The sequence below is a fragment of the Typopeltis vanoorti genome, chromosome 8 (genome assembly GCF_054136105.1).
Source record: "Typopeltis vanoorti isolate ZY-2024b chromosome 8, IOZ_Tvanoo_1.0, whole genome shotgun sequence".
NCBI classification, from domain to species: domain Eukaryota; kingdom Metazoa; phylum Arthropoda; class Arachnida; order Uropygi; family Thelyphonidae; genus Typopeltis; species Typopeltis vanoorti.
In genome coordinates this window covers 63,560,112-63,632,200 of record NC_143556.1, presented here as the reverse complement: position 1 = coordinate 63,632,200, position 72,089 = coordinate 63,560,112, and the positions used below count along the sequence as shown (strand labels likewise).

General features: G+C 34.4%; 1 protein-coding gene across 1 annotated transcript; it reads left to right on the top strand.

Moving 5' to 3' along the window:
* The first annotated feature begins 21,053 nt into the window (after positions 1–21,053).
* Positions 21,054–52,581, top strand: LOC150104053 (LIM/homeobox protein Lhx9-like). Its single transcript, XM_090396387.1, has 4 exons — positions 21,054–21,232; positions 27,000–27,436; positions 37,732–38,021; positions 52,363–52,581. Exons 1-4 carry the CDS (start codon positions 21,054–21,056, stop codon positions 52,579–52,581), a joined length of 1,125 nt encoding a protein of 374 aa, XP_090252513.1.
* Positions 52,582–72,089: the final 19,508 nt, after the last annotated feature.

Below are 72,089 nucleotides of genomic sequence, written 5' to 3'. Positions count from 1 at the left end.
GTTCATATTTCTAAAAAAAAAGTTTGTCTGAAATTTCCATTGCGCATATGCAATTAGGGCTGGAGTGCATAATATTTCCTATACAGGACTGAAGAGGTTGACTGAAGAGAACAGTGTTGTCCATGAAGATTAATTTTGAAACAAAGGTTTTTTTCGTTTACTGACCTCAGTGAGGAGTTGGTTAAATAAACTGTTAATGGATGTCAAAGTAAACTGTTATTAGCAATGGATCAGAGTCAACTTGAAAACCACAAAGGATGGTAGAAGTAGTCACAATAAAAGTTTTATGTTTAAAGCATTTTTAACATGGCGGCCTTTGTTATCACAGACTACCAGCTAGGAAGTTAGAAATCTCAGTATTGTAGAGGGAAAAACTTGACAACGTATTGAATTCGTCATTGCATAGAAGCTACTAGTGTGAGATTTACTGAGTAATTTCAATCGACTCTTGCAAAAATAGTATTCTGGATCTGGGATTCTATTTATTCGTTTCATGACATATCTCGCGTGTGAAATAGGTGGTTGAGAACTACGGATGCAATTATCCAAAGAAGACGAAAAATTTCATTATTAAGTTTCTAAAGCCACTGATGATTACTGGAGCAATGAAAAGTTGCATTTCTTGAAGAGCTATCGTCACTTTTGGGAAGCATTCGAATATGTTTGATCTGAGATGTTTTCAAAATAAGGTAGAAATCTGTTTATATTTCATATATAATAACATGAGGAGACAATTTGGCAATGCGGATATCAAATTAGACAATTTGATATCTTCATTGTGATAATTAGGCTGCATGACTTAATTCATGTTGCCTAATGGTCGCAATGAAGAGTGTACATCTAACTGCAACTGGCTACAGTAACCTTTCGAAGGTCAATATCTAATCATTGATGAATTTTTTGGAGTTAGATAAATTAGCCAGATAATCTTTCGACCTACTGCTCTAGCACCACTTATTATTCCCTTAAATATTTCTATCGTAATGGATGGACGAATATCATAGTGTCAATTCATATTTTTGACATGAACTTCGAACAACAGAAAGGCTGCATCTTCATTTCTTTAGATCTGACATGATTCTCTCCCTTCCTCCCCAAATCATCTGCTCCATGATTCCTCTAAACCTTTTCTTTTAGGCGAGAGAATATTCAAGACTTGAAATTTAAATCATCCAACTCTTCCGGCAAATCTTGACAAGTACAAATACCATGTCGAACGTCACCGCAGCATTCATCTGGATGCTTGCAAACAGTTGTTAAAATATTTAATTAAGAATAAAATACCTTACAAAGCAAATTGTGGCATTTTCTGAGTAAAGTTTATATACGATAAATAATATATATGTAAAACATGATGAGCAAATACTAATAGCATCTGAAATGAAATTTGTGAGAAAGAAATATGGTTGAGAAAAACATTTCTGACATGTATTTATGACAAAATATAACCTATTTGATCACTGAAATGAAAGAAAAAAATTAATTAATTAATTCAAGAAGTAGTAATAGAGAAAATAAAGAAGAGGATAGAGACTACACCATTGAATAGGCTTGCCCACTGCAGAGAGCAGAACAGGCAATAATTAAGCTTAACTCCTTGAAATACATGATAAGGATAATAATCTCTTATTGCTAAAATATGCAAAACATTTTGGATATTTTTGTCTATACTTATGCTCTAGTTTATCGGTTCCCAACCGGTGGTACGCGTACACTCAGGGATACGTGCTGGGCCGTTCAGAGGTACACGAAAAATAATCAGTAATGGCGGAAAAACAAGTAAATAAAATGCAAAACATTAGTTATGGAACAATAAATGTTAAGTTTGAATCACTGCTATTTTAAAAACAAGGGATACAATTTATAGAAATGGGTTTAAAAGGGGTACACAAGTGCAAAAAGGTTGGGAACCACTGCTCTAGTTTATTGTGATGTGTATTATTATAATTTCCTAGTAATTCCCGAATAATATTGCACACGTAACTTCAATATTTAAAGCTAAGTGGAGAGCTAATTTAAATCGGGTCACATAGATTTAAAGATGGAGGTAAGTGATCGCGATTTATTAACAAAATAATAATAATAATAATAATAATAATAATAATAATAATAATAATAATAATAATAAAACACATTAGTGGTACATCGAGTTGTACCATGAACTATTGCAAGGTGTCGTTGATAGTGCATTTAAAAGATAAATAAATAGGGATCCACTTCCTACACATCAGTTGCTATGTGCTATCATTGGCACATTTTCAACATGAAAAATGATTCGAGGAAAAATTTGGATGGTTATTCACATGCTGCCAAGTGGAAATATCATCTGTGATAGGAAAGTGAAGAGAAACCTACAAGTACGGCGTCTCACAGTTGCCTATCACCCCAGTGTTCCTGTCGCCTTCTTACCCATCATTCTAACGACTAGCGACTCCGGGCGTCCTCTCGACTCTCCGCATCCTTTGAGGCACCGCGCCACCTTCCTCGTGCCAACCATTACTCATCTGCAGTGACCCGCGCGGATGGGCTGGCCACCTACGAGAAGAGTCTCCTGGGGAAATCGGAAAAATTAGATGCAAGAGTGAGGGTAACTCGATCTGTGGATTCCTTTTAATGGCCAGAGTCGGTGCGTTAACGAGCGGTCAACCTGCATAAAGGATGGCCTTTTAATTAAAGTGACGCTTCGCTGGCGACACCGCGTCGGCTATAAAGACTGGAAAGTCTTTACCGTGTCTGCGAAATAGGGGGTTTCTTTGCACAAGATTCCCCGAGAGTCAAAAGGTTGGGCGGACGAAGGGATAATGGCTGTCAAAACCAGGAGAAAAACTGTCTAAACGAAAAAAGATTGGACAAGTAAAATAAAGATTATTTTGTGTATGCCTTATGACTGCTCGCCGCTCTGGATCAATAAGACTTTTTTTTTTTTTTTAATAGGACTGATGCAAATTTCCGGTGGGGATATTCAATTTATTTATGCTGATATCTGTCAAAAATTTAATGAAGCTCGTGGTTAGAAAAAATTACTATGAAAATGAAATTAATTTCATTAAAATAATATTAACTATCAGAGTAAAAGGATGTAATAATGGAGAATTAACAGGAAATTGCATGTAATACAACGGACGTCAGGCCCATTAAGCAAGTACACCATCTTATTAAACCAATATATTGCTGTTGGTTGTAACGTAATTTTATCTGTAAGTTGTGGGTGTTTAATAGCTAGTTTGTCTATTTTTCTAGATTAAAAACTTAGGTTTTGGAAGATAAACCCTCTTCATCTCTATGAAATCCGAGTGGAATTTTTTGCTCCCTCTTCACGTTCAGTTTAAAAGCTCTTATAATGGTTCTTTGCGAATCCAGGTATTTTCAACCGCATACGATTCTGTCTTTACCGAATGAGTTATGAAAGCTCCTGAAAGTCATATGAAAGGGCCTTTAAAAATTTTGAGGAATTCTTTATTAATTCTTCAGTTTTACGCATTATAGTGAAGAAGGTATATAAAGATATGACGAAAGATAAATAAAGAGGATGGGAGGAGAGAAAAATTAATGAGAACAAGAGAGATGTCCAGAAAAAATACAGGCATCCGTGTTAGTAAAAAGCGAAATGGCAGGCAGAGAGAGAGAGAGAGAGAGAGAGGAAAATTGGTAAAGAATGAAAATAAACTGTCTCCTGACATTTTAGCCTAACGGATTAGCTCATTCTGATAATTTTTACGTCGGTGTTGACGTAGCCGAATGAATTGCATCCATGATGACATATTTCATTTACGTTACTAGTCAGTAGTTGAGTGATGACGTGGATGAGTAATTTGGATATTTAAGTTATTTATTTTCAAATATCGCTCCTCTTTTCATCTACGATCCTTTTTTATTCACCTCATAGGTTTCGCAAAGATGTTACTTAGCAATGTTTGTACCCATTCATGAAGAATGGACAGATTGACATTCGGCACGTTTACGCCTGCTTTTTTTATTTCATTCTATCCCATCTCCCTTTGCGTGTTAGGTTCAATATGCGTAATCCCGGTAATGAGAGGGCGGTTAATCCTCTTCCACAGTTTGCTCTCTCTCTCTCTCTCTCTCCTCTCTCTCTCTCTCTCTCTCTGTGTATGTGTGTGTGGGGGTGTGTGGGTGTGTGTGTGAGAGAGAGCGAGAGAGAGTGAGAGTGAGAGAGAGAGAGAGAGAGAGAGAGAGAGAGAGAGAGAGAGACTAGGTAATTATAACTGAAAAGTCCTAACGAAGGTTTGCGTCTTTAACGACCCAGGTCTTTCCAATCAAAGAGTAGCTTCACTACCGAATGATTCTGCGGAAGATCAATGTTTCTTTCTTTTTTAATTTAGTTTTTCGTATCCCTTCATTAACAATAACTCGGAGATTCACTGCTGAATCTATCCTCGTTCAACTGATGATCATACTCGGTCGTATATTTACAACGTAGAACAGTCGGTACATATTATCACAAAGTGGGGGACACATATGGGCCTTTAAATTTCCATAAAAAGAAACATTTCTAGAAACGCCAAATATACAACGTAAAAATATATTTTAACGTAAGAATAGTCCAATATAAGTAAGAAAATGCTACACTCTTGATATAACTTTTGATATTCTCACAAATATTATCTTTATATTCGCACTTAGGCTTTTCTTACATTTAGTGCAGTATGCTATTTTCCTATCCCTGTTGTTTATTGCATCTTAGAATACGGGCTACGACAGCGCGAATTTTTTTTCTGCGAATGTATGTTTTGTCATTCTCATTCGTATGCTTCCCTTAACTTGACGAAGAAGGAATCGGTGTTGAATTCGTCGTCTTTTCGACGATCGACAAACTCTCCTATCTCACCTACACATCCGTCACGTTTGATAGAATCGTCGTCCGATTCGCAATCGGAATTTTTTTCGTTTTTTGGCTATTGGTCTAATTTGTCAACTATCTCTTCTGAAATTATGAATAAATTTTCAGAGTACATTTTTGTCGCTGGTATGTATAAAAAATTTATAAGAATGAGGGGGAAAAAGCATGTAATTGTGAGGCGAAGAGGAACCAAAAATACATCTACGGGAGTCACACTGCTGGGTCATATACGACCCGATAGGAATACAGCACGACGGAAGGAAACAGAAAAACAGTAATGCATTGCATAAACGTAGAGTTGCTAGTACTGAATATAAAAAAGCGGTACAGGTAGATCTAAATGGCGCATACGTTGTGTTTGTTGCTGTTTTCATTAGGGTCGCCAAATATCAAATTTTGTAAATATAACATTAACTATGTTCATTTTCAAATAGCATGTACTGCTTTTCTTCTTCTTCCTAACTAATATCTTTAAATCTAGAAAATGCTTATTAGGTGAGCGTGTGGACCGGATTGGTTGATTGGTTGGATTAAGACCCGAACAATTAAGTCCATAAAGCATCAAGCATAGTGTTAACTGCTATGTTAATTATGTTAATTATTAACTGCTTATGTTATCGGAAGCCAGTTTTAGTCTCAACCATACATTATTAAAGACACTGCAATGGCTATTACTATCTAAGGAGTCTCACTGAACTATTCACAGTATAATTACGCATCAGCATTCTCATTTCATTCCAAAACTTTGGGAAAGGAAGCTCTAATGGCTCATGTCGCATTATATTATGCAGTGAAACTATAATGAAAAGTGGAATTTGAAAGTAATTTATTATGCAGCAGCCGATCATCATAAACGAAGTAATAAACTTGTGTGATACTATGTCCTTCTCATAGCAAATTTCCGCAGCAATTGTAATGCGAGTCACGAGGGATAACTATGGCATGCACTGCTGACCTTGTTCGTCCACGATGTGACAACACTATGCTGGGAATGCATCAACTGCTTTATGGATCATGTAGAATGTGACTTGGAGATCTGACCTTTTGCCACAGAAACTTCAACATAATACAGAATGGTGTGCGATATCGTCACCGTAGCTAAATGAAATTCCTTTTGGGTGTAGTAGTAGGTAACGCAAGTCTAATCTGACATTTACGTTCATATAATAATGGTCATGCAGCATTATAAAGGAATTATACCTTGAACTTTATATAATGTAAATGCGATTTGAATGTAAATTATTATGCGGGAACTGAAAACGGTAAGCAATGCAACAAACTCGGTTGCTGTAATTGTGCGTCGTTATTATTTCCTCTTGCGCGACATTTTCTTTCATGGTGTAATTTTTTTGTGAAATCTGAATGACTCGTAGCGACTCTTTTTAATTTTGAATGGCACGTCAAGGTTGTATATGAAAAAGTAAGCGTTTATACTATGATATCATATCTGATAAGCCATGGAAACAGGACATATCACAGAAGAGATGGAAGCTGATTCATTAATGAGCTCGAGATCCTGCTGAGAATATGAAAACTATTATGTATTCATCCATATTTTATAGCCACATATATCAAAAATAACTTAAAAGTTTCGGAATTTACCAAAGCTTATGAGAATATAGCCTTCGACATCGGATGCTTTATCAGATGCTTTGGTATGCACTAGTTAAAACAAACGAGCTCTGCCAAGGAGTCCATATGATCGCCTGCTTCAATGCTTAAACTGGCCTGACAGCTGTTTCGAACTGTCGGTTCTCATCAGAGACCAGGCAGAATCCTAAATAATGCATGAACTCTCTTTTCAATACCTTAGGAATCCTATGTCAGAAAGTTATATTCATCGTAAGTGAACTTTTGATAGGTATTCATTGATGCATCAGTCAACAGTTCGAAAAATGCTGTTAAGCCAGCGAAACCTAATTTAAGCACTAATAAAACATACGGACTTCTGGGCAAAGTTCGTGTCTTTTGAGTGGTGCATACCAAGGCAACTCCGATGTTGGAAGTTGTATTCTCATAAGCCCTCTGGCAAATTCCAATTCTTTAAATTTCTTTCTATATTTGGCTGTAAAATATGGATAGAGCTTTGATATCCTCCATTTCAATATCTTACTTATGATAAATGGAAGCCTTTTGACTCTATACTTTAGCAATCAATTAATAAATATGTTTTGGGTAGAGGTCTCGCTCAATTAAAACGTATGTAGAGCAAAAGTCTTGAATCTCCTTCCCGCAGGTGATTCTACTAAATGTTCAAATCATAGTAGGAAGAGGTTAACAATATAAAATCATGTGCAGATATACTGCCAGAATAACACATGCACAACAGTTTAACTTTCGGCGAATAGAGTACGGATGATTAAATTAGTACTATATTCTCAGGTAACGCTATGATCATATCGGTGTGTTCAAATGAAAAGCGGACAGACAAATTTTTCTTTAATTTTCATTCCTAAAGGAAATGAATGACACTCTTTCAGTCTCCTACTGAATTAATCGTCATCACAGGCTAAGTTACATCTTCTGCAACATCGTAAAAGCCAACGAAAATATAGAAAACAATTGGTATCATTTCCTGTTTTATATGTGTATGTAATAATGCATGCTCATGTTCTGCAGATGATTTGTCGGATTAAAAATTCAAATTTCGCGAGGGAGAAAAACTGCTTTCTTGAGCCAATTTTGAAAAAAAAAAAAAAAACATAAGACCATCTAGTCGATGACTAGAGTCGAACTTATAAAACTTCGATTTCTTACACTGATTTGCATCAGAATTACCACGACAGTAAGCAGGTACTCAAAAATAACACAATAAATGCATTTATCTATACAAATCCTCCACTGTTGAAATACGTCTCCTGCAATTTTAGCAACATAATGCCCTCCCATTTGTGGAATGACTAAGCTATGAAGAAGGATATTTCTAAATCCTATTTTTTCATCATCTATTGTTTTTCAATTTGTATATTCTGTTACTGTATTTTTCACTACTGATGAGTAATAATATTATTCTTCCTGTTAGCTTTAGATAAGCAAACTGATTCAGTTAAGTAATATCCGAAATTCGAATTTAGTTAATATTATTTTCACCATAAAAATATTCCTATAAAGCGAGTAATTATTCTCTCCATTCTTCTCTTCCATTCTTCTGCACAACTTTGCTATGAAAAAAGTGGGAAAGCAAAACTTAAATTTCAGTCAAATAATTGAACTAAATGAAATTAAAGGATAGACTTAAAACCGTATTCTGTTGCATATGCCTTTATATAATATTATAATATAAAAATATAACTTTCTAGTAAGGTACTTAATGATACACAAATTAGTCAGGGAGGTTAGATAATTGGGATTCAGTCATTCCTGAAACTTCAGTACAAATAAGAGAAACGCATTTCTTTTTTGTTCTTCTGCTGAATTAATTAATGTGCAGGTCTGGCAACACTGCATATGTATGACTCGCAATAGTCTGACAGGTCTGTAAGTGTCGATGTGCATAAAATAATGTGTAGTCGCAGTTCCAAATGATAACAAGCTAAAAATATAATCCGGTGAAGAATCTATTGTATGGTTCGTCTGTTTTCACAGACATATTATATGGAAGTAACTTAGATAAACAAATCTGAGAAGCGCAGTCAGAAGTACTACATTTATTAAGTGGTGTACCTCTACTATTAAAGTCAGTGTTCACGATGGTATTGGAAGCATTTAACAGAGCTCTCCTAAGACGGAATTCTCCCAGGTTGTATTATATATTGTAATATTCATATTATTCATGACGATGCGAGTTGGGATAGGGCAGAGTTTGTTCGTTGGGTACCGGTTCCAAATCACAAAGCTCAGTTTATGATCACCTAGTGTGTGTGTGTGTGTGTGTGTGTGTGTGTGTGTGTGTGTGTGTGTGTGTATGTGTGTGTGTGTGTGTGTGTGTGTGTGTGTGTGTGTGTGTGTGTGTGTGTGTGTGTGTGTGTGTGTGTGTGTGTGTGTGTGTGTGTGTGTGTGTGTGATTAAACAATATATTGAAGACGGGAATGATTTTACGAACTGTCTCATCATTGCAAACAAAATATGGGTCATCCATTATTTCGTCACCATCACAACAAATACTGTATAAATAATAAGTATTTGTGCAAGATTTATATTTTTTTTTACCACTCTTAGACTTTCAGTGCAGGCAGCTATCGTTTTACATAATAGGTGCCTGTATTTGACTTTTTTTTTCTCAAAGTTTGAATAAACAGTTCTCCGCCGTCACCTACATCGTCACTAATGTCAACCTATGTGTATTTCTCTACCTGATACTACTACTATTATGTACCTCTTAAATATCTTTCCTTCCCTTTTGCGGGATGAAAAACCCGAGTTTCTGCGAGAAAACCCTCCTACGAGACCGGCTACTCACCTTCAGATGATTAGCCCTGATGAAAGTTCTTCGCGTCATAGACGGGTGAACCCAGCTCTTTCTAAACAAAAGACACAGTCGAAACTGACTGAGCTACGAAGTCTTAAAAAAAGTAATTATTATAACTTAAATAAGCTCACAATCAGAGAAGTTTGCTTATGCAATTATAATATTGCTTAAGAATATTTTTTACATTATATTAAGAGCTAAGATAAAATAATTGACTTTGACGTGGATATTAAAACACTATTAAGAAGAATATCCAATAATCTGTTGATTATTGGATATTCTTTTGGTTGGATTTGAAGAAAATGAGAAGGGCAGAATCGAGGTCAATCAAAAAATCAGTAGAAGAGGAATCTGTTAGTACACGTTAAAATTTATTTTATCGCTCCTAAAATTAACGTGCTTAAGGTGCACTGTGCTTTTATAGGTTTTCCTTAAATTTTGTCTAAAGCATAGAAATATTGTTACATGGAAAACCTTCCATGTGACTTAGTTTTTATATACGAAAAAGAAGTATGTTTAGAAGTTTTTTAACTGCATAAATATTGTAAGTCATAACAACACATCTTCAGGTCCTTTTAAGTGATGAATACCGTATGATTCAATGTGGAATATCAGCCCTATTCCTATGTTATAAAACAGAAGTGGAAATATTTCAGAATCATAGCAATTTGATTTCAGAAAAATATTTCATTTCATATTTAATAAATGTTAATGCTGGCAAATTATTTGCCGTTATATTTGTTGATAGATTAAGAAACAACGTAAAGTTCTCATAATATAGCATTCAAATGTTTTTATATTTTTTAAATGTGCCTGAAAAATCATTACATTTTTTCAATTTAATGATTTTGATGACCAAGAGATAAAGAGAAAAATCTATTGAATTACGTGACCCAATTTTCGCTATTTGTGATATGACAGCTTTAACAAACCTCATTCAGTAATGCGTTTGATAAGCGTGGATATTTGACAATGAGATAAAAATTTCAAACAGCAACGCCAAACAATAATCCTGAATACTAGCACGCTTAGAAAAAGAACTGATGGGTGTCGGTACCCAAACAGCAGCCGTGGGAACTGTGCCTTAGGGTGAACATGGGAAACAATGACAATTTGTTGAATGATCGTTTTGCACTGTAGAGCTTTTCGACGCATCTTATCGGTGTTCTCATCGGAGAAAGTTCTCTTCCCCCACCCCAAGAACTCGCAAAAGACATGTTGACTATAGTGTTACATCCGAAAGTCATAAATGACTTCACTGGCGTTCTGTAGAGGGCCATAAAGCTTGCCCCTCCCACATCTAGATGGTTCTTTTGTTGTCCGTGCACCCAGTGTTTTAAGTAGAAGCCAAACTATCAACGGGGAAACCGGTCTTACAACAAGAAGGACCTAGATAAAAGAAGTTTTAAGAAGAGATGAAAATTCTATATACCCTATAATTGTCTGCTACTGTAATCACTAAAAGACACGAAAACTACAAGGCGAAGTTTGATTTCATTTTGGGCATTACAAGGAGCGACACTGTTCTTTGTTCTATCCCTTTCCTCAACAGCTTCCCACAGCAGAAATCGACCGACTTCAATTGGTAAATTTATAAATTGAAAATACTTTCTATATGTTAATGTTTCGGAGAAGTATGTAATTCAGAATATTTATCACCATATGTGCTTCCAGCGGATGCAGCGATGTTATTATACAATAAATTAACTAAGTAATGAATATTAAAAAGGCACAGGTGGTAAATGAGAAAAAGTGCACTGAAGTAGTTGATTAAAGCTGGAGTTTAGTGGCTTCCAAGTACTTGAGGCTTTTCTGCTCATTCGCTCTAATAAGTATTTACATTATAGTATTTACATTAGAGCGATATTAAAAATAATTTTTGATTGAAAATTTGAAAAACTCGTATTGCGAACAGCGTCAAAGGCTCATTAAGCAAAATTTTATATCATCGTAAATTTAGAAAAACCATACAATAAATTCAGCCATAACTAGCTTACCTTGTTTCGAATGATGTGCTCGCTCTGATTTGAATAAAGTACTCGGAATTCTATGCTAACAACATGGTATGTGAGTGAATAACCGCAATATATGAAGCATTTCTCCCTAATTGCCTGGAGAACATTCTTATCAAGGCTCATTAACTACTTTTTTTTTTACTTATTCTGACTACCGTTTGAACATAAACAATGCCCATTGCTCTGTTGACATGTGTAGTAGCTAAGTGGCTTTATGGTGAATATTTTAAGATTTGTATCGAGTCTAAGAAGGAGTGAACACCTCCTGAAGCTCAAAACGATACGCAGTTCATCAAGTTGGGAAGACCATTTTGATCAACGGTCAGATTTTCTCATAAGAAGAGTGATTTTTGTCAATTCAAAGTACAGCTTTATTATTGTATACAAAATGCTCTCGATAGTAAATCCAAGAAAACATTACTTTATGAACCGTCTCTTTGTTGTCTCACATACGCCAAGATAATTTACAAAACAGTATTATCTCTTTTGAGGTTTGATAATGTTTTGCAGGAAGCGGGTAGGGATTGTATGAAAGAGAAAGAGATACTCCCAATGCTCAAATAATTGTTAATTACAGTTCTAGTCTTACTCTTTTAACCGTGTATTTATATAACTAGCTCGCTCTTTTCTTTAATATTTTTATTTCTTTATGATTATTCTTATCAATTACGCTTGGATTGGATTGGTCTACTGCAGAAACACACTGAGAAGTGAAACGATCTCAAAGGCAGAAAACACAATTACAGGATTTTTTTTTTAACATTACCGACTGTTGGAAACGTGATATACAAACGTACTACCGAAGAACAAAGCCTATCAAATTTTATATGCTTATCATTTCCTTTTCGCTTTAGATATCCTCAGGGGAACACAAAAATCTCACAGGAAAGCAGACAGATAACTTTGAAGGGAACGGTCTTTATTTTAACTTTAATGGTATGAATGTTAGAGAAACAACTAACCTAAGAGCAGCTTAGTAAAAATAAACACTAATGAAGAAAAGGGGGAAAAGTATATTCACATATTCGAGGTAATTAAATGTTGTTTGAAATTGTGATGAAAGTCCGATTCTGTTGGATGTAAACAAAAACCTTACAGCTACATGCTTTGTATATATATTGATATACGCCATTTTTATTAATTGTTACCAATGCTGAAAATGGAAACATTAAAAAGATATAAGAATGCTTCGTCAGCGCGATATATATATGGTAATCAATGCTGTTAGTTTGGGTCATAATCTTAATCCTGTATAAATATTTGCTCTACTTATCCAACCATCTATTTTTCATCCTCCTCCTGCTTGCCCGCCCGTTGGGTTATCTTCCTTCGTACTGAGGAACCCTTGAATACGAACAAACCAAGTAGGATCATTTCGTAGATAGTGCGGCTGCCAACGCAAAGCAAAAAGGCAACAATAAAGTACGAAATACGGCAGTGATGAAGGTTTCAACCCTTTCGCGATAACCGTAATAGACTAGTGCGCGTGAAATGAATGGACCTTTGAGGTTGCCGCACGCACTTGAGGGTCGATTTGTATGCCGGAGCGGAATAACTCGAACCGAAATCCCAGTTTTATTGGCAGTAAAGCAAAGTCAGAACGGCATACCTAGCTACTGATGTTCGCGACTTACCGGTTTGGAAGAAAAGCATAATAAAGTCGTTAATATGTGCAGACATTCTGATAAAGAGAACTGAGAGAATTCCAAGCTTTTTTATTATAGAGTACGGTAAACAGCATTTGACGAACTGCTTTGACTTGTTCAACATTTCAAAGCCAAAAACATCTAGCTTGTCGTATATTAGAAATTTTAAATCAATCTTTCTCACAATCTTCAGAAACCTCCACTCTCTTTCTTATTCTTTCTTTCTTTTCTTATTCTCTCTTTCTTATTCTCTCTTTCTTATTCTCTCTTTATTTTCTTATTCTCTCTTTCTTATTCTTTCTTTCTTTTCTTATTCTCTCTTTCTTATTCTTTCTTTCTTTCTTTTCTTATTCTTTCTTTCTTTCTTTCTTTCTTTCTTTTCTTATTCTTTCTTTCTTTCTTTCTTTCTTTTCTTATTCTTTCTTTCTTTCTTTCTTTCTTTTCTTATTCTCTCATTCTCATTCTTATTCTTAGTCTCTCTCTCTAGTCCGAAATTAACAAAAATTACAGAGTTTATGTGTAAGACTTATGTTAATTTTTTTCGAAATCCTTTACCGGCTTAAGTAAATACCGTATGGTTGCATTACACCTGGTCTATCTAGCAAATAGGAGGATTTTTTTTTCTTTCGTAAATAACTCGAAGGATTTTATATTTATATATATATATATATATATATGTATATATTTATTTATTATATATATATTATAAAAATTACACACACACATGTATGTATATATATATATATATATACATACATGTGTGTGTGTGTATTTTATCAAATTTGATTCTGAAAAAATGAAATTAAAATGTCACGACGAACATTATAAAAAGGAACTGCTATACACTTCACCTTGCAAGTATAAGTTCTTCCACTTTCATGTTCATGTTTATTCAGTAATATTCTACAATTGCGCATATCGGAATACATGAATGATAACATGAGAGAACAGATGAAACTACTTTTGATACTTTGGTGTAAACTATTACCTAAAATATATTATCACACTTGTTGATTAGGCATTACTTCCCCTCCACAAACATAAATAAACAAAAATAAAATAAAAAAATAATAAACGGAAGAACGATTTTTTTACGGTTTATAATATACAGTTTATATTGAAAGCAATGCTTCAATATCTGAAAAAAAAAGTTTTATCAGCCCTTATTAAACTAATTTATACTGCATGAACGTTGTGTTATGTTTGAATTTGAAAAAGTAAATATGCTTCATACAATCTCGGTTGCCGAGTGGCTGCTATGCGTATTCTCCAACCAACAGGCCAACATTCATACCGGGTTCGAAACCCGGCATGAATGTTTGTAATTTAGAGATGAATTTCATTGCCCGTGTGAGCACACCGTTCTGTTTATTAAAGGCATGAAAGGGTTTGAAGTTCCGTGTTTCATCTTTCTTTAGGGCAGGGTTTCTGGATTACGTAGAAATACATTTCAAAATATAAAGAAAACGATTGTCCATTGAGATTTAAATTGGTGTTTATTTAAATCTCATCTATGTAAAGTTAGAAATTTACAGTACACCACAATGTAGTGCTACTAAGTCGAGGACCGTGTTCCTAGACCAAATGTGCTTTTTTTAAAAAAAACAAATCTTTGCTAGACAATGACACACCGGAAGACGAAAACCCAAATCAACTTTTGCAAAAATCACAGTGAAATTCATAGCCTGGTCGACGAAAAAAAGAAAGCGCTTCATTTACTAGACTACCGAATTTGTAATATTATCGCCAGTGTAGAAAAATCCTTTTATCCATACATTGCCGTGGATGAACATGTTAATGTGGTTATCTTCGTTAAAGGATACAGTTAAAACATCAATAAAGGTATATTAAGGCTTGGGTCGTAATTTCATGACGAGGACAAACAACAAGAACAGGATATTTGGTTTGGCATAGAGGTTTTCGAAACAAACTCCATCTCGTGTTCCTTTTTTTTTTTTTTTAATTTTAATATCTTTGCTCGCATTCGTGTGGCTGGTTTCAGCGTAATGCATGTCATTGCTAGATGGCTTTATCGTTAAACGTCCAAATGGAATGGTCTAGGCTCTTTCTCTTAACCGCTTATTTCTTTAGTCAATGATCTCTGACTGTAGACGCATCTTTCGATTACAAAATATTATTTTTCTCTTTCTCATCTGACGGATTGTGCAGAACACTATCATAGTCTCAAAAATCACTGTCTGCATCTGAACTACTTACCGTTTACTGTTTTATCACTGCGAATGGATGACAAATAAAAGACGTCTTCTTGACCTGTCCAAGTGTTCAAACTAGAAGAGATATCTCTATGAATGATGGACATAAACAGAACATATCCACCACTGTTTAATCGATTCGCTTTCGAACTACTACTTACTCTGCACAAATCCCAATTCTGCATTTGGGATGGCTGACCAAAACATTCTAAAATCCTTAATTCTTTTTTAGAGAAGAACAATACGCTAAATGATGTTCCCTTTTCTTATTACCTTACCTTTCTGTTACACATGAGATATTTGTTTCTGATTTTTTAAGAGATGTTCACGTGTGCTGTTAAACTTAACTGGAATTGTAATCCATCTACTTTTCTCGAAATCTATAAAACACACCTTCTTAAGTTTTGAAGAAATTTTATTCCCAATGATTTCAACTTATACATATTGAATAAAGAGGTCGATAAGTTCTTTATCTAGTCTAAACTTGTAACGCACCCACAGTATTGAAACTTTTAAAACTTTGTGTGGGTGGGCTTGGGTGTGGAACTGCTGTAATTTGAATTTTAGTTCATCAGCGTTAAAAGATGAACAGTATACCGACATATTCTGGGGAAATATTCTTTTAGAATCTAAAATGAACACAGCAATATGAACAAAGATCGAAATCGTAAGCGTGAACTCGTCATCTCTCTCTCTCTCTCTCTCTCTCTCTCTCTCATCTATTTCCTACCTTGTCATATTTTCTTTTCAAAAGTCTCATTTCTATATAACTGTATACTTACAATGAACACTTCTAGTTTCTTCTTTTTGTGTTTGAAATTTCAAAGAAGTCTGTTTTTCGATCTTCCCATTTTCTAAATGTGAATTATTCGATTTATAATAAAATGCAAGTGAGTCCATTCAAAGTCAATAATCTGGGATAGTGACAGACATCTTAGTGATTGCAAAACGTTAGGAAAGCTGTTTCGTGTGGGTATTTCTGAGTAATTAACACCTACAGCTTTGAAACGAGTATTTATTGTTTAAATTTATCTCTCAAGAGAGAGAGAGAGAGAGAGAGAGAGAGATGAAGGGTAATCATCAGCAAAGTGACCAATATGTGTGGGCTGCACAATATCATAAAACGACTTATTTTTCTTTCTTCCTACACAAATTTAAAATTTTCCTCATGTTGGCTTTCTCATTGAAATTCCAAACAAAAGCAGAAACATTAATTTCCTTTAATGGAAGGAAAAACAGACATCCCTTGGCACTACTCCACATAACAGCTTATGTATTATTCTAGAAAACGAGTAAGAAAGTAATTTATCTCGGTTGCTTAAAAAGCACATAACACGAGTATAAAATAGTGCTGTTTCGGTTATTTATTTCTCAGCAATGGATACAATTTTATTTCTTAAAACATTTAGCTCATGTAATATCAGTTAGCTCATGTTATTATTCATTTGTGCTGGTATTTTTTAATTCCATCACAAATGAAAAAAACATTTCATATATACGTATACAAAGAGGTGGTATATTTGAGTAAATAAAACTGCACTCATTTTCTTGATAACGATGTAAAGAAATAGTTCGAAAACCTTTTACAATGGAAATTTGCATTAGTCGTAATGCAGACATCCAATGTTTTGATACAGATTAAACTGAATTACGACAAAATCCTTCATAGCTGAATTATGTATTAATCAATTAAACAATTACTGCTGATCAACAACTGCTTTCTTCCAAATTTTTATTCCTAACCTGCTCTTACATTGTACCCTGTTGAAAGGCACTATGAGCTTCATCCATCTATATAGACATTCTCTTTCCTCTTGATTGTTTCAACATTTGTTTCAAACTTATTTTTCTAATCTTTCATCATTCTGTTTGTGACCGTACAGCCACGGATTAGCCTAAAAACCTAAACTTATATCTGACTGCTAATAATGTCTCTTCGAAAGTCAGGTCACTAAAATCCTTGATCAAAAGCTAATAAAAATCACGTGTAATTTATATCGTGGGCAGAATTTGTGTCCTTTAAGTATTGCAACATCAAAAACAAATCATGTGAAAGGTTTATATTTTTAATGTTTTCATAATTTTCGAAACTCAAAAGTTTCAATGCAGAAACGTTTGTTGATATGAAAGGCTGACAAATGTTCATGATCTCCCTTGAATTAGGTTTACTGCCTTTACTTGTTATGTTGCCCCCCCCCCACACACACACAAAACGAATGGTTCAGCTTTGCTGACCTGATTGGCCGAGTATTTAGTGTATCCAACAACAGGCGGCGGCCCGAATGCCGCCTTGGGCATCGGTGTTTGTAAGTTTTTTTTTAGGTGGGAGATGAACTTCATCGCCTGGTGTGAGACAACTGTCCCGCTTACTAGAAGCCTGAAGTTGTTTGAAGAAGTTCCACCTTTGGGATTTCCGAACTATCTAAACATAATTTAAAAAAAAATGTATATATATAATTGATAAAAATAGGAAAAAAACAATCCTTATCCCATCCACGGTATGCATGTACGAAAGGTTTACTAAAAACCTTTTGCATGGTGGAATCCACATAAAAAAGTGATAAAAAGCACATTTTAGCGCAATATTTAATATATTTTAGATGGATTCGATAAATCGGCTGTCTCTTAAAAAAAGGGTTAATTTGTTAGATGAATTTTACTATCATTTAGTAGCTCAAATTAATAAATGTTCAGGCAATTCGAATGTTTACCTGAAGTAAATTTATTGCAAACAGTCTTATTTTAGATTAAGATATATCTAGTATTCAGAATTTTGGCAGTAAGAAAATTTAATTTAATTCAGATTTCTTTAACAAGAGTTCGAATTAGAATTATATGCTGCAATTACATCCGAAGACTGTCGTATATTATGTCTATTAACCGCTCTCTGGCTTGTTTGCGAAGAAAAACCCCGCCATCCCCATTGCATCCTACACGGGTTTCCAACGCATTCTTTCCAACCAAAAAGTAAATGTCGCGTCGCCTCTACTACGACTGAATATGAAGCCACTGCTTTACCAAAGGAGGTTATAACCTTCAAGAGGAAGAATTTATAAACCGCTATGTATTTTTTTTTCAATTTTTACACATTCATCATAATCTTGAGAGGGCAATATTTATTTGGAGAACAATATCATTCAGACACACCCACCACCTTCGTATTCAACACTACTCGTGAACTTCGATCCTCAAGCAAAGGATGATTAAACATAATTCCACGAGCATCCAGTTACAATGGAAAAATCTCAAGTTTAATGTGGTCCGTGTCTTGTTTACTGTTCATCAAAGAAGATGCGAAAAAATGAATGAAGAGAGAGAAAAAGAGGAAAAAGATAATTTAGGAAGGGTTTCAGAGAACTAAGGGTCAGTAAATTATGACTTTATATTAGGAATGGAAGCACATAAATTAAACATAGAAGTTGAATAAAAGGAAAGACAATTAAAATGTAAATAATCACAGAAGTAGATAGCTTATAAGATTTAGAGACCGATGGAAAGATAAAAATTAGGCGAAAGTAATAAGAAATATAATGGAAACTATTAAGAGAGAAAAGGAATGAAACAGAGAGTACGAAAAGCAAACAAATTCAGTTTTAACCAAGGCATGAAGTGCACGCTGATGTTTCCAATTCGACACACATTTCGAACAGCAGCTGCGCGTTCCCTGTTTATTCCCGGAGTAACAGTTAAGAGCAGGCTGTCGATATTTAGAACAATACCACAACTACGTGTGTTGCTTCTGTGGCTCCATGACTCCGAGTAGTGTAGAATTATCCTAGTTATAGAGATGTGTCGATAGCTGCAATCTGTAAACCCCCCTTCCCTCCGTACGTACTCCCTACCAGGATCCGGACGAGATGATAGTGCCGTCATTTGCCTTCTCCTAAATTAACCGCCTAGTACCCTGTTATTAAGGCGTGACCGGTGTAATAAGAACGGCAAATGAATCACGATAACCCACGGGCTAGGTGGGAATTAGTGCTCTGTCTTTCTCTACCTTGTACGGAGTAGTGTTAATTTCATTAGCAAACTGATAGAATCAATGCCTAGGTCGTTGCACAAGCTACTACCTTATCAAGAAAATCGTTTGTAGCCCGGAGACCTTGTAGCCTCCCCTCACTTAAAGAATCCATTTCCTCCTCTTGATACGGCACAGACAGTGTAACCCAGTAGCGATTATTATGTCTGCGAATCGTCACTTGCGTGCAAATGGCCGACACTCGTGTCACGTTTTCGCTATTTATACGTTTCTGTTATACTGTGATGATGGCTGTTTCCTTGTAACACGGGGAGTTAATTCTCTAGCATAAAAAAGAAAGTAAATTCTGTAGAACAAAAAAAGTAGACGTGTCTACTGCACTAGAGTCGCTTTCAGGTTATTGGGAAGACAATTTGATCAACGTTTCGAATGCATCAATCCTAGTGGATATTTCTTTGTACTGAGTTTTTCTGTGATCTGTTCCAGGAAAATGCTTCTGGACCAAGCTATTTGCATTCCTGTTTTTCTTTCTTTTTTTTTTTTTTTTTTTTTACATATTTGTAATTTATTGCGCGACCTTAGCTGCTTGACCTATATTACATCAGGACAGATAAATATTGAGTGAACGACACGAGAAAGTGACTTCAAATGTGGTCATTGCTTTTAAAGAATTATTAGAAATGATAAAAAGAAGTATTTCAATCAAAGAAATGGTTGATCGAGAAAAAAAATAGATTCAAATTCCATTAGGGATAAAAGAAACGGGTTTTTCAAACGAGGTCTCAGATGGAGATGGCAGGGTTTTTAACTCTGAAACTTGATTTGTTTTTTCTACAAAGTGATCGGTTAAGAACATGGGACTGACACACAAAACACTGGCGCCTCACATCCTAAACTGTGCAGACACGGCGCTATTCCAAAACAAGTCTGCCTTCCCCTACAGTACATACATCTCGCATCTCTCTCTCTCTCTTAAGCACAAGGAGAGATTTAATTTTCTTTCTTTCTTTCTGTTAAGTCTGTTGAATGGCTTGCAGTTGCTTTTCCTCCAGTTCTCTTTCTTTATTTCTCATTCCATTCTGTTTCCTCAATGGGAGCTTCAACACATCGCTTACAAATATCTCGGATATACTTAGATTATGCTGTAATTGTCTTTGCATCATCTTTATGTTTTCAAGTCAGCATCTCTTAGCTCTGTCATCTTAAAATATGTTCCGATTGGCACTGTGTTCACTAATGAAACATATTAAACTGTTACGAGGCGAAACATTTTAAAGTGACTTAAACAGATCTCGTTAAAGAGATTTTATGAGGCATTTCGAGTATTTCTTTAGGAGAAATGATCAAAGCTGGCGCTTTATTTAATTTTGGCATTTAATTTTATTTGGTTATTGAAGCCATTATTATGCTTAGCAGGGAAGGAAATAAAAGCTTATCAAAGGAGGGAGTTCATTATTGACATTTAGAACTCAGGATACTCATCATGTCAAATTTTCTGTCAAAACTAAGATGATCCAGACTGTACATTGATTAGGGATGCAAGCAGGTATCAGAGGATTCTGATACCCACTTACATACTACCATTACGAAATACAAATGTATTACACAAAGAAAGGTTAACAGGAGTAAAGGGCAAAAAAACTCTTCACAATTAATCCTTTGTACATATACATACTGTCAGAATTGTGTTTTGATACTCTGTTTCTTTGGTGTTTGATAAGTTTTCTAAACAACATATTGTAGTTATTTGTTTTATTTATGGATTAATTAATTTTTCAGGATTCTCTGGATACGCTTCCTGCTCACATAACGAAATACTTTTGTAAAACCATGTAAATCGGATCCAAAAGCTGACTTTCCATCGGGAAAAGGGGCGAAGTATGTTGGTAGTTTGCGGGCCAACGGCGGATAGACTAGAACAGCCGAACGACATGGCTGTGTTGTGTGCCGGCTGTGGAGGTAAGATTGCCGATCGCTATTACTTGCTCGCAGTGGACAGACGATGGCACGTGCAATGTTTGACATGCTGCCGATGCAAGTTACAACTGGATTCCGAACTAACCTGCTTTGCACGCGACGGAAATATCTATTGCAAAGAAGATTATTACAGGTGAGTATTAAGATGAGTAAATGAATAGTAAATATTTTGATACTTAAAAGCGAAATTGGTAACAACAGAAAAACTAAATAATTATGGTATATCGTGACCATGAACCCATTCCCCGCTCTGGAAAAAATACGACCTCCTTAAACAGCTGTTTGATGATGTTATATCCCCCCACCAACCATTCAGATCTTATTTACGTAATCAACAATAATAATAAATAGTAGTAACAGCGGAACAGCAAACACTAGACAATCAACGAGTCCTTTTGGAAGTTTCTAGACCTGATTTTGGTTAGTTTTGTATGCTGTTAGTCCGATTCTATAATGAAGTCGCTTGTTCGATTCCTTTCATAACTTTTTCGATGATGATAATAATATCATCCGATGTTACCCTTCTTTCTATTCATCAATGTGAATAAACGTTCATTATGAAGCGCTCAAAAGTGTTTTGACAAAGAATGATCAAATCATAAATTTCATAATATGTGTGTATGGTCCTGTTTGTTTGAGAATTGTTTGAGGACCATACACACATATTATGCTAAAATAAAAGCTTATATAAATATATGACTCCATCAATACTCATATCATGAATATTCATTTCATGCAGATTCAACTAGGAAAATAATGTACTGAAACAGTTCATTGAAACTGACAGGTGTCAGTTTCAATGAACTGTTTACATTGGAAATGAAATAGTTTCATTTCCAATGTATCGTATCATATTGGTGTCATCTGATCTAAATTTTTAGGGTTCTTTTATATTTAACGGAATAATTTATTTGTCGTTTGAGGACGTCTTAGCATTATATGCAAATTGGCTGCTCCATTCGGCTGAAATAATGACGTTAACAGGAAAGAATGGACTATTATTATAATACGAAATAGGCTTGGGAAGGAAGCCTTTATTTACTGTGCGCTAGCTGAACAATATTCACACAAGTTCTGAATATCAAACAATTACAAGTTTATGACACAACTAATAATTGTACATATGTTCCGAATTTTCTCATATACAGAACAGGTCATTGATTTTATTTATTGAATAGGTTCACTTAAATGGAAAATGAAATGAAAAACTATTACATTTCATCGTTCTTGCTTTAATAAAATGTAAGGCAAAGAGATGTTGGAACCACATCGTTTGTTGACCTAATATTTCTTATGTCTACGTTGCTTCCTTCATTTCGGACAAATATTATTCTAACGTACTTTTTTCTCAAGCCATAAAGCATGTTTTCCTACTATAGCTGTGAATATATTCCAGAAATGAATGATTTTTTTTTTATCTTTCTTTCTTTCTTTCTTTCTTTAAGAACTCTTAGCAATTAACGTCTAGAGACACTTCGAAAAATAGCAGTTATTGTAACACTTCTCGGTAATTCAATCGGAAATAACAAGTATGAACATGATCAACACAATCATAAAAAGATGCGCCTCACAATAGTATTCATTATTAAGCAAATGAACCAAGATTTTTTTGATTACTTTTTACTGATTATTATTTGTGTGTGTATTAGACCGTTTTATTTTTATCCCTTTTCATTCCTTTCGTTTATCATAGAATAAAAAAAATCACAGCATATTTTCCCACTCCTAAGCAACCAATTGTGAGACTTCCTACTACTATAGACGTTCTTATATTTGACTATATTTAAATAACTAAGAATTTAAGTAATTTCTTTGGCGAATATCGGCAAAACTATTTTTATTTCTGTCCTTATATTTTCTTTTATCTATTAAAGAAGCTTTTAGTTAAGGAACAAATGGTGACATCCTGTTTGCAAATCTTCGGACTCGATTTTTCTAATATTTTTCAAAAGTTTGCGGAAATCTTTGATCCACTTTCAGTTTAACATGTCCGCCAAATCACTGGTCTGCAAAACACCGGTTGAGAGAAACATTAAAGTTATGGCGCATTTATCGTTTTGGCCAAGTGTTCGTTTGAGAGAATCTTTGTCAGTAGAAGTTTTGTGGACAGATAAAAATTGCCACGGATCAATGATTGCGAATCTTCTATCGCTAATTCATTCATTGCCATTTGTAACATATGATTTTGTATCGTTTTGCTTGATTTTATCACAAAATATGTACCAAATCTGAGATCACTCGGCAAATTTCAGCTGAGATACTAAAGTATTAACTTTTAGTAAATTCATTCAGCCAGAGTGGAGTTGATACTTTGTCCAATTTCAAATCATTCTGTCAAATATTGCCAGTAAAATAGCTCGATTTTCACGAAAACTGAAATAGGTCGGCAAATTTTAAAAGATATCCCAAATGCAATATTTCAATAAAATCCGTTCAGCCAGGGGTAGAGTCGAACTAATACAAACACAGGAGGATAGGAGGAAAACGAAGTCAATAGGTGTGCTTATGTATTTTTTGAAACACATTTAAAAATGGAATAATGGAATATTCTGAGAAATAAAAGGAACTGAAACTGCGTTGAAAGTTTCAATAACAATCAGTTTTTATACAAAATACTTAAACAAAAAATTCAAACTGAACCAGGTTTATCAAATGCTTTCTAACCAATTCTGATGACGAAAGTATGAACTGGAATAAAACATCTTCCAGTGATCAGCAAGCACGGAAAACGGGTTATCTTTCTTCCTATTTCACCTCTCCTCCCCTCCCTCAGCACGTGAGCGTTTCTAAGAACATAATCATCGTAATACCATCAACTACTTACTGGAGGGTTACCCTGTTGTGGAATTACGCTAACCACTCCATTTCTATATCTTAAGGATTTAGACCTTTATAAATGTTTACAGCAAATCCATATTTTAGTTCCGTTTTCGGCTTAACGGATTATAAAAGTATTTGTTACGGAAAAGGGCTTCGACTTATGGTACACTAAGAAACAAGACGATGGCATAAGCAATTCTAGAAAACTCGAATATCTTTTAAGTCTCAAGCATTCTCAAACTCCCTTTCATGATCGGATAGGTCTTAGGTCATTCTATCAGTACGATCAAAATAGAACAGGCATTTCAGGTAGTGGATTTGAAACAAAATCGTAAACAGAAATGAAATTAATATTCGATTAAAGGCTGAGGCTTAAGCGGTATCCAGGTATTAGTAGGAAACTTTGAAATATTCTCAAGACTACTATTTCGACATTTATGGTATTCCATCTAAAACACAGCTTTCTTTATTTCTATTTTGATTACCACTTCTTAATCTCTATAAATCATTATTATGAAGTGCACTGGTCGAATGTATATATTGCAGTCCAATTAAAGTAACAGATTTAATCCGTGTAAAGAAATAAATTTTAGTATTTACTCAAACCTCTAACAGTTTAGTGATCGTTACTGGTTGACAGAGTTTCTTCTAACCGAAAATCACATGTTTTGGTTTGGAATGTTTTTTTGTTGTTGTTCATCTATATAATAAGCTATATTGTCAATTAAGAGACCTTGAAGATTCATATTTTGTCGTTTCCTTAACTCGATTGAGAAAGAACAGCTGAGCCAAGTTAGGTCAGGAAGAGATTATCGAATAGGTCAATTACGCTGTACGTAATAATAATAATAATAATAATAATAATAATAATAATAATAATAATAATAATAAACAGTTGATATGGCAATCATATAATTCATTTACTGATTCAAATCGACTAACTACTACGCAGTGTGAAATTCTGAACCAGCATCTTATCTCGTGGTAAATTATAACTAAAAAAAGTATTTTTTTAAAAATGTGGGCGGATTAGCTTCAGTGCTAACATAGGCGTACTACATACTTTTTGTTCGTTTATCTGAGCACTAGCGCTAATTAGCTGCCTGTAATCTCACTCGTACTAAGCTATAACTTGTAGTTACAAATTCTTATTGAACACCTAATATAGCAGCAATGAGGAAATAAATATCCTATCTGAGTTTCTGCAGTAACGTTTTAATAATTCCTTATTGTCACAGTCATGGACATCTTCCCCCGTAAGTATCACACCACTGACGCGATTAAAATATACATTATTTAATTACTAATAACAATCAACTCACTGCTTATTAATAGTTATACTACGAGTGGTTATGACCAACGAACTACATTTTTAATGTACAAATGTCTCCTGAAGTAGATATATCGCCTAAAATAAAATAAAAGCTTGTCATGTTTATAAACAATTTCATGTTTTTTTTTTTCATTTCATACAAAGATATACTTGTATCATATATTAATACCACCTTCAGCTATTAATGAAGTTGAAGAATGAGCGTTATTACTGCAGTGAAAAAGAAGAGGTTATTCTGATTTTTTTTTCCCCCAAGAAAAGAGGCTGTCAGTTCATCAAAACAAATCAGTGGAAAATTACCGTAATGATCTCCGATTAGTGTTTGGCCAATGAAAAATGTCGATCGCTATATTTTGGGGACAAGCGGTACTTAACAACTAAAGAGAAAATTGATTACAAATCGAAATCTTAAAATTGATTTGCGTATATTTCGATATTCTCCTTCCTTTCATGTACTTCTGTTTACGAACAAAGTGTGGCATAATATATGAAGAACTGAAGAGTCGTGCGGACTCGTGATTTATAGTATCGTTGGTTATTTAGAATACGCCGCAGTAACGAAGAACTTTACCTATTTTGAAAGAAAAAAAAAACTGCTATCTCCTTATAAATGAGATTGGGTTAACAACACCTTGTCAATTGAAAAGCTATTATAATGATTCCTCGTCTTCAAAAACAGGATGAGAATTTAGATCTTTCAATGTGAGGACCAATATCTCACCATTCTCCGACTGCGTAGAAGCGCGGTATAGAGGAGAATACAATTTTGCTGTAGGTGTGCTCTTTTCCAGAGGGTACCGTCATTATCCTGTAGCTTGCTTTTCACATTTCTCGAAAAGTTGAAACTCGAGTTTGATTTTAATTCGGTTCGAATTACAGCCAAAGAAACTAAGGTTACGATACAAATGCATTTATGCCTGTTAAATGTGGGCGTTCCTGATGGTTTGCTGAAGGAAAAAAAATCCAACTTTTCAGGAGGAGAAGGAACTCTGCAAATTCCATATGAGACTGACTATCTCTCACTTTTAACAACAAAAAAAAAAAAAAAAAAAAAAAAAAACCGTAAAGGTTTGCATCTCAAATGGAATAAGAACTTGGGTCTTTTCAACCGAAGGGAAAATGTCGCATCGTCCTTGCAAACTGCACCACTGAAGAACAAAACTTCAGATGAGCCAATTATATCATTTATAAGATTCATAAATTGATATAACTTTGGAGTTATCTGCTATATTTTCAATCCTACACATTTTGCTATGTACGCTAGTAGTTTGTAGTTTTATATACGGCACAATTTTGTATACTCAACACTTTATATCAATAGCTTTCTTTCTAGGAAAACAAGTACAGATATTGTTCACAACGTTATATGTCCGGCAAATTATTTTTGTTGTACTATTTATTAGTTTTGAATAAATTATTATTCAGAATGAAACGTGATTTAACCACTTCTGTTAGTTCTTTAACGACTTTCAGATATACTCAACAACAACAGATGAAATTTTTCCTATATAGATTGTGTGTGTGTGGTGTGTGTGTGTGTGTGTGTGTGTGTGTGTGTGTGTGTGTGTGTGTGTGTGTGTGTGTGTGTGTGTGTGTGTGTGTGTGTGTGTGTGTGTGTGTGTGTGTGTGTGTGTGTGGTGTCGGGGAGTGAAGATAGAGAGAGAGAGAAAGAAACAGCTGTGGTTTGAAATCAAACATCTTTAATCTTGAACATGATCTGAAATAATTTGTTTCTTCATAATTTCAGGCTTTTCGCAGTGAAGTCTTGCACTCGTTGTCACCTAGCCATCTCATCAAACGAACTAGTGATGAGGGTCCGCGAGCACGTGTATCATCTTCACTGTTTTACGTGCGCTACCTGTAATAAAGCTCTAACTAAAGGGGAATATTTCGGTCTCAAAGACGATATCATCTATTGTCGAACCCATTACGAAATGCTCATCCAATACGAAAATCCACAGAATCCTTACTGCCAGCTGCCTGGCATGAAGAACGACTCGAATCGAAGCATTAGTGATGAGTGCGTCACAAACTGTAAAGTCGCGTGCTCTACGAACTGCCAACAACTTTCTTTAAATTTAACCACTTGCTCCCGTTCCCCTACGGCGACAAGAATAGGAGGATCTTCGCAGAAAGGAAGACCGAGGAGACATAAAGGAGGAACGCAGTCGCATGTTAATCATGGTATGTACTCATTTCCAGTCTTTTTTTGCCATTCAGTTATTTATTTTTTTATGTACGAAGTATGTAGTGACTTGTGTGTAACATGTCGAACAACGGAGAAAACAGGTTAATTAAAAATAATGAAGTTTTGATAGTGTTAGCAACGATTATGGCGAACACGCTGTAATATTTTCAAGCAACACAAATAGATTACACTCCGATAAAATTATTTAAATTTCATTCATTAGTTTCTTCAACTGCTACATTTCTTGCGCAATTTCACTTTCCACTTTTACTCCTCCGTTGACAAGAAACATGAAATATTTTCCAGTTCATTAGATAAAAAAGATTAAAATATGAAACGAGACTATAGTCGCGAGAAAAACTAATCGACATTTTCAAATCAATGCGGACACTAATTGGTTTACCGAAAGATGACCGACACGATCCCTCCTAAAACATCCTGCGAATAAATTTTTAGTCACCTAAAACTATAAATATAAAATACTTTTATTTAATTTTTTTTATTTTAAACTTTACCAGTACAAGAAAATAGAAATGCCATTAATGCGTGGGGTAGATTTGTCGATCCACACTATACAGTAGTACCGATTTGGAAAAAACTGAAAGTTGATTACAGCTTCTATTAAATATAGATACATTGTATTTGTTATTCAGAAGATTTTTAGAAAACTAAAATACCGATAGTGAAATACTTGCAGGCTATTTGAATGAGGTTGTATATTTTTATTTTCAGTAATTAAATATAGTCTTTGTTGTTTAAATTGTTCAAACAACAACGTTACCAACAGTAGCAGTATCTAAAGGTGAAAAGTGTTGAAAAGTGTAGGATAAGGAGAAGGTTCATGACTCGGGCATATTTCTAAACATTCAGTGAAAAAATACATATATATATTGTTTTTGAATTAATGAATTTTCTACCAAGAATATAAAGTACTATAATCTTCTTAACCTTTAAGGAATTTAGGAAGAAAAAAAAAACGGTACGAACATGTAGAAGTCCAGTGAAAACTATACTGAACTGTGTAGTTGAATTAAATACAGTTGAAATGTAAATGCTTCGGTGGAATTACGACCGAAGCAACTAACGCCATGAGGCTAGTGTAACTATGTGCGTGTTACACTGGTCTGTTAACTCTGTGCGTTTTCCGGGAGGGTCTGTTTGTTTTGCAGGGTGAAAACTTCTTCGTTCTCGTATAGAAGCGAAGAATTTTTCATCCTGCAAAACAGACAGACCGGCCGGAGAACGCACACAGTTAACAAACGCAATATACAGGTCTCGTGGCCTTAGTTACTTCGATCGTAATTTCAATACCAGTACCAGTGCTAAAACCGCTACATCAACGACATAGCAGTCGCCAATGTATATCTTGAACTTGAGAAGAATTCATAATGTGTTCATACTGCAAAATGTGTTACAGAAACGTTTTATTGCTCATGAAGCAAAAACCAGACCATTTGAGCCATTCTTCCACACTAAATTTGTCCGAAAGCAACTAATTATTCAGTGCTGGAGAAAGAAAAAGAAAATCCAGTAGATAAACTAACAAGCATCTCCTGATTTGTTCTAACTCTCTTATTTACATTAGGACCCGATAAATGCAAAATAAATAAATAAATAAATAAATAAATAAAATAAAAAAATAAAAATAAAATAAATAAAATAAAAAACCTTTCTTTATATATGTCCTGAACTAACTTATCAATTTCAGGTAATTAAATATCTACTTCATCCCCTATTAGCTAAATTCATGTGCATTTATTTCTTGATGACTCTTTTTTCCTCCGGATATCCAAACATTGACGTTTGTCTGAGATATAAGCTCTCACAAAAACATCATATTTTATATTCCTATAAAAGAGGAGATTCTTGAGGATCTGAAAAATGAGTATGGATTTTCTTGTATTAGAGTACAACCTTAATGACCTATTGTATTTTCAGGATCGTGGTGATTTTATTTGATATAATTTCAGTATTAGAAAGGTGGATGATTGTCCCTTTATACAATGCATACACCTCTTAAGCAGGATTCATCTTAATTGTTTTCGTAGAAATAATTTAACTGCACAGTTCAATAATATCTTAAGTTCAGATGGTAGCGTTATCATAGATGACTGCATCTGCACATTTGCGTGTTAAGTGAAGATTTTAGGACTCTCTGTAAGAGAGAGAGAGAGAGAGAGAGAGAGAGAGAGAGAGAGAGAGAGATGAAACTCTAGAAAAACTGAAAAACCGTCCAGAAAATATACATACAGTTAATAGACCTTACGCATGTGGTTCATTGCTTCTGCTGTCTCGTCGAAATAACTAGTGAAAAGAACTACAACCATAAAATAAAAGGCGATCTGAACTTCTGATTTAGGCTGTTCAGAAAGGGTAAAAATGAGATGTTTATCTCTGTTACGTGATAAGATTAACATGGTAATATATACCTTGCGAATTTAAATTTCCATTCATAAAAGTTAAACAGTCAGAATTTTTCTGTCCAATATGACTTCTGTTTGCTGTCATCGTGAACTAGTTACTTGGCTTGCATGTAAAAACAATAATGCTTTTAATCGAAAAGAAAATTCTAGCATAATTGAATTCTATCTTTTAAAGGATGTTCGCTTTAGAGATAACAAATTCATCATTAGAGTTAATACAGAAAAAACAAGGTTAAAATTAATTATAGTATTTGAAAAATATTGGATCGTTTTAGAATTGCAGCCGAAGCGACTCAGGCTTTGTGGCTAGTGTATTATGTCAGTATATTAAATAAATAAAAATAAAAAAAAAACTTACTATCTTCGTGACTAGACTAACTCATCTTCAGCAGAAAAGCCCTTATAAAGATTCTTGGCATTAGACGAGATTCAAATCCAAGTCTTTTCATTCAAATGATATCGGTGGTACTAACCATTTATTCGGTATATTTACCAACCATTTCTCACCAGAGAAATTAAAACTAAAATATTTACTCACTCTTTCTAGTAATTTATGAAGTGCGCTTCCCTCGTGTATTTGTTTACTGGAAGAAACAAACGTCTAGGAATAATAATTAATTGATTTTATTTAATTATTATTTAGCTGTTTCTTTCTTAATCAGCATGTAAATATCAGCACCAGGAAATTCTTTCCCGATGTTCTAACTATCTATGTATGCCACTGTTTGTTTAATAATGTTTATTGTCTCTCGAGGGTGCATGCATATACAGACAACGGGTTCAGAGTTCTTGTGGGCTGTGGTCAATATATTCATATGGGGCGGTGCTAAAAACAGCTAAATCAGCATCATCACTGTACAAATTTATTTGGAAGTCTGTTGGATGAAAAAGAAATCTGACACACGCAGTTCTTCTATCTTATGGATGGTGATGCACTGCAATCAAGGAGAACGTGACCCGACGTTAAGTTAAAGCACGTGCGAGTTTAGTTAGTGTAAAACGGTCGCAGTATTTTAAAGTTTTCAGATAATGGAGACATCGGATTTTTAATGAATGGCAACGTACACTAGAATTGCTGTAATAACTGTATAAAGTAACGAGAATCGGATCTAATTCTAAAAACGGAAAGAAAACACTTTGGAATTTGTTGCTGAAATGACATAGCACGTTGTTAAATATTATTTTTGAGTGATAGAAAGGAAAAAGAGCTTCATTTTCATTTCTCTTGGAATAAAACAATAGTCTGAAACTCAATAAATGAAGAAAATCTATAAATAGAATAAATGCAAGGAAATGCATAAAGGATTATATGGAGGAAAGTCTGTAAATGGAATTAAGTCTATAAATTAACAGTGTGCGAATCTATAAATTCAAAATTATTAATATGATTGATTTACCACTTAAGGCTAGTGTCAACTTTCATGGCCAAATAAATTCAAATTCTGACTGATATCATAGATTACCTCAACGATGTAGCTTTTCAACTGAAGATAAAAAAAAAAGCTACCAAAGTGACGCTGAAGTAAACATCTTCTCAAGCCTTGTCTTTAATGTTACGGTTTTCAAATAGTCAAGACTGGAATGTTTCAAATGTTGCTTTTGCAAATGATTCTTATTTCTGCGAAAAAAAATGTCATAATTTGATTTTTTGTGAATAAATTTAAAATAATTGTGTCGTCATCACTCATCGGTTTGCCTAAAATCGCCACTAAAACGGTTCAATTGAAAACACAACTGAAATGACTTTATAAGTTTTGGTAGTATATCTGAATACCAAATTTTATTAAACCCCATCCAGCCAGAGTTTTACCAGTAAATTGGGCTGATTAAAATCCAGATCATACAAATGGTAGCGGGGAGAGAGAGAGAGAGAGAGAGAAAGAGAGCAAAAGCGTTGAATTCTGCTAAACCAGAATTGAGTTATTACTTCGTATAATTTTCAAGCATTTACAGATTTTCGAAACATTTTCCAAAATTTGGAAAATGGTCCAAGTGAACCAAAAAATTGAGACTAAGATGAACCTGAAACTGAAAGTAATAAATAGCATCAGTTTAATAAGATTTATGATTTTCCACAACCAGATATATTCAGAGATCTGACTAAGAACCCTATTACATAATACAAAAGTACTCTTTATTTTGGGTCCTAAACGATTCTATAATCACTTATTTTACAGTAAATTGCAATCTTTAGAAAACCCTGTTCTGGTATGAGTGTACAATATACACAAGTCGTGATTGTTCTATTAACTGAATTAAATTTTTTTAAAAACAGATTCTTGTTTGTGAACTTAAGTAGTGATGATGAACTACTTAAGAACGCATATTACTAGATTTCCTGACATTATTTTAACAATACAGTACCTCGTTCTTATTTGTATTCATACATCACCAGAATAAGAATACTCATCTCAGTTCTCTAATATCGCTTAATCAAAGTTAAACAGTACATTATTCTTTTTATTACACAAGTTAACTATTAACATGATTTTTGGTAGTGTGACTATTGAGCAAACTAATTATTAGTTGCATTCCTTTGTTGCCTAAAGCTGAAATTTCTTTTAACTGCTATAAAATTGCCAAATTCTTGTACTCCTAAAAATATTTATGAACGAAAAGTTTTCTTTAAAACATCAAATTAAGAATAGTATTGATAAGAGAAAGGTATTAGTCTGTTATAATATTTACAAATCCAAAACAGTCTCCACGTTGGCTGGGATTTATCTAATTTTTTTTTTATGAATTCTATTGTTGTTAGTTTATTTTTTAAATAAACATTTCGCTCTTAAATGGTTTTGGTTAGAAGCATTTTTTGCAGTTAACAGTGAAATAAAAGATTTGGACAACAAAGAGAACCCACCAATAATTCTAAGTAAACACTATTCTAAACAAGAATTCCGTATGGAAAAGACGCAAATATTTTTGCGTCTTTTCCATACGTTTCCAAATATTTTCAAAATATTTTTGCGTCTTTTCCATACGTTTCCAAATATTTTCAAAATATTTTTGCGTCTTTTGCAAAAATAATGCAAAAAAGGTTTTATACGAAAAACTAAAAATTAGAAGTGAATTTTTTAAGTTGCGACATTGTCGAAATGATTTAATTGAGGTTAAAAGTCGATATTTATCAGAGAGAGAGAGAGAGAGAGAGAGCCTGCTAATCCACAAGAAAAACAAAGCAGCACTAAAGAAAAATTTTAAGTATGTTATAGATTTCAGTCCTGGCCGCTAGAGACATTTTTGGCATCATTCCGATGTATGCACAATTGTTATCTGTTGTAGCAGCATCTACTAAATTTTTTCTTTACTCCCACGTATTAACTACGATAAAGATCACCGAATGATGAAGAAAGCTAAGTTGACTTATGAGAAGAAAAATACGTTCTGACAATTTTTAATAACCTATCACCATTTCTCTTTTTCATGTACCGCCAGCGTCTTCTTTTTTCCCACCAAGCTTCAGAAATTCGACAATTTTCCATTAAGACAAGCACACGAGATTAGAGCAAGGTAGTGATGAGCGTCCAGTTCGGACGTTCTATTGTGTACGATATGCGACCTTTCATCTTTAGATCCGAGTCAACAAAACAACGCTGAAATAGAGTGGTTGATGTAGGGGAAGGGGATGGAAATCGCAGTTCGGTGCCGTACAATCCTTTGACCGGCGCACCGCGACAAATTAGCTTTACACACACACAGACGCACAACGAACTTGTACAGTATTATGTTTCCGCTAGTTTTCCGATCCGCTTACGGCACGCTTGCTTCTGTCGGGGAATTAATTTTTATTGGGACACTTTGCCCAGCGTAAATCGTCTTGGCACTAAATCCTACTCAGACCGGCGTAGTTCTGTAATTGGCTCTGAGAGGGGGACATGCACGTGGAAGGCCTGGAAAAGCAAGCGCAAGAGCATCGCTCGTGATCAGTGAAACGCCGCATTGTCGTGTCGAAGCGGTCTTACGCGCCGGGATTAGCAATGACAACGTATCAGGACGGCGATAAGCCGCTTCCCAGGATTTTCCGTGTTCGCGATCAATCACAAGAGTTGGCAAGACGCTTGACGTTTATGAGTCTACCTCGGCAACGTCGACGTAATGATAAAAAAACACTGCTCCCCTCTCCCCCTTTCTTCCCCTTCCGTCTTTAAAGATGCCTGTTGCGATTTGAGTAGGCGTACAACTAAAGTGATCGACTTGGAATAAAATGTTCGGCAGTACGACACTAACTGCTTCTTGCGACATCGGTAGCGACTGCTTTCCGTTGATATAAACATGGATACGCTGGAGCTTCATCCCACCCGCAGTGAAAAAGAACATTGACAGATATCGGAAGAAGCGTGGGGGGGGGAGTGAAGAGAAAACTTACGATTCGTCTTGTTACCATTTTTTTTTTTTGTCGTAAAAATCCCTTCGTGAATCATAAGAACACTTGATTAGAGTTCATAATTAGAGATTGCTCTGCCAACCATCGAGGAAATTGAGAGAGAAAGAGAGAGAGGCTTTATAACATTGTTGGCTCAAATGATATGTGCAGAGACAGCTTTCATGGCTTCTTTATACTGCCTATTTTGCTCTGTTAGGTTTACTGCTTTTTCTTCCTATTTCCTTCCTGCCTTTCCCAGTTCTATATGTTATTTTCTTATCATTTATTATGTATTGTTTCCTTACTTCCTTCTGCATTTCTATTTGGCTTAGCTCTCATTAATGTTTCCTAAAATCAGTTCTGTCTTTTATAGTTTGCATAGTTTTCCATAGCGTGCATCTTTCTGAAAATATACGTACAAAATTTCGGAGAAAAATATTTCAGTAGCACCATCGTTAGTAGTTATGTGCAAACCTTCTGAATATTTCTTTTATTCTTGTTTCATTTTCTTTATGTTCTCCAACAGATTTTCTTTGTTTTCTCATATATTTCTGATTTTCTATAGTTTCTATCTTTCTTTATTTCTACTTGTTTGCTTTTATTTTATAAAGATATTCAAATGCTCTATATGCTACGCTGTTTTCAAAAGTTTTATTACCAGATCACGTTTCCAGATTCTTATTTTCTTTTTGGTATTCGTGGATATTTTAATGATGATTTTTCGATTTATCAATGATGAGCATATAACAAATCTGAAACAGTTTCTTTATTCTAAACTGGTACATAGAAATTTTACAATTTTTTTGTGTTTTTATTAAAGAATAAAGAAATAATGAAAAGAAGGAAGGGAAAAATAAAAGTACTCGGCAAACAGAGGATGAATGTAGCTATCATCATGATCTCGAAACTTGGAAGAGGGAAGCATTTTTTATTTCGTGCGCAATCCTGTGGCAAGTTAGAGTTTCAACACATAAACACGAATCAAATTTAAACTAAAAGTTAAAAGATATACGAAAGAAGAGGACAAGGAAGATGAAGAAAATCTTGGCTGGCAGACATCAGATAGTGGACTGGCATGATCTCTGAGGGACTGTTCAGAGTGGCTAAGGATCGCTCAAAATTTGCAAAGTTGGTTGCCGACCTCCGATAGGAGGTGGTACTCAAAGCAGAAGAAACGTTAAACACTGTTTTTGCATAACACACCCACTAAAGGTCACACCCACACAACTTATAGTGAATTAATATTACCAGCATTGGTGTGCAAGTGTTACATAATCTGGAAGGCCTGCTCTAGAGATCAAACATGGAACTGTTTTCAAACAATTCTGGCCTCCAATAAGCAGGATCATAAAATTCATCTGCCATCTAAAAACATTCACAAATATCCATACCCACCGTAGGACTGGAACCCGCAACCTGTTGATTGGAGAACGAGTACGCTATCCACTCGAAGGTCGGCAAATTAACACATGCCAAAAAATTAATAACAAATTTGAAAATGGCAAATAATTCTTGCACCTGCGATTTTGTAATTCTAATTAAATGTATTTGTAAAGGATATTAATTATATTTTCGTTAAAGTATTATTGTATTTTAAAAAAACGCTTTGCATTCAATGGCATTCAATTCAATTCCTTTAAAAGTCACCCAAGTGTAAAATGACAATCAAATTTTTCTAATACGCAGGTGCAGGTCAGTCAGTGGCGGAGCGATGGTAATAGGAATAGGGATCTCCAATATATATATATATATATATATATATAAGAAATAAAACTGCTTTAAATAGCTTATCAGAAGTGAAATTTCTCAGTATAAGCAAATTTTCGAAAGCAGGCCTTAGTAATTTTCTGATTACATTGTCAAAAGTGAAGCATAATAACATTAAAATCTGAAATGTTCTTCTTTTTCAAACTGGACCAGTTCACCACTGGAAAAAGATCTCCTCCAGTTTTCTTCATTCCACTCTTTTCAGCCTTAGCGTTCCAGAAATCCTTAAATATTTCATAGTGCCATCCCATCTCTTCTTTGATATTTTTCTTTGCCTGCTGCTATTCAAAGGTCTCTATTCTGTTAATAATTTAGGCTGTCCTGTGTTATTGTATCTTGCAATGTATAGAGTCCTCTTCCATTTTGAGTACACGATGTATTTGATAATGTTCTCTACACCTGTTCCTGATGTTATCAAATAGGAAGGTATCCTGTCTATACGTGCCACACTGAGAATATTCCTTTCGATTCGTCTCTAAATAATTTTCAATTGGTGAACCATGTCTTTAGTTAAATTCTAGTCTTTTCATTGGCATCATGTAATTACATGAAGATACATAGTCAAAAGTATTCCTTTTCAAACTAATAGGAATAGGTGTATCACTGTTGAAAATATCTTTCATCGTCCTCAAAGATTCGACCAATCTTATCCTTTTTATTTCTTCTAGTTGTCCATCTTCGATAATTATTATTTGCTCCTGATAAACATATGAATCTAGATATCCTCTCCACTTCATCGTAGTCTTTTTGTCGTTAAACTGTCATTTATCATTTTTTTTTCTTCAATCCAATTTTATTTCTAGATCTCAGCATCTTCTACCAAGAGGATTATATCATCAGTAAAACAAATATGAGTTAGAAAATCTTTCCTGTAATGTTAACTCTTTCATTTTTCCAATAATTTTAAAATCAGCTTATGATAAAATAGCTTCGAAATTCCTTTACAAATTCTTAGTTGCACGAGATGTTTCGGTAGCATTAAATAAAAAACAGAAAAGAGAAAGAAAAGAAAGGAACTGTTCAAAAAACCAAACTTATTCACGCTAACTTCATATTTTTATTATGATTATTTTGTATAAGTATTTTTCACTTTTAATGCGTGATGGATAATTTTACAAGGCGTAAGGTATTATTTTGATTGCAATGTGTATGACTTATGAAGCGTTATAAAGCAATGTAGCTCGCTTTTTTTATTATTTTCCCTAAGTTCGTATATTCTCCTGATGATTAAAAGCAAACTAAAAAATATATAAATCTTTGTTTATTTTTATTAATCAAAACAAGCAGTGTAATTCAGTGAAATACTCAGCTGAAGAGAAAACGAAACATACTGGTTTAGTGACTAGCATATTATATTTACTCTGGCATTTGTGATTTAATAATGTACGTTATCATCCTTTGGTTCTTAGGGGCATCACAGCTGTGTGGTCTGATACACTCTCTACTGCGATGTTCTCACTATGAATTAGAATTACCGGGTAGTCAATTTGCGATTCATAATCCATGTCTAATCATAATATGATGCTGACATCTATGATTAATGAGCGATTAGGAATAATAGTGTAGGGTATATGGGTGAATGACATTTATGAACCATAAATGTCATTTGATGCGCACGGATCATAAATCATAAACGTCAATGGAAAACATGCTTTAGATGATATGTGATATAATATGGGATATTTTCTTTCAGAGCCTTAGTTATGTTTTTAAAATTCTGTTTTCATTTTGTATATAGGCGAATCTCTTCTGGGAACAGGTGATCTCTGCTCAACAGATTCCAATTCTCCTAGAACTTCTAGAAGTGTTTTACAACAGACACCAAGTTCCTGTTCTTCTCCGTCGGGCAGTGGGAGTAGCAGTATCTCTTCAAATGAGCACCTCCCACGGCCAAAACGTATGCGCACCTCCTTCAAACATCATCAGTTGCGCACCATGAAATCCTACTTCGCCATCAACCATAATCCGGATGCAAAGGATTTAAAACAGTTGTCGCAGAAGACCGGACTGTCAAAGCGAGTTTTACAGGTATTATTATGCGAATGTGTGTGTGTGTGTGTGTGTGTGTGTGCGTGCGTGCGTGCGTGCTCGAGTCTGGTAAAATCTTTAATTTTTTTTTTTAATCGCTTCCCCTGAGAAGCAAATGGAAAAAAACAAAAAAGAAGAAATGCAACAGTTTTAAACGCATTAGGAAAGAATTATACATAAGAAGTATATTAAACATGTAGTACTTCAAAAATGTTTACTAAATTTTCGCTAACGTCTTTTTTTAAACTTCGTATCGTATCGTTTAGGAAAAGTGGAAGTACTTAATTCTTTGTGTGTGTATATATATATATATATATATATATATATATTCACAGACAGATGTTCATAAAGCAATCGACAAACAAATAAGATTACTTGCATAACTAGCAAATTATGTATTATATATAAAATTAACTGCATATACTAAAACAGTAGCTGGGCTTGTTATATACAAGAATGAATGATAGATATATATCTTGCTTTTCTCTTTCTCATTTTAACAGAGAATTTTAAAAAATGCAAAGATTCTCAATACATTAAAGTGACTTCATCTAAATGTTATAAGTTCCGGTTCTATATTCTGTTTCATTTCACACCAGAACAATACTTAATTCGAGCTTCGTTTACAATCATTACACATGTTCAAAGTACCGTATGTATTTATTCCAATATATACCTCTCACTTTTTTCCCCAAAATTAAAGTTAAAAAATCGTGGTGCGAGATATATGCGGGGATATTCGGAAACGAAAGTTTTTCAGGAAAAAAACTAAATTGACGTTTATAATTAAATCCTCACTATTCATTATAATTTATAATTGCTCACATTATTTATAAAATGAATGCATTAAATTTTAATTATTCAATTATTTACGCGATCGACCACTCACCTTCATCACGAGATATATTTGAATCTTTTAGCGGCAATGCTTCTGTAATTAAATTAATTATTTCTGGCAAAATCAAGTCCCAAGCTCTCAAAATCCAATTGCACAACAGTTCTAATGATTGTCTCTTAATCTTAATCTACCGCCGCGCAATCCAATATCGAGTAGAAGATAATGCCCTCACTCCCACATTTCCTCTACTGGTTGCTTTCATCTCTATGCATGTGACTTGTGTGGTATTAACAAAAGCTCGCGCTACTCAACGACAAAGGCAAGCCGACGATTGTTGAGTTGAAATGAATTCTAAAATATCTGAAACTCCCATAACAACATTCACTCTCTACTTCTTAAAGTGTTAAACTTTTTCCGTGTGCGAACCATATGCGAAACTTTTTAATTTCTTTTTTCGTAAAGTAAAATCAATGATCATTGGAAACAAATGAAAGACAACAACGTATCCAGATATGCGGTTTATGACACGTTACAATAAATTCCTTACTTTCATATATTTGGAATTGAAGCACTTGTCAGCTTGGAGAGAAAAATAAATCTCTTTGACTTTCAATGTTTTCTGTTATTACACTGCGCATATCTTTACAGACGGATTTCTAGATTGATTAAACTGGCTTCGAAATCATTTACATGTGTAAAGTTTATTTCTTTACCACTAAAAATATATCGAGAGAGCCTCCATAGCTCAGTTGGTAGAAGAGCCCTTTGGTTGAAAAGACCCGGATTCGAATTCCGTTTACGACGTGAGAAACCTTTATCAATCTTTTCAGTTAAATGGTGAGTTAGCTGGTCTCATACGGAAGTAGAGTATTTTTTTTCTCCTGGAAACTTGGGTTTTTCGTCTCTTAAAACAGGCAAACGGGCCGCGTGAGCGCACAGTTTTAAAGTCAAAAAAAGTAATTGCCCCTAAAGGGATGCAGCAAAGAATGCCAATTCAACTGCATTAAATTACCCTAAAGCCTTCCCCCCACTTAATCAAGGAATTCTCAATCCATCTTGGACGGATGAGAAACGAATTGAAATTATATCTTTTTATTTCCAAACGGATTAGAGTTACTATCTTACTTCATGAAATATCAAGCAAAAATCATCAGTATTACTATTGAATTTGAATTACTTTTCTTTATTTTCCAACGTTTAAGGTAAATTATTAAATGAAAATTTATGTCAGTTAGTTACTACTCATTCAATAAGAAGGTGATTGTATTTTGAACTTAGTAAAACAACAATGGCACGTTAAATTAGTTCAGGAATATAACAGCTAATTCGGGATTGATAAGATCATTAGTTATAATTAAAATATTGAGAGAGCATCACATATATCATTAGCAGTTATTTACTCCATGATTCAATAAAAATAAAAAAGTACAAACTGTTCTGTATTTGTATATGTCTTAGTTTCGTCCCTTCCAAAAATTTTAAACATATGAAAAAATTAAAAATTAAAGAGAAAAATGCTTCATGCAATTCCTGATTATTCAGTTAACGATCATGAGGTAATATTACAGCCCTTTCTTGCAGTTCTGCCAAGAAAAATAGCGTTTTTTTTTTCAAACATATACACGATTCTCCATACTTTAGATACCGCGCTCCCTCCCAGATGATTAATTTGCCACACCAGATAGCTATCGCATCTACTAACCTACATTAATAAAGCTACGGCCTTCATCCTTACAAGGCTGAAACGAATCATGTATTTTCTACGTCACAAAAGTCCTCTGAAGGAGCCGAACTGAGGAATATCCTATAAAGTAAGAAGGTGGCGATGGCATGCGTACACAAGACGGTTTCCTCCTGGAAACTTCGATTTTTACGGTTCGCAAAAAAAAGGCAACCCGACCAGAAGGCGCACGCACACACACACACACACACACACACACACACACACACACACACACACACACACACACACACACACACACACACACACACACACACACACACACACACACACACACACACACACACACACACACACACACACACACACGCGCGCGCGCGCACGCACGAACGCACGCACGCACGCACACATTCTACAGACATAACACTCTAGCCTCATAGCCTTAGATTGCCATAATAAAAAAAAATAATCATAATAAATAAATAAGTAGCTTACGTATTGATTTATTACGTATAATCAATGCAAGGTTATTACAAAGTATTATAAATGTTTTTCGAAAAACTCCTGTCACAAATCGTCCTGGTTGCCCAAGTATATAACGCATCGTGTCTCCAATCAACATGCTAAATGGGCAAGAGGTTTGCGGAAGTCTTTAGATAGTAGAAGAATTTCATCACCAATATGAAATCATCATTTCGCTTATTTATTTGAAGCCTGAAATGGCTTGAAGAAAAAATTTCATTTTCGATTTCCAGAGTAGGATTTCCTCTCTTAAACCTAACTCTTAAATCATCCAAAATACTAATGCCCCATAGGTTTAGAACCTTTCGTGAGTGGGATTCGTATTTAAAAAAAAATATAGGCTACTAAAAACCTTTCATATGAAACCATTTCCAACTGGTTCAGCCAATCTCTATGGTCTAGAAAGAGTGTGTGGTCCACATCAATAAACAGATCTGAGAAAAGCAGATTATATAACGAATTACGAGATATGAAAAAAATCCATGTTTTTTATTTTTTAAGGTGTATTTTTTATCTCTTACATAACAGAATTTTATCTATTGTAAATAACTATTTGGGAACATTGATCAAGTGTAAACAAGTATTTTTTAATACCGACTAGTTTCATCAAACGTAAGCTGTTGGCATCGCCAGGGTAGTAGCAATGAGGTTAAAACATATCACAAAATAGATCTTAACTGTAAATTCTAAAAATTGTAGTTACAAACTAAAATAGCATTGAACGTGAATAATACACGCGTATCGCGTGTACATGATTTACTAGTTGTTGCTAAGGAACGTTCTATAGTTAGCATTAAAGTTCATTTCTTGTGTGTTCAGAGATCTAATTAGGGTTTTCCATATCTCTGGAAATATTAAACCTTGGTTCCTGTAGTTATTTGTAAGGTTATTTGTAGTGAGTAAGACTGTGGCTGCTTCTTTAAACATTCGAGAGTGGTAGTCTTCTTCTATGCAAGGGGTACAACTTTTGTCCCACTCAATGATATGGTTTGTTATGGAGAAATGCGATGACAGGCCTGATATGTCTTGTCTGTTGTTTTTAACATAACCAATGTGTTCTTTCTGTTTAGTCTCGAAGTCTGGCCGATGTAACTTGAACCACACGCGCATGGGATATTATAGACTCCAGCATACTTATAGAAAGGATGGGTATCTTTTGGAGATCGTAGTAGTTTACGAATTGTTTCTATAGGTTTGAATGTCACTCTTATTTTGTGTGGTTTGAGGAGATTAGCGAGCTTGTTAGAGATACTGCTCACATACGGAATGGCGATTGTTTTAATATATTGAGTGTCTTCTCGTTCTCTTTGTGGTGGCTCAGAGAAAAGGATTTTGTTGACGAGTCTTCGTGGGTAGCCATTCAAGGCGAGGTTATTAGATATCAATGTTAATTCATCTTGGAGGTCCTTTTCATCTGTTGTAATGTGGACAGCTGTTTTCTTTAGTATGTGTACTATGCTGAGTTCGTGAGGAATGTGGTGTGAGGAGCTGAAATGTAGATAACGTCCTGTATTCGTAGGTTTCCTGTAGACTAATAGGTTCATAAGGCCATTAACTTGCTTCTTAATTAAGATGTCTAAGAGCGGTAGTTGTTTGTCTTTTTCAAGTTCTAGAGTAAATTTAATAGAATGGTGAAAGGAGTTGATTTTATTGAGAAAATCAATTAGGTCATCTTTGTTGTGGTTCCATACAATGAAGATATCATCTACATATCTCCACTAAATTATGGGTTTAGGATTTATTTGAGATAGAATTTTATTTTCGAGATCTTCCATAAATAGGTCAGCACAAGAAGCTGAAAGGGGGCTACCCACTGCTAGGCCAGTTAATTGTTGGTAAATAGTTTTCTTCCAAGAAAAATAGTTTGAATTTAGGAAATGATTGTACAGTGAGGTTATATCTTGTGGGAATAAAGTGCCTAAGATGTTGATAACTTCCACCACAGGAACGTTTGTAAAAAGAGAAGTAGCATCTAAGCTTGCAAGTAGATCATTTTCAGATATAGTAATGTCTTTTAATTTATCCACAAAATGTTGTGAATTTCGGACATAACTCTCTTTATGGATATGATGCTGTAAGAGAAAAAAATTTTCTCAGTAAAATGCAAGTTCTGTTAGTGACTAGAATTCTACGAGCTATAACATTGTTAGAATTTTATAAGGTCGAGGTAACAATCAGAAAAAAAATTTATTAGAACTCCTGTACGGAAGCAGTCTCGGATTGGGAACCAAAACAGTACCCAATTTATCTATTGTTTTATATTTCAACTTTCCTTTGTCCTTATATAGAGAGCCCATCGTGCATGTTATTGCTGAAAAAATACTTGCCAATTACTGCGTTTTGACTCGACAAATATAGCCTACTGCTTCTATAAATCGTGATCGCGATGTCATCAAATTTCCATCCCTTCAGTGCTAATTCCTAAATATTGTAAAAAAAAAAAGAAAACAAAGAAAGTCACAATCAATCAAGCAATCAGTGTTTGAATTATGCTCATTGTGACAGCAAGATTTAACACCAGTATGTTTCTGAAATTTTTGATTGAATTAGTAAAAGCATGCACGCTTGCTTTTCTTTGGAGTATGCATTTTTTCCCTTCATTAGCACAACCTACAAATTTGAAATAAACGATAAAAATTAGCGTAAATATTCCACTTTATATGCACCTAGCTAAGAATCACTACCTGCAGTACTAGTAGTTGACAATCAGAAAATTTTTTTATTAGAACTCCTGTACGGATGCAGTCTCGGATTGGGAACCAAAACAATACCCAATTTCTGCTTGTTCTTCCTTTTCATTAAAATTTCAGTTTCACATTTATTTACATTAAAGTGTGTGATATCACTGTGTGAACCAAAACCTCGACCTTATAAAATTCTAACAATGTTATAGCTCGTAGAATTCTAGTCACTAAGAGAAGTTGCATTTTACTGAGCATTAGGTACAGAGATTACTAATTGATGATAAATAAAGAAGAGGAAAATAATCAACATTGGCAAATGCACAATGCAGAGACCTTATCACCATCAATGAGAAACTTAAACCTTTCACCACTTCCATAAATACAGAAACATTTGTCATACTCGCGATCTCGAAAATTGCTCACCAGAGTCCCATGCTGGATAATTGTAATCTTTCTCCAAACACTATCTCTTCTTCATTAATAATAATTTTAAATAAACTATAGCTGTCAGCTTTCCTCATATCTCGTGATAATGTTAATTTATTTGGTTTCACTCTCAAAACATATTTTGTTTAGCATCATAGGAAGAAAAAAGGGTTAAATTCTAAGACCAATATTTTCAATCATCCGAATTAAATTTTCGATGGAGCACATAATTCAATTTTCCAGAAATATAAAAAAAATTACAGAATAATACACTATATAAATTATTACAATACAGGCACATTGCACTGATATTTCTTTTGATTTTTAGCCTTTTTTAAAATTATCTGTTTGTTCACAAAACTCTCTTTTAAATGTATGAATCCTGAAAAAAAAAATCGAAATTTTCTTCTTAAAATATAAATAATTACTTCCTAATCTATTTTTCTTGCAATTTTTCAAAGTGGTCTTGAATATGACTTAGGTCTAAAATGGGGGGGGGGGGGTAAAAGAAAGGTTCAGTATGAAAGTTTAGATCGAATAGATATTTAAAAATAAATCCAAATGAACGATTACAGCTATTGCTAAAATCATTTCTTAATATATAATTAGTCAAGATTTGCGATCAATTTTCAATAAAATTATTCAAATTCTTGCAGAAAAATGAAAATCTTAAAATCTTAACTTTTTATAATTTTTTTTTAAGTTTCCCGAACGATATCAGTAGTTCACCTAACGTTTTTTAAACAATCCTAGACCATCAAGGTGAATAAAACGATGCTACTTTACTTTATGTTGCTCGTGCATAGGCTCTATACGTCAGCATTCATGAAGGCAGCAGTGCGCATCTACATAAGGGATTAATTAGTTAAACAAGTCGAAAAAAAGAAATCTACAACAACAATTATTTTTAGGAAGAAGCATTCATATTTTAAAGTGCTCAAAGTTTGATGATAAGTGAAATCAGTGAGGTGCAGGACTGTCGCTCCGCTTACTGGAGGCCTGAAATGGCTTAAAAAAGTTCCACGTTTGGTTTCTGCAGCAGGGTTTCCGGGATATGTAAAAACAATAAACATACAAAAAATTATAAACTTCATAAAAAAATAGATAACAATTCTTAGCCCATTCACTTTACTATTTTACAAAAAGCCTACACCTTTCAAGTGTGGAAGTCACATAAAAAAGTCGCGGAAAATTGCGAACATTTATATGAAAATAAGGCGTTTCCAATCCTTCCACATTTCCAAAATAAATTATTATTTTGGAAATGTTCTTGATTTGAAGTTTAAATAATTAAAATGAAGGTGGCATAAAGTCAATAAATGTAGTTTGAAACAGTTATTTCTGAAAGTGTAAAATTTAGGTCATCAACGAGATGAAAAAAATCGGACATATATGATGATCCCAAATGGAATGGCAATTAGAAATTTAATGAGTGTTCATAATTTATGGCTTGTCATTTAAAACTAAGCAAACGATAGAATTAAGCAATGTTATGGAGAAAGTAATCTAAGAATCTTTAATGCTAAATACAACAATCTAAAAAAAAAAAAACAGCAATGAGCAGAACTGGCGTTTTCTAGAGTAATTAACACTAATAATATTTGCGTTAGACAATTAAATGAGATTTTAAACCGCAATTATGAAAATTTGCTGATCAAAAAATAATCCCAATATGCACTTCACCGTGAGGTTTCACACAGCACTAAACAAAACCTTGATAATATTTTATTCATGAATGGAAATTTTAAATACCTGGTCTATATTTTTTATTTCGGATCAAAGCAGAAATGCCTTTCTGTTATTTTAGTTGTAAATTATTCTTATTTTCTCTACAATTAAGACGCAATTAAGAATATAATACAATTTATTTCTGAGGGCATTAATTATAAACTTAAGACATCATATCGGATAACCAGTGATCTAGAATATCATTCCTATTTTATTGATTTGAAAATTACTTTTAAGAGGTCTAATAGGAGGAGAACTGCTGGACAAATGTTTTTCCTCAACCTTTATTTTAGAAAAGCTATCCAACTTCTTTCAGAACCTTGAATATTGTCATGGGGGGGGGGAGAAAAATCCCATTCGATCCCATCTTGCGTTTCGTGTTAGGCTCAATCGCCTGTCACCGCCAAGTAACTCTGCTTTTTAGAAACATGAGATTGCTTATGATAAGGCGGTTAATCCTCACTGCATTGCCTGCTAGATTGCAAGCTGCCTGTGCTCTTCTACCTTTTTTTGCGGAATGAAAAACCCGAATTTCTGGGAGGGGAAAACCCTCCAGCTCCGAAGCTGGCTAACTTACCTTCAGCTGAAATGTCCTGATACAGGTCATTCGTATCCTAGACAGAAAACCATATCTTTCCAACCAAAGGGCTTCATCTACACCGACTGAGCTGCAGAGGCTCTTGAAAGAAAATATTCACTTGGGGTGTTAATAAACATCTTATCTTATCATTAATATATTTGGTTTTAAAACTTTATGCAGAGGGGGGCACTTACTCTCCATTACAACATCAAGCATTTAGATTAATAACTGTGCAAGTAATCAAATTTGTTATTTATCTTATCTTATCATTAATGTATTTGGTTTTAAAACTTTATGCAGAGGGGGGCACTTACTCTCCATTACAACATCAAGCATTTAGATTAATAACTGTGCAAGTAATCAAATTTGTTATTTATTTACATAATCTAAAAAATATATATTCTTCTTCTAGCTTTACTTTCCAACATGCTTTTGTAAGTTTCTTTTCGTTTTCCTTTTAAAACGTTAGGTTCGAAGTCCTAACACGGCCAAGTAAGGCTTCAAACCCAATTAATATCATAATAAGAGGGTTTTTAGCTTGTAAAACAATTGTTTAGGTTTTTAACAAGAGGGTTTTTTACAGGAAGGGTTGTTAACCCATTGTCAAACCCCCAACATGGTAGACCAGGCCTCCAAATTTTTGTACTATACCCCCCAGGCACTGGGTACCCATTTTAGTCGCCTCTTACGACATGTATGGGCTACATTGGGACTATTGTTTAACCCCGGTCACCAGAAGGGGGAAAATATATACAGTATTAGCATTTGAAATTGTTTTTCAGTACATAGTATCTCAATGCTCGCATTTTTTTAAGCATTCCCATTCACAAAAGGCTAACAACCTATCATACACTAGTACCGCAGACTTCAAAGATTTAACAGAAAGGGTGAAGTTATCGATACAGAACTGCATATTATAGTTTTCTGCGAAACGCCAAAGGGAGGAAACCTATTCCAAAATATAAAAACACAAAATGTTGCCATGAAAAAATAAGACTAAATGAAAAATAGTTAGGTACCGAATCGTTGCCATTCTGAATCGTTGGCATTCTTTAGTTTTAACATATTTTGAGGAAAGTATCGGAATTATAGATTTAACTACACATTAATAACGACGAAAATATAATGATAAAAATATTCATAAAGAGTTTGTGTGTATGTGTGTAAAACAAAAACTGCACATATGTTAAAAAAAGAGTGGCGTGTGTAAGATAGGTGTTATTAATCAGTCATTTTTAAATTACATTTGGACACGCCTCCATCAGAAGAGCATTCATGCCTAGTGAATCTGTAATTCATGAACAATAAATCTCCACAGTTTACAAATCGCTACAGGCGTTGCTGTTCCGTTTAAATATCTCGGGAATTTACATACCGAGTCCCAGCGTTTCTGACTCTGATTAAGAAACCAGCTAGTGATTTTTGATCAGTAGCCGGTTTTTGTATTCAGCATTCAGCAGAGCCTGTTATTCGGTCTGGATATTTGAAATGTGATTAAATCTTCTTTCTTTTGAACTGCCATTTCATAGTGGAGAAGAAAAACATCACAGGAAGCCTGATCAATGAGGAGGGGTCTACCAAGAATACGAGACCACAGTCACGTTTTCTTTGTTTAAAACTATTACGTAGAGAGCGCAGTGTACGCCTGGACATTGTGCTAGTGAAAGAGCCAGCTGTGCACGTGCATAATTTAGTCTGCAGTAACCTAATGCAAATTTTCATATAGTTTTCTCACTCCTTTTGATAATCACCAAATATAGCAAACTAGCAAGCAATTAAACACATCCAAACAATGCAAATTATAGACGACACTGAAGAGATGAACTTATAATGAAACAATATAGCAGTTAACTGCTCCAAGTCTTATACATCCTTTTTTTTGCGACCAGTCGGGAAATCTTTGGATAGCACACCGTGTGCAAATTTTTATTGGTGCAGGAGGAGCTATCCAAAATTTTATCATGCGCCAAACCTATTGTTATTCCAAGAAGAAAAGAAACTTTTTTTATTTAAGACTTATTTTTTTTTGTTGTTGTTGTTTTGTTAGACAAGGGGAAAATTTGAGTTTGTGAAGAAAATCTATCAACTAGGTTATCTTTTATCTATTATCCATTTCATTTCGCTAGTTAAAATTACGCAAACAAAGTAATTAAGGCTACTAAACGATTGTATCACACTTATTAAATGCATATAAAAGCCATTCACATTCATCATTTAACTCTCCTATTAAAATGTTTGTATAATTGTTCCTTGCATCCTGAATGGAATCCGAATTCGACATTTAGTTTAAGTACGGTCGATTTTATGAAAAAAAAAAAGTCTACAATTTTTCAATGCAGAATTGCATATAGAGCTAGTCATTTAAGGAAATGCCACTATTTAGCGCAAGGGAGTGGTCAAAAAAGACCACACACGTATGCTGTTCCTCTTTATTTTCAAGATACATGTCCGAATTTGATACAATAATTAGATGTAAATAATCTCCATTATGCTGATAGATTGGACTGGAAAGCTATTGTTCACGGTAGCCTCAACCTGCCTTAGGCGGATGAGGAAGATAATGAATCTCCATTAAATTGGAAGGAATTGACGTAAGAGTAAATGACAACTGATTATTTCGTATAGTTAGGCTGTTTTGTGAGATAGGCTAGAAGAATTAATTTCGCGGCTAGAGAGTAAATTCTGCAAACGGAATACACGACATAAAACTGTGCTATTTAAATAGAAGTTTTAAATGAACCAGATTTTTGTATAATTAATATACTATACACGTAAAATTACGTATATGGTGTATTCCTCATACTTTTACGCATACTGTCCATTCATTTGTTTATTATTATACTAATAAAAGAGATTTCTTTATATCCAAGCAAGTCCAATTTTTTTTCTGATCTCTTCTTGACGAAAGACAAGGGGTGCATGAAATACGAAATATTTTGTAAAGAAAGAGGAGATTTTTTGGCGTCCATTGAGAAACTTGAAAAGAATTATGATATCAGAGATATAGGTGCAAGAAGAAGTTGTCAGCAAGGAACAAGAAGATACAGGTGCAATTTGATTATGGGAAAAATTTCAGACATCTTTTGAAAGTCGGGTTTTGATAATATTTCTGCAATAGTTTTACCTACAGAAAGATTACCGGGTTTTGATAATCTTTCTGTATGTAAAAATATTGCAGGTTTCAGTATATATATATATATATATATAAAGGTAAACTTAACACTTCGTTGCGAGTCACTTGTGGTTTTTTTTTCCTTCCTTTCTCCGTTGAGAAGTATCTTAGCACTTCGAAAAACAAACTCACCCAAATACAGAAGAATTCGAGATGGAATGATGAATGAAATTGAGAATAATTTCGGTAACATTCAGAAAAGTTTTGAAACTAAAACTGAAAGCAATAGAACAGCATTGAGAGAATGATGGAGATAATCTCATTTAGCAGTATTATTTGTAATATAGCATAATTACAGATAACACTGCTAATTAATTAGATCATCCTATGCTATCTGTAACTTTGTAATGAGAAAAAACAAATAACCTCGAGCTGAGAATCGGGAGGTGCGTTCCATGATTGAGGAAATCTGCACTAAGTTGCGATCTGAATTTCGTGAAGAAGAAATTAGGCGTGTTGCGTAAAGGAAACAACAAAAGCAAATGAAACGCACAGAATGAGGTGAGCAATTCCTGAATGATATAAGTATCCATGTTAGGAATTTGTAATATGCGATACCGGAGTGGATATACACAACACGGATTCCATCTTCAAAACGTAAAAAATTGTGGAAATTATAGTTAATAAATGAGATAGCAAAGTAGCTGACAGCTGTTTTAGTCTGAAAGAGTATAAGTGATTTGAATATGGATACTAATGTTGTCTATATTGGCAGAATGAATATCCAGTTTTGGTAGGAGTTTTTTTTTAATTTTTTTATTTTATCTCTAAGCTCTTTTATTGGGAATTTTTTATGGACAAGATGTAGTCGTGTTTAATGTTTCTTGTCATTTTAACCAGAAAAAGACAGGTCGGTAGGGACGTGGAATCAGAGAGAAAATTGCATTTTCGGGAGTGTGTAGCAGGAAATTAATCAGCCCTTCCACGTGAAGCCTAGTCATTGTCCTCATATACCACTATCAGTACTCCTTCGAGGCAGAAGTGGCTGACAGAGATATTATTCATACGCTAAACCACAATTCTCTTAATGGTCTTAAACACTGTCTGGATGCTAGCCGGTAAAACCATTTTAGCTGTTATTTCTCGAAGACAATTGGTCACGGTCCATAAACCAATAGAATAAAGAAAGAAATCTTCTCTTTCTTTCTTTCTTCATGGTCTTACTCCTTTTAGCCCCCAATAATCAAGACTTAGTGCAACACCAGAATGCTGTTGTGGTATGAATGGTTGTATGATTTTACGTGGTAAGTGATGTTCGTTACTGGTAAGACCATAACCCTGCTTATGGTAAGGCTGAAGTGGTTTGGAAAAGGAATATGTCTATGCCTGGTTTCGAGAAAGAGGGAGAGAGAGAGAGAGAGAGAGAGGGAGGGGGAGGTTCCTGAATTATTAGCTTTCAGCTCATCCGAATTGTTAATACGGTTTCACTTTACAATATTTCGTGGGTGAAATTATCACAAAAAAAAAAATGCGTCATGTGCCCTGGTGGCACAGTTACTAGAAAAAATTCTCCATGGATTGACTGAGCGATTCTAGCTGATTTGGTTTTCCTCCAGCTAGGAATATATTGTATTTTTATGGCAACACTAAATCTTACTACTGTTTTTTTTTCTGCTTTTCTACAATTAATTTACTACTGATAAGCTAGCTAATATTTCACCTAAATTTGTTTGATTAACACACACATTGTTCTGTATTTTCTTGTGAAAGTGAAAAAAATAAAATAAAAATAATTTTTAAGTACAGAAATTATCACTGATGATATCCCATTATTTTATTATTCTAAAAGTGCAATTATGATTAGCAAGCATCATTTAAGCTTGTATAAATGCTAGTAATAATAGCAATCATATTAATAGACACATTAAGTCTTGGGGCCCTATTAAAAGACAATCTTGTATACTAATGCGAAAAGTAAAAAAAAAAATAGCATGTTGAATCTTCTGTACATATTAATTGCTACTTCAGCCATGTAGGGCAAGCATTGTCCCACATGGCTGCAGTATGCTTTACATAGTTTAATATACGAGTACTTAGCATGTTAAACTATGTAATGCAAATGAAATGGGCGATGACTTGATATATATTTCTTATTTTTTTTTATATACGAAGAAAAGTAGTTCTAATTTTGATTTATCAAAAAAGGAAAAAAAAACTAATAATTTGATTAAGATATGGCCCAACTATTTGTTCACGATATCCTAGGAAAGGGAACATGACCTGTAATACTACTAGGCAAAGTGATAACAAATTTACGTTGTACTGTTTATTATTGTGACTGTTATTATTATTTTTTCCTTTTTGTTTTAAAACCTCTTTGCTTGACATCACCGTCAGCATATATTTAACCTACTAGACTTAAGACTTGAAAAAGAAGGTACAGTATAACTACAACTGCACTTCCTGTTTTGGTTACTTGTCTTAGACTACAAATTATTAGCATTTATTAATGCATTTAGTACATTATGAATATTTTCAAGATAATTCACGTCTTAATTAACAGGGATTGCTGCTATTCTCTTAATTTTGAATGCTATATCTACATAGTTCTGAAATAAAATAAGCAGCAATACAAATATGTGAGACCAGTAACCTGAAATCAATCCATATTTATGCAGTTTTTTATACATTTATTTAGTTACTTAAAATTTGTTTACAAAAAAGTATAAAAATATATGTCAATATGTTGTGCTTATGTACAAATTTGTAGGTGTGGTTTCAGAATGCTCGAGCCAAATGGCGTCGGAATCTACTGAGGCAGCAAACTCAAGGACCGGAGATAGTGCAAGACTCAAAACCCTTGGCCGAACTAGATCCCCAATCCCAATTTTGTGATGCTATGCGAGGAAGTGCGTCGCTGATAGATGTGCAACCAACTCCTATAACTCAAGAGGAACAAAATATCCAAACATTTACAAATTTACTGTGAAATATGGCAAAAGATGTAAGCGAAATATTTTACTTGTGATGATGATGAACTGTTCAGTAGCGTTGAACCAAACTCCTTATACAACTCAATATTTAAGACTTAAGAACACAAGAAGCACAATTTCTTTTAGTTAACTAAGAAATGTCATTATGTACTTTGATCCCAAATTTGATCAAAAAAGTGATTCTTTAGGAGCTATCAAGCATCAGTTTTTGTAATGTAAAAAGTTGAGTGTCTAACCAAAATATTGTTTTCCTTAGATTATATGTTGAGAAACGGAGATAATGAGAGAATTACAACAGATACATGCACTTGACTCCGAACTTGGTCAACAGTTGTGCACTCATTCCGCTTAATGGAATTTTTTTCGCAAATTTAAAATGTGAAAATGTCTTGCGAATCATGTTTCGTTTTTTTTATCTTCTCACATCAATAACTTTTCAAGCAGGCCTTACTCAGAAAACATCGTTAAAATGAATTTTTCATATGTAAAGTTGCATCAGAAAATTAACAGCAAACTATTATTTTCTTTAAGATAAATTGTTTAAGAAAATACTTCTTTTCTCAGATTTCTGAAATTATTTCACCTCACACACGGCACTGATGTGCTATAGGTTCTTGTATCTCCCCTTTCGTGTGTGGGATAAATATAAAAAAAATATTAAACAAAATATGCTTTTGTTTAATGCATATAACTAAAACTAGACGTCAAAAAATAACGTAGTATTTGGGTGATACAACAACAGCTTCATAGTAATTTATTAAATCAATTTCGGAGCGAATAATTCTATGACATCGTTGCTATTATCAACATATTTTGCACACAAAACTAGTAAAAGAAGAAACTCAAATCTGAACTGTGTGTTCATATTCATAAACTCTAAAGAAGACAGAATATGTGATTGTCACTTGTGGATTTGAAAAGCCAGAATGTTACGCTAAATACCATCTCAAAACAAAAATACACAAATTAAATAGAAATGAATTTGTTGCTTGGAATTTATTTCTAAATATTTTACTGAACCTTTACCAAATAATGAAACGTAGATTCATTATTTAAACTCATTATATAAAATGCAAAACGTTATCAAAATACAAAGGTGAGCTAAAACATATTGCTTGTTACCTTATAAAATCCTAAACTGTTACCTATTGTTCTCGCTACTGCTCAATAATTTTTATAAACATTATAAATGTTGCTTTCTATGCATCGCCTATTAGCTTTCTTTCTTTTTTTGTTTCATTGCAAATTTTTTTAGAAATGGCCAGTCCAATTGATTCCACATGCGACAACAAATTATCATTGAGTTTCTAGTCAAATAAGGAGATGAAAAGTCTCCTATAGAAAAATTCATCAAAACTGTTCGTTTCATATGGTATTGATATCAATAATGTTAGAAGGACAGGTTATCAATATAAAAACAGAAAAATATCTTTAGTTAGGTCCCCGATCAGGCAGATCACTCGCTACAGTTGGCAACATCATATAATAATGAAGCGAATAATTTTTGTATTGTGCGACTTTGAAAAAATAAAATAAAACAAAATCACCACAATTAATAAAATATTTAACCTGATATCATCAGGACATAACTTTACATCATAATAATTCACACCTCTTACAAGACTATCCATAAAGTTTCCAAGTTTGGTTGTATAATCACTGTTTATCTTTCCTATTCTCCAGACTAGCTGAGGATGACTTTTATTCATTTGGTTTCCTGGACAGGTGAATATCATGTTTCATTAGTATTTATTTGGTACCCATTCTTTGATTTACTTATTTTAAGTGTCTCTGGTTTCATTCAAAAAAAGTGTCCACTGAATTTTAGCTTGCCCTTGTATTTCCAGCTTGTTCTGAAATTACTGTCAAAATGATATTAATCGAGTCTGATATTAATCGAAGACTATTATTGATTCAAAGATAGGCAAAGAAAAAAACGAACATTAATATGTTCTCTCTTTCTTGTTTTCTATGCAGCTGTAAGCATGAACTTGAGGGCAAATAAAATTTACCCAAAAGTTACCTTCGTTCCCTGTTACCTAACATTATCAACAGAACGATGCAGGTAGACCCTGATTTGTCCTTGAAGAAGTAATGAGCATTCGCACGAATTATAGATTGCAATATGCATCGGTTGTCAGTCTGACAGCAGATTATCTGGGAATTACATAACATGTTAATTTTTTTTTTCCTTTTCTATTTCTAAAATCCTGAATAAGCCATCTGTATAGTAAATATAAATAAACAGGACATTATTTTAAATACGCAGGAGTTATTGTGTCCTGTTCTTATTACTAAATCTATATGATCTACACTTGAGGAACAAGTTGATAACCATTTCATCTTATTTCGTGAAAGGTGAACAATTCGAACTTTTTTCGTAACTCTCGGCCAATAAATGTTGTAAACCTGCAGCTTTGAGTGCTGAGTATTGCGAAGGCTTAGATCAAACCGCTTAGGCATTCAATAAGTAGTGCAGTGGTGGTCTTGCACCGCGTGATGAATACCATCTACCTACCACCTGCTGATGAAAGTTAAATATAATTAAAGCAGATTTTTCGACTAGCACGAAGCTATCCAGTCTTTGGCTAAGATTCCAAGAGAGGAAACGCCTATAATTCTCAAACAGACAAAGTGCTTGCAACTCAGCGAACAACACACACACACTTCGCATACAATTTTATGAATATAATACATTAGCTGTGCCATTGCCTTGTCGTTTAATATCTCTAAAAACAATCCATTTAATGCATAGAGCAAATGGTACAACACATAGACCTGGGTTCGAATCTCGTCTGAGATGCGAAACTTTATAGTTTTTTTTTAATTTTTTTAATTAACTGAAGGTGAGTTAGCTTGTCTCATACGGAGATAACAGGGTTTTTCCTGGAAACTCGAGTTTTTCATTCCGTAAAACAGACCAGAAGAACACATGCAATTTACAGACGTAAGGCCTCATTGCCTTAACTGCTTTTGCTGTATATCCGTACAACCATAACCACTGCTATTTCTGTATGGAACCGGCTAATTCACTTTCAGTCGAAAAGTCTTTATAAAGATTCATGGTATCCTAGATAGGATTCAAACAGCTTTCAAAATGAAGGATATCGTCATTAACTACGCTAGTGGCGCTTAATAATTTCTGAACAAGCTTTATTACACATTTCACGAGAATATTAAAATATTAAAAAGTGCGAAATACATGTACTGCAAATTGCTGAATCACATTACCGGGATCTTAAATTTCAAGTGTTTTCTCCATAAAATGAAAATTATTCTATGGCTTGTGATTTCTTAAACACAAGTACTTAGAAAATGCTAATTTTAATTCAGGCAGGATTCTAAGCAAACAAAATATAAATAATTCCCACAATCTCAGTATAACAGAACACAAACCAAGATTCCACGCTTTGAAAACGATTTGGCCCTCAAATCGTTTCACGCAGAACTGATATTATTATATGTATACCTCTCACTGTTCCGTAAATAGTAAATATACTTGATATTATTTGATGGAAATTAAATCATAGTATTTCTTGAATATTTCTTGAATAAAGAGGTTACATCACTTATGTCATTAAAGACAAAGCCTTATGGTGGCTAATGTAACATATTCCTTTAATGAATATTTTGAGTTGAGTTGAGTTGTCTCCCGAAGGTTCGGTGATATCTGGGTGATTCAAATATGACGTTGTGAAAATAACGTTGCTGCATTGTATTTGCGTGAGAGTAAAACTTGTGTATTTTGTCATTCTGACAATAAACTATCATTTCAAAAATGGCGTTGGGCTATTCATTATTTTTGTCATCTGATTCTGAAGGTCAGAGGACTCAGTATTGTGATGGATATAAATACAAACTACATACGCCGATACAGCGTTTTTCAAACAACTCTGTGTGTGTGTGTGTGTGTGTGTGTGTGTGTGTGTGTGTGTGTGTGTGTGTGTGTGTGTGTGTGTGTGTGTGTGTGTGTGTGTGTGTGTGTGTGTGTGTGTGTGTGTGTGTGTGTGTGTGTGTGTGTGTGTGTGAGAGAGAGAGAGAGAGAAAGAGAGAGAGAGAGAAATATCTTAAAATCATGATAGCCATATATTATCTAATATACTGTCATTTATAAATAAGCTACATCTTTGTTAGTCTAAAACAACAAATTTTAGTCCTGAGATTAACAGCACTAGTTCTTGATAAACGAAAATGAACAGCAACTATCGGAAAGAACAGCACTGAATTAAATTGAGTGGCTTTACAGTTTTAGACAATAACATCCAGAGAACTAAGAACCTTAAGAGTATGTTATTTCAATGTTGGAATTTCCAAAAAGGAAAAAAAATTAAAATTATGTTGCTCAGTTAGAATTTTTATGTGAATCCCACTACGAAAAGTAGTAAACCTAGTTCATTATTACTGTGGGTGGACTAAGGGGTTAGATAATTCGGAAACCCTACTTTATAGATCAACCATGAAATCTTTTTGAAGCCAATTCAGGCCTCCAGTAAATAGGATGGTAGTCATATGGGTGATGAAATACATTGTCATTTAAAGATATTCACAAACATCCATGATCTCACTAAATTCGAAACTACTGCCTATTGATTGGAGAATGGAAGCGCTATACACTTGGCCAACAACGACAGAATATAAATGCTCAACAGAGGTGGCTAATCACTTCTGTTGAAAAGCCTAAACTATTCTTTACGAACTCCGAATCCGGATCTTTTCAACAAATTTTATATTGGTATAAGGATGAAAGATATGATATCCGAACAAAAAAGAAAATAGCAAAGTCACGAATACAAATAATACAAGTAGAGAAAACGAAACAATGGAAAACAGATGGAAAACAAACACATTATTTTGGAGTAATGAGTGACTGATTTCGAATTCCGTTTAAAATAAACATCAACAACCGAGCATCTAAGGTCATGAATTAAAGTAGAAGAAAGTGTAAATAAAAAGAATTTTTAAAGCTTTTTAGTGCATATAAAAACCTTTTCGTTAATATCTGTAGTTTCAAAAGGAACTTTAATGACTGTCATACAGTTATTATATCGATAGGGCCGTAAATTAATCATAACTAAGGTATCTACTAGAGTTCTAAGAAACTTTTAAGGGATTGCAGCAACGAACTCTAATTTCAGGGTTTCAGATACAGTTTGATGAGTTAATTCACACTGAAAGATGCTGCTTTAATTTATGACATCACTTTTGTTTGTACCCTTGGGACAGTCCGTTTACAGTCTCTCTGTTACATCCATCTTCCGGAGGCGATCAATAAATGGGTGTTGGAATAACTGTCGCCTAAGGCAACAACATTTGTTAAAACCTGGACATGTAGGCAGTACGGAATGTAGTTGCTTCCTCTTTCTTATATATCTTTCTCTCAGAAATCGTGAGAACAACTGGCGTCTGATCCAATTTTCCACTCACTACTGAGACGTTGAACAACCTTGTAGCACCTTACCCTCTTTATCCCATCCCATCGAAGGCCCTCGACTTCGCTTTGGACGTAGGTCATCTGAAAAGCCAAACGCACGTCGCTTTTTTTTAAGTATTTGTGAACAACCTCCTAAAATGTTTACATTCCGATTTTTTTTTAATTTACTATTTACTAAAAAAAAAGTATAAACTATAAAAAGATTTTTATTCAACGTATTATTAGTCGGTTTAATAATAAAATTGCCTAAAAGTGTCTCTTTCCTTTCGATTTTTCAAAAGAATTCTTTATTTGTTAATATACTAAATGTGACCTTCGAACTTGTTTTTGTAATGGCCTCAGCGTTAAGCAATTTGACACAGTTAAAGATTGCAAAAAGAGTATTGAGTATCTGTAAATTTTTATTTATAAAAAAAAATGTACATTTTTTTTTACACATGCATGTAAAATTATTTAATAACAACGTTGACAAGCTTTGAATTGAAATACAGACGTAGGCTTTAAAAAAGTTGAACTGAGATTTTCTTTTTCTTCTCTAAAGAAAAGCGAACAATTCTTCTGCTTTCTTCTGATCATTGCAAGTGATCCAACACTACTAACGGACGTAGTAAAGTACTTTCAATATTTCGAATTTAATACTATAGCCTGACTTGAAATCTATACACGTAGTTGAAATGCATACAGTGAGCGTTTTACTGTTTTACTAAATAGAGATTGTTGTTTCGGGTAATTACAGCAGTCTTCTATGAAATCGCCTTAAAACATTTCGAAAATCCAATGGAATTTTGCGAAACATCTGTATAGAAAATACTATGGAGCCTCCGTAGCTCGGTCGCGAGGGTGACTCGAGGTTTCGGATAGAAATACCACAGTTCAAATCTCGTCTATGATGCGATGAACCTTTTTTCAACTGAAGGTGTAGGTCTCAAGTAGTTTACTGTAGCTCGAATTTTATCTTCAGCAAGTAGGCAAACCGGGCCCAGAGAATGCATACTTATAATATACCTGCCTTTTTAGGAATGAACAACAAGCTGGCTGCATTAAATGCCTGCAACCTCCTAATGACTGCTCGGTCAATCCCAATATGAAATAAATGGAGAAGAAAAAATATTATAATGAAAAAAACCGAATGGTAAAAAAAAAGATGGAAATATTTATCTAGAGTTTTTTTATTTTAAGCCATTTTCTTAAGGCATTATCTGACCTAACTAATAACATCGCAGTAAGAGAGAGAGAGGCATTTGAAATTTGGTGCTGGAGAAAGATGATGAAAATTAGTTGGACAGAAAAGAAAAGTAATGAAGAAGTTCTGAATATAGTTCATGAAGAGCGGTCACTAATGAAACACATCAATAAGAGAAGAAAAAGCCTAATTAGACACCATTTGAGGCATGGGGAACTGATTACAGAAATAATGGAGGGGACTGTAGAAGGAAAGAGGCCACGAGGCAGACCAAGAATTCCATATATAAATAACATAATGATGCTAACCGGCGCTAAGAGTTATGAAGAGATAAAAAGGAAGTCACAAGACAGGATTTTGTGATGTGCTGCTATATTTACCAATTTTCGGATTGATGCACCAAAGAAGAAGAAGGAGAGAGAGAGAGAGAGAGGGACAAAAGGACTCCCTACGTCTGACGAACAAACCAGGAACCAGGCCTTGTCAACTGTATCAGAACGTTTCATCGGATTCATCACTGTGTTAAATTCATGAAATTTTTTTACAATTCATTTATTTTTATACAGTTTTGTATAGCTTTTATATACATTTTATTTCGATTGACTTTGACCTACTCAATAACATAACCGCAATTCCTGGAGAAAGTGATAAAGACAAAAAATCACTATAATGAAACACAATATGCAGTGTCGATAAGAGACCTTTCTTTCAAGTACAATAGCTAATTTGAAGATTTCACAGTGAATTCGGCACTAGCAGTTTGGAAGGACGATTTGGTTTTGGATATAAACAAGATGAAAATCATGGAAAAGCCTTGCTTGCTCTAAGTTATTACAAAACTGAGTAAGGGTGGGTGTGTGTGGGGGGGAGCTCTTATTATAAACATATAATATCTGATAAATGTTAACTAAAAATAAAGTTAAGAACTTTATTTCCTAAAATGTATTTATTTTCTCAAGCTAATAATTTCTTGACGTATATAAAACTTTTCTCATGTAGTATACTTAAGATAGTTTTATCTTGGACAACCTGACAGTTCTTTAGTTATCTTATATAAAATAAACATATCTTCTCGAATTCAATATTCGTTTGGTTCTCAGATTAGTTTGCTTCAGAAAAAGCTCATTGTGACTATAGATGCAATCTAAGGCTATTATTATTATTAATATGGACTGAAATCCTGCAATAACCAAGTAGAAATTTGTCTTTTATACTTCGTTAAAAATAAGAAAATTCTTTCTTATTTTATGATATTGATTAATGGGAAGTATTTCCCCCAGAATACGGGGTCCCGGAAAGGGGAACAGTGACGGTATTTAGCTCACACCTTTAAGCTATACTAGTTATACCAGTTCGTTTGGTCTGTCAACAAGCATTTTGTTAGTTACTAAGGTATTTATCAAAGGTTACTAAGGTATATAGTCTTGAGTTATACGCGAGGAAGTAAGAGAACTTATTTACACAATCATCTCTTCCTCCGTACACAAAAGTTGATTTCAGCGTATAATGTTGCAATGATCTTGTATGAGTTTTCTGAGATGTTGAATCACTTATCGCTAGAAATAAACGTTCTAAAGGAAGAAGCATACTAACACACACACACACACACACACACACACACACATACATGCAACTGCTATACTGTTACTACATTATATATTAGGGAGCTCTTCCTCTCCATCCCCCCCACCACCACCACCCCGCTCTCTCCTTTCGATTATCTGGTCCCTGAAGTTTATAATGTATATTAAATTCCCTGAAGGAAAGACGATGGTCGTCTGTCAAGAATTAACTTTACCACTAGATATTAACGTTTAACCATATGTGGCCAAGAACGTGAGGTAAAACGCCCCCTAGATTCTCATTAAGTTGGGTACACAAGAGGCTCTCCACGCCTCGAGCATCGCCGGGTTATATGTCTGGAAGTCATAGAGGAAATTGCTGCTGCACGAGTCTATTAATCGAGTATCGATATTTTATTACTTCCCTCCCGTAGGCTGCGTGCGCAGATATTATCAGCTTTTAATCAACCATCCGCTTGCTCTCTTGTGTGTGTGTGTGCGAGCGCGCGCGCGCATCAACCGTGTTGCGTTTGACTTGGATAATAAAACAGAGGCCATAAAAAGGTGTGCTTCGGTCTTACGCCGTTGTGGCTACTGTCCAGCGTATACGGGGTTAGGGTCATTGTCTTCTAGCAACTCTTGAAGAGATTTAAGAGCACCCAAAGAATTGTCCGAAAGGCCATAAAATACTGACGACTTTGCCAGAAGCGCCGACACTTGATAAGAATTCCATCTGGGCTTAGTATTTAGTACCAATAACTCGAGCTTCATACGCAACTGCTCTGTAGTCGTCAGTTTAGACCACCCTTGAAGTGGTCAAACTTGCTATCTAAAGGTCATGACGATTATTCTGATTTCTTCCAATTTTTTGTTTTTGTTGGGGATACTGGTGGTAAAAAGACTGCTAAGGTTTTTGTAGGGGATACTAGTGGTAAAAAGACTTCAAAACTCTAGGAACGCTTAGGTATACAAATACAGATGATTATAAAGTAAATTTATAAGTTGATCTGTTTGTGTCTCCGATAGGTTTTCGAGCACAAGAAGATGAGATGGCATGGGAAGCATTATAATATATACAAATGGATGAAGGGAGTGATGTATACGTTCATAATTTGCACACAAATAATCACATATAAGGATGTGTTATTCAAAACAACATGGCAAGCCTTATTCTTCCGTTTTGAAGAAATATTAAAATGCACCAACTTGCAAAGCGCTATGCAAGTCAGTTAAAAGGCTCACTTGGGTTACTTAAAAAACAAGTACAGTTGACGTCGAAGAGGTGTGTTTTTTCCACATGGCTGGTGTGGCCATATGTAGCCATACCATTATCAAAGCCGGCAAAGGTTGGTCGATTGGTAGAGCCTCTGTTACTAATGGCTCAGTTAAGTAAGTTTGAGCGCGGTTAGTAGTTGGAAGGAATCCAATCGTTCGATGCTGTTGTCGACACACTCTCCCTCGATGAGTCTTTGGACTCCCTGGAGGTGTCAAATAATAATAATAATAATAACAAATCACCAAATCGTCGTCAAAGAACAATCTACAAGATGTTTACAGGCTGCATGGATTTATTCAATTCAGTAATATAGTTCTTCTGGAGGGTCTCTGCAAATGTTCCAGTGCAAGTTACATCAGTAACGGAAGGAAGCTTATTTTATTAGATTTCTCAACTTTTCATTATACATTTTGGCATCTAGATAACGTGTAACCACATTATCTAGTTTGGAACAAATCTCTGCATTATTTCATGTCGCCTGGTTCGAGGGAATTAGTATGCAGATTAAAAAATACAAGTAGTACTACTGGTATTATTGGGTTACTTAAAAAACAAGTACAGTTGGCGTGTCACGCGAATGCAGGAAACTGGCATTATGGAGGTAAGGTAAGGTAAGTCTTATTCAGAGATTAAAATTAAAAAGCATTGATTTGCAAAAAAAAAAAAAAATAGTTTTTTAAAAAAAGCAACGAATGATTTTTTCTTACGAGCTGCAAGAAAGTTGAACAGAAGCAGTATATGCTCCTTTTTCAGGATGGCACGGATTCTTGAAAACTTTGTATATAGTACAGTAAGAGGAACTAGTAAATTATTACATGTTCGCTGCACAGCAAAGTGCATCGCTAACATCATACATCACTCTATAAGCTACAACCACCGAACAACCAAAACTCTCTATATAGGACTCGTGTACTCATAACAGTTATAACACTTATATAATTCCTTTACAAGAATTTGAATTAGAAAACCATACGAAAATAGTAGTCTGTCGTAACTCTATAATGTTATAAAATTTTGCTTAAGTAGATTAAAAAATAACTATCTGCTGGTTATTTTTTTTTAGAAAACGAAAGTGGATTTACACTGATTACTCAAGTTTAATAATAAACGAATATTATCCTTGAAGAGCTAATTTCAGATTTCCTTGCCTGACGGAGAAAGTTTATCCCAAAATATACAAATCATCTTCCAACAGTGTGGAATGTGGAATGATCTTTGATTGGAGTGATACAATATAATCAAATGTAAGTTTAAAAACAAGAAAGATGCACGAGTGGAGCTAGTCATTTTTCCACCCGAGGCGAATATCCCCAGAGAGCTACTATTTTCACAAGTGGCACCGAGAGGCCTAGTTTGGTTGTAATTAGTAAGTCGGTTTATTGCATATGTTTTCTGGCAAGCTTGCCTTGTCATGAGGAATAGGAATCCTGCTCCTCCCCGTATATGAGTGGCTAACTCTACTTAGGCTGAAAAATCCTTATAAAGGTTTCTTGCTTCCTAGATACGGTTGCGAATTTAGCTGTTCAAAATTCTTTATCTCGTATCTCTATCCTCATCAGAAATATGCCAACGCGAACAATGGCGGAAAAAGGTGCCACCATGAGACTATGATTAGAACTTGTACTTCTGGTTTATGCTAAGGGTTTTCTCAGAAACTCGATGTTTTTATTATTGTTGTTATTATTATCCCGCAAAGAAGCAAACTGGTTGGAAAGAACATGCAATTCACAGACATAATATAATCTCATAGTTGGTTGATTCGCCAAAGTTAATTCGGCAGTAGTTCGAAACACATAGACCCAACCCTGAAGGAGTAGAATTCTCAACTGTCTGTGTCTCTCTCTCTCTCTCTCTCCCTCTCTCTCTCTCTCTCTCTCTCTCTCTCTCTCTCTCTCTCTCTCTCTCTCTGTGTGTGTGTGTGTGTGTGTGTCAGAACAATCCTTAATTTCACTTTCCACCGCCAAATAATAATAATAATATGCACGAAAGTTCTATGAATCGTCTCTCCACTTCTGCAAATAAATATGTTGCACTGCATAAATTTCAATAATAAACTATTAATAAGATTGAAAACATACTGAAGAAGCAAAAAGAATTTGTCTTTCAATAAAAGTCGAATTAGCTGACGTGAGAGATATAACAATTTTTGAAAGACATAATACACTTCTCTATAGGTCTTAGTAGATAGGCTTTAATTCTAAAAATCAATCCATTAAAGAAGAAAATGAACAAGAATAGATCCTATGAAGGGATTCAAAGAACAGAAACAAGTATACATTAATAAAAATCTGGGTGCCAAAAATATTTAGATAGTCTTCAGTCAATCTGGAATGTTAAGGAGTTCTAATGCAATAGAATGATTCAATGATTCTATTATCTTGTCCACGTGTGACATACAAATATAATCTGAAATTCAGATGAATTTATTTTTCAGAAAACGAAAACGTGTAATGCAACAAAATAATAAAATGCAAAGAAGTAAACTAAACCAACACAGCTATTGAAATATAACAGATTTTGACTCATATCACTGAGACTGATGCTTTTATGAATATGCGTGGATTCTCTAAGTATTATGCTTCCATGGATTTCTGAACACTTCAGTTGCTGTTTTTATGAAAGTTGTTTTGACGGGTGAAACTAGCGTCCTACAAAGCTATTTGGAAGTACGCAAGATGCCAAAGCCAAGATTCCAGAGCGAAGGTCGCGTGCCCAGGAAACGGAAGGAAAGGTCATGAAGATGATGCATCATTTTCCGGTTCGTTAGAGTTCTTCGGAGTGAAAAGTCGAAGCATTTTGATGTAAGCAGCTGTTGTATCCTGTGCATGTATTAACAGTAGCCACGGCGAGGGTGAAAAAGGAACGGCAGTTTTTCACTTGAGGAGTGAGAAAACATCTTAAAAGATATTACTTCATTAATTCTTTGCACTTGACAGCAGAGAAATCATTCCTTTCTTAATGAGTTTCAGTTGTTCCTGTAAGCATTCATTCCAAGTGTGTTTTGGTACATAACGGGAGTCTTTATTGTGGTTTACTAGTCACTGATGAATACCTTCTGTATGCATAACACAGTCTCCTACACAGGGATAAATATTTCGGCTTCCTATGATGCGGATAATCGCTACACAACATTTGTATTAAATTCCTATGAAGCTCAAGCATGACTAAATATGTTTTATTTCGTCGTATAAGTTGCTTTTTAATAAACGTTAGAAAAAAATCAAACTTCAAACTATTTTTTAATATCGTAAAGAAAACTTTTAGAAAATATCGTCTACAGAATGTTTCTCCTCTCAAGCAAAATATCACATCAAATTCAAAGTCTCCAGAAGTATATCATTCATAGTATGATTTTTTTAATGTATAGGTCATCGTTATATGTCATCACTTCTCTCAAAATTGAGTAACTCATCATAGGACGAGATGGCTGATTTAATCTTGTGATATGGCGAAGTGAAGTCACATCAATGATCTGATTTTTCTGGATCACTTGAAAAAAAAAAAGATTTATATTAAGTTTAAAAAGCCCGAAACGCTTTTTCCTTCCAGCGATTGCTTCTAAAGTTTTAACTAACAGATGAATTTCACTGTCCGATGTGAATGCCACTGTCCTGCCTGAAATGGCTTGAAAAGTATATCTAACTTTTTGGCTCAGGCATGATTCACACAAAAAAGAATATCAAAGTATCACCCGTTAAGAGTTCATGTCACAATTTGCAACCTCAAAACTAATGCGTGAATGTTCAGTTGAAATATCCAGCGTTTATTTTTGGAAAAATACGGAGTACTTTTTTTTTATGATTATCTGCTAAAATTGTACACTCGTAGTAAAGGCCCCGGAAAGTTAGCGTTACTAATCTGTGAAGAGTAAACTATTGAAGTCGATAGGTCAAGTTAGTCTATGGAGTGTAAGATGCTCTATTCACAAAAACGCATGTCCTGTACAATTTTTTATTTTTATTTTTTAAACTAACAGTGAAAAAGTACAAATTTTCAAAGACTCGTATCAGGAGAGTAGGGTGGATTTTGAAATATCGCCCAATTGCATTGGCTCAATCCGCATGGGAAATTCCACCATATGAATTGGTACATCATAAAACATTGTGTATCTTGCTAAACGTATATTTCCGTTTGTGATTTAGTTTAGATCGGAAAGAGCGAAGGAATATGTAACGTATTACATGTAGTAAATGCGCTCTGTGGAATAGAGCCGAAGAAGAAGAATAACCTTGCTCGGTCAGAGATAAGTCATAATCACTTTTACGTTGCTTGATTTTCGGAGGTCTTGTGTCGAAGAAAAGAAAATGAAAAAAAAAAAAAAAACATTGACTGTCACCACGCTTTGCAGTTTTTTGTTTCTGTTTGTATGTATATGTATATATTATAAAACTTGTATAATATGGCAATGCCGTGGAGGAAAATGTCAGTTATATATGCTTTTAGGTTCTTGAACATATTCTTATCTTTACCTAAACGTGCTCCTCATAATCATAACTGTGCACAATATAACTGATGTCAAACATATCAAGCTGCCTACACGCCCAGCGTTATGAAATCATGGTGGAAACGATATACTGAGAAACTTATTTTTCCCCTTTCCATTCGAAATATTTATCTGCAGGATTGATAAGGAATTATAACAAAAAAAAAAAAGTTTTACAATTGCAACACAAAGCTAGTGTGTGTGTGTGTGTGTGTGTGTGTGTGTGTGTGTGTGTGTGTGTGTGTGTGTGTGTGTGTGTGTGTGTGTGTGTGTGTGTGTGTGTGTGTGTGTGTGTGTCTTGAACACATATAATTGCTTTTAACTAATTGCGACTTATAATTATTGCTTTTTAACGATTCTATTTAGGTTACAGATCTGATGGCGGCTCCATAAGAAAGCGTAAATATGAAGTTTATACATTTCAGGTTCAGTTTGTAATATGTTGCAAAACGAAAAGTATGATTTTAAAAAATGTCCGGAATGACCGCCATTTTTACGCATCTCCTCTAGATGCAGCTAGAGCAGAATATGATAGACAGTTAATTTTAGATGTCAAAATTGCAGAAGCTTATATTGTGGAAAAGTGATAAAGTGTAACTGGGTGTTCTGCTATGTCTTCGTGATTTCAAGTCATAGCGCGCGTGCAATCAGATCCTTGTCAAACTGGGAGAAAAAAAAAAAAAACTACAATGGACTCTTTTCAGATGTTAAAACTCGCTTTCGAAGAAGAAACAATTAGCAAACTTTCCAAGTAGAGGGAAATCTACTGACAGAATTGTTTACATTCACGGAATTATGCATTGCGAATTCGTTCCTAGAGGAGAATATAAATAACGAAGTTTGTCACATGATAAGCGGATGATATCACTGAATGGATACTTTTTTTCTTGTAGAGTCGGACATGAAGTTGGACATGAGGAATAGCAAAACCTGAATTTTGAAAATAACTCGTTTCCATCCATCTTCTTGTGCAGTAACAGGTATTCATTTACGTAAAAATCAACCAATCAGTACAGGGATGATCTCTTTCGAGCAGAAACATGTCATTTTGTTTTATTTATCATGCTGATTGTACACGCGATGAAGAATTAGTTTTACAGCTTTTTGAGGATTGTTAATCTATAAGGACCTATTGGAACTTGATAAATAATGTAATGGTAAAAATGTAAAATTTCATTATTGTATCAATGCTGTTTTGTCACAAAAATAGACTTGATATATTTGTAGTAAGTTTTCCTTATAGAAGAAAAGACGGAGATGTTTCTTGAATATTTCATTATTAAAACATGATGCACCATATTTTTAGATTTACTCAGCCTAATAGATAAAAGCTATCGGAACTAAACAAACCTACATCCAGGGCCGACTGGTGGCGTGTGCGAAGTGTGCAATATACACAGGCGCCGCAGAAGAAAAGGCACATAAAAGATGTCAAAAAATATGAGATAAGAGTTTAAACGAACAACGAATGGTACATATAATTATGAATGTAGGTCGTCTTGCGTTCGAGCCCCTTCAGATCTTCTCGGAAACGAACAAATAAATTCTGAAATTGTATCCTGGACCCGATTATATCACTGTAATTTTTGATTAAAATTTACGAAAATATATCTAAAATAGTTCTTCTTTATTTTTTGATGTATCATAAATCAACTTATGATTAATTGTTGAGTTCCGTGTAAAAAAAAAATTGTATAAGCAGAACTAATCCGTAGGTAACATTACACTGTAAAGCGGTTTCATCTGTTTTTCATTTCCTGTTCGTTTTATTCACTTTATTAAAAAAAAAACGTTTTTGGAAAGGCGCTAAACATTAATCGCACACACAAGAAAAAGACTAGGCGCCGGTGCTACCTACATCTATTTAATATTAATAAAATTCAGCATTCACTATAATAATATAATGTAGAACAAACATATTTTATTATTTTACAACCACTGTATATTTTTAAACATTGCTTGATTCCAAGAAATGTATATTTTTATTTCGATATCTCTACACTATAAATACTCGTAGTGTCGTAACTGATTTTTGGAAGAGTGGTTAGTGCACTGTTGCGGATTTGAATGTTGTGGTAGGCATGGTTGTTTTGTGACTGTCTTTAGGTGGAAAATTAATTTCATCGCCACGTGTAAGACCACCGGACATACTGGAGACCTGAAGTGGCTTGATCCATGTTTGGCTAAGGAGTAGGGTTTACGGATTATGTAAAAAAAATTTTAAATATTCTTAGTATTTTTTTACATTAAACGTTATGTATATCCTACAGCCCCATATATTCCAAGATGAACATTTCTGAGTGAAGTGAAATGAGAGTGCTATCTCTCTCTCTCTCTCTCTCCCTCTCTCTGTCTCTCTCTCTCTCTGATGGCTCCAACAGTAGCATTGCTTTCATTTTCCATATTTTAATAAACATTTTCTGCGCAAACTCTAATGTCTATATGTTTACTTTTTGATCACTTAATTATCATTATTGAAAGTGGGATGATTCACAATGCTATATGAAGTATAGACGCTTTCTGCAATTGGCAGAATACGTTTGAGTGGGCAACAACTACGATTTTAGCTCGCTTTACATACTATGAGAGAGCAAGAAAAGACTTCGTAGATAGTTTTTATAATGACTTTTCTAATTCATTTCTTATATGGGGAAATCAATGGATGATACTTTGCTCAGCAGTTCTGGAAAAATAAATATCAAAATTACTCCATAAGCCAGCCCACTTTATCTGTGTCAAAACATGAAGTCGGGCGATAACAAGGTGTTGGGAAAGTGAGTCGCCAGTATCTGAGGGAAAGTATAATATGGCATGCTTCGGTGCACGTGTTAGACCGGCTAGTTAACATGTGGATACAGCTGGGTGCCTGCCGTAGTGACGGAGGCGTGGTCTTACAGCCTAGGTATGCCTAGAGAAGAAGAAGAGCGTCACGAGACATTAAGTGGCTGGTATTTAGGGACACCTATCACGAGGGCAGCCCACAAATAAGGGTCCTTTCCGGAGTTGTCGAAATTCTTGGCATTATGGCGCGACTAACCGTGACGAGGTAAGAAGGCCTGCTTTTCTGTCTCGTGAATGGACCGTACACTTATACTGTGATGGTGGAAACCGCAAGGGTTGTCTATATCGTGACCACGTTCTCGACATGGGTGGCGTCGACCACCTCGGTGAATGTCAACCGGAGCCAGGAATGTTAGACGGAGCTGCTGCAACGGAAGAGCGTGACATGTCACCGAAACACGCTCGCTACTTACGAGGAGTACCCAAAGAAGAGACATTGACGGAGACTTTTTATCGCTGGAGTAGGTTACCTGATACGACACTGTCCATAAATCATTTGGGGGGAAAGGGGAGGGGAAGAACCTTCAACTGTCATACGACCCCACTGAAAGACCCAGCCATGAATTTCTTGAAAGCTTGAAATAAGTAACTTCGCAAGGTTTCTTTATTACAATACGATGTTTGTAGTGTAAAGTCATCTTTCTCTCTAGAATGTCACATTTCACACAATCTAGCTCTTACAAGTCAGAGAGATTTTTACAGCTATTTCTGCTTGATAGAAGACTTTAGTTCACCTTGAAATATGTGGAGGGAATGAAGCGGTAATGTTTTAGAGAGAGAGAGAGGGGGGGGGGAGAAAGAAATAGACTTGATTTACAGGCATTTTTTCTCTCTATCTCTTTTATTTAAGCTGTGCCACACAAGTTTAAATATCCTAAAAGGCATAAAATGTAAAATAACATATTATTTTACACAAAACAATGACAAATATATCATATAAATGTGGTGTTCTTTTACAAAGGAAGAAATAGAAGAGGTGAGATGAGATGTTTTATAATCACAACCTCTGGTAAGATCAAACATACACATTTCATCGACAAAAATAATTTTAGCTTAATTTTTCACAATTAGTAAATGCCTCGCATACATATTACTATATAAGTCGACAAATAAAATAAAATTAGTTCTGTTTAGCGTTTTGCAGGTATATACGAACATATTAATTCACATATCCACCAACTTGTGTTGAATGCTCTTCGGTTGCCAAACAAATTTTAATTGCAGATACCGAAATATATTCTAAAATCAAAGTTTTATTAAAACTTTGTCAAAGACATTATCAAAGAAAATCTTCGACAATTTCTTGTACAATATTGCTTTTTTTACATTTCTTTATATGTCCAGTTCTCTTTCATCGCGAAACAGACATATTATGATTGTAAGGTGCTGGGTGAAATGTAGTATTCTTCATTAAAATTTATTTCGAGCTGAGGCTTAAACCGTTACTGTTTAAGTTATGTAGAAGGATTTGAAATTCTAGACTGACATTGTTCAAAATTTGAAAAGGTTAATGATAGTTCCGATAGCAATACTGCATAATAAACTGAAGACTATATAGAGATTGTAACTGGTCTAACATTAAGTAAGAGACTTTAATACATCTGTTCAGTTGTCTAGCTAAGTATGGTTACCTAACTTTTTTCATGTGACTACACCCACTAAAGGTTGAAAATCTACAGTCATTAATACGTACAGAATAAGGTCTCATTTTTGTATTTTTTTATTTATTTTTACATTATCCGGAAACCCTTTTTAGATCATCATTCAAATTTCAATTTTAATGATGATTCTCTCTCTCTCTCTCTCTCCCTCCCTCCCCTACCTGTCTTCTACTCTCTCTATTTTATTCACAATTTTATTCTCTACACAAGCTTATAATATAGAAACTGCAATAAAAAAAATGGATGGCAATCCTTGCAGGTGTATGTATGAGTGACTTTCATATACATCATAAGAAATCCTTGGAATGCACTATAACGTTATCAGGAGATAATCTAGAACAATGTTATTTGTATAGTTTTGGGTGAATATATTATATAAGTGACGTAATTGTACATTTTGTGTTATTATGAGGAAACACTCAAAATTAGGGCAAAAACAGTATTACACCTATCACTTCACTGAAAGTGAGTAAAAACAGCGATGAGAGTATTACAAAAAAAAAAAATCATAATAGGTGGTTTGTGGTGAGAAGGTGATACTGTAGTAAGTACAGTCTGCTTCCACCAAAACATTCATAAAACTTTGCTAAAAGAAAAGAGACAAAGGTGGTTAAAATTCAAGGTTGACAGAAAAATATTAGGATCGGAGACTAAATCACTTAATCTTGCCATCAAATTCTCTTCAAAAGGCACAGCAGTTAACGACGAGTTCAACAACTTTGCTTTTTGGCGTATTATGTCAGGAATATTACAACCAATCAAGCGACGAACAAGAATGGAAGCCCTGGCGAACAAACAAAAAAAAAGTTTATGAAATCTGAACCGATGCAAACTATCAATCACTGATATTTGTCAGCGATCAGGAATATAAAAGTTGGACTGAAAAGTGACCTTCAACAAAACTGAACCATCTTGCCATTTTAGATTTTTCCATTTTCTCTAAAATCTCTAAAATTAAAAAAAAAAAAAAAGCGTTCATGAAAGTGCATAGAAACTATTCTAAAAATATCTTATTGAGAAAAGAAACGTAAAAAAAACAATGCTAAATAGTCCTAGCAGGGCATCAA

Bases quoted from the DNA above. Each gene is read 5' to 3' on its own strand.
- LOC150104053 (XM_090396387.1), top strand. From the start codon at position 21,054: ATGGCTGTGTTGTGTGCCGGCTGTGGAGGTAAGATTGCCGATCGCTAT. The intron at 27,437-37,731 runs GTATGTACTCAT...TTTTGTATATAG, and splicing joins GCAGTCGCATGTTAATCATG to GCGAATCTCTTCTGGGAACA. The intron at 38,022-52,362 runs GTATTATTATGC...ACAAATTTGTAG, and splicing joins TGTCAAAGCGAGTTTTACAG to GTGTGGTTTCAGAATGCTCG.